Genomic DNA, 72,089 nt, shown 5'->3' with positions numbered 1-72,089 from the left:
TACAAGCAGTTGCTGAATGAATGCCGAAAATGTTCAGATATTTCTCAGGCCACAGACATTTCCTTCTGCCAGAATTCTGAACCACCAACTTTAGTGTATAGGCAAAACATGGCACCCCCTTATAATGCTCTCACAATGTTATGTGTGTTATCTGGCATGACAAATCCTAAGGAGAGTCATAGCGGGGTAAGCCATCTTGCTATGACATCCCTGTGTTTTTCTAATAGTTTGATACTTTTAGTGAATCTGGTGATACAGAGATTAGCCTGTCTGCATTGTGTGTTAGATTCTGATGCTGCTGCTGCCGAAAGAGATACACCCACCCAGCGGGCTGTCACAGTCATGTAATATTTAGTTTGGCCAGTACCACTTGTTAACATATCTGTTGTTAAGTGGATAGCGCGTAGATTGGCATTTTGTATGCCATTGCCAATAATTTTTTTTTGTTTTGACCTCCCAGTACAGGTGAGAAATCACTGTTCTGGTAAAATGGATTTGAGATAGAATTTGGTAGCGGGCACACAGGTCCTCAATTATCAATCTAAAACCAGATGCATTGATGGTCAGCTGGCCATACTATCCCCCTCCTAACTCATACATTTTCTTAGCCAAACAATGAAATTAAACTAATTAACTAATCAATCAATCAATCAATCAATCCTTTCTTTTAAACCATCTGAGGAGAGAAAATGCCATAAAAGTAGAAAATAATTTTTTGATCATAACAGTCCCCAATGCCCACATTTAGTAATTTTTTTGGACTCAAGCTATTTAATTAAATTAACTTATGAATCAGTCCTTCCTTCTTTCCGTTTCCTGCCTTCCACTCCATACATACTCTACCTCCCTTAGACCTTTGAGATAGTCCTTGATTAATGAAAACATTCTTGGTTACTTTCTATAGGCTGGTATAATTTATTAGACTGTCATCTGTTTCCAAGATGTGCCATATTTGAAGTTGAACAGCCACATGTTTGTGTAAACCACTGCTGTTGCTTAGCTTAGTCAGCTGGCTTAGTGCTTAGCTAGCTTGTTCTTTACTGGATGAAAACAATATTGTGAGCTGTTGGGTGGGCAAAATTGGCTGGAAATGACTGGTAATGAATGTTTTTGAGGTTAATAATACTCTAGGAACAAAAAAGGCCCAAAAGATGTGATTTTAGCTGTTTTTACAATATTTGGGGGGGAAATACAGATACGAAACTAAAACACATTAGAGCGGTTTTGACAAAAACAAAATCAAACCCCATTTACATATTAGAACACAGGGGTCGCTGCACGTCTCTAGCATATGTACACTTTTTGCCCATGCCAGATTTTGGTTCACTGTATGGGAGTAAATAATTCTTTTTATTGGACCTTGTTGATCATGGACAAGGATTAATGTTTATTATCTCTCAGCTAAATTTCATATTACAGTGCTATTGTATCACAATTCTTATCCTTCATCTGCATACTGTATAAACACTGGCATTTCAGCTTTAATGTCTGTAAAGGTGTAATAACATAAATATCTGTCTCAATTTGATGACAGGGATGATTAAGATTCAGAGGTCTCATTATCATCTGAACTCCTTAAGGGGGGTACTCACGGAGCAATATTCTAAGCAATCTGACTAGATTGCTTAGAATTTAAGCATTATCGCTCCGTGTGTACCCCCTACAGCGATAGTGATGTGTAGCCCCGCGCATCGCTATCGCTGGTGCTAGATTGGCCTGGGTGAAATGAGCGGCCCCCCGTCTCCCCCCGCACGCTCAGCACAGATCGCGCAGTGCTGAGCGGCGGGAGAGATGTGTGCTGAGCGGTTCGCTCAGCACACATCTCTCCCACATCAGCCCGTCTATATGGGCCTTTACATTGTATAGTCTTCCAGATTTTAATGTGATTTAAGTTTGTCTACAAAACCACTTCATTAGCTTAAGGGAAATTAGAGCACGCATTTTCACAGCTTTGAGCTGTGCATTGATCGCCCAATGAAATTATAACTACAGAACAGAATTGTGTTTTACAGCAGACAGTAAAAGTTTACACCAGTAAAAGTTCTACCAAATAAGATGGCAATATTTTGCCTTGGAGTTTGTACCAATACTACATAGCTAATGGTGTTATCAGCAAGTAAATGCGTTCTGTGCTTATGACAGTACTGAATAAAATATAGAGGCCCATTTATCATTGATTGCATAAACAAAGCAATCTGGGCGCGATATTAGTGCACAGGATCACATTGCAATATGTGATCATTTCGGCAGGATGTATTCTCCAGAAGCCGTAGGGACAGGCCGTCTGAAAGGAGCTCATCCCTGCAATGTGCTGTGAGGGTTGCTGGGGCTTCTGACCATTATTTAGTCTAAAGCTGGGTGCCCACTGGCAGATATATCTGCAGTTCAATCAATCTGCAGATATATCTGCTGGTGGTGGTTGTTCATACACACAGAAAGATGTGCCAATATATCTTAAAGATATATCTGCTGTTCAATCTAACAGCAGTTATTTATGCAGATGGGGGTTGGTCATACACACAGAAAGATGCACCAATATATCTGCTGATATATTGTCCATCTGCTGTGTTGTACAGCAGATGCATTATATCTGTGAAAGACGTCTTCCAGAGACGTATTGCTTGTACACACCTGCAGATCAGCAAAAGATTTATTGGCCAATCAATTGATTGGCCAATATATCTGCCAGTGTGTATCCAGCATTTGTTCTCATTCTGAAATATAAGGTGGGTACACACTGATAGATATATATGCAGAACAATTGATCTGCAGATATATCTATGGACGGATCGGGCAGTGTAATGTGCATACACACTGCCCGATCCGTCTTGGACTGAAGTCATGAACTGGGCGGGCATGTACACATGCCCACTCAGTTCAGCTGTCAATCACCGCAGGCTGCTGCTGCATGTGTACGGCGGTTGGCTGATCGCCCATACACACACAGCGATGCGCGATTGGTATATATATTGGCCATCGGCTGTGTTGCAGGGCAGATGCGATATGTCTGTGAACGACGGAGTTCACAGACATATCGCTCGTACACACTGGCTGACGGACCTGCGATATATCAGACATTCAATAGAATGGCCGATATATCGGCCAGTGTGTACAGGCCATTAGACGTTGATATTAACAGAAGAGGAGTATGCATAATATAACAAAGCACATTATATTCACATTGGGAAAAAATGTGTAGTACTCCAGGATTTACAGTAACTATGCAGTACAGTGCTGAATATCTGTAGATACTGTAGTTGGGACTAGAATACTGGCAGCTTTAAGAGCTCCTGATTCAGAGCTGCTTGTACGCAGACATTTAAATAGTTAAAGATAGCGAATATGAAGCCACGCATCTCTGAAATTTGTACTATTACCATTTCAAATTTCAGGGTCAAAACCACAGATATACAAAAGGAGAGTATCACTGCACTGGGCTTAAATATATCATACTGTATGAAAAATCAGATAGCATAACCCTTTTAAGTTCTACCTTAATGTATAAATCTATGATTGTGTTTATTGTTATAATCTCATATAAGGGATGCAGCCATGGAAATAAATACAAAGCACACAATCCAAAAGAAAGCTAATTTTAGAATAAAGAGGTCCATTATAATGTACTAAGATGGTATCTGATAGAGAGACTTAAAATATAACTTTTATTTATATTACTTAAAACTATACAGTATTATTAATTAAGATTTTCTATTATTGATTGGAACAATATATATGCTCAAAAGTGAATGAAAACAAAAATAAAGACGTGAAAAAGAAATAAAGAGGTGTTTAAAAACCATGAAGTTGTCCCCAGTTATTTGTCTGAAAATGTATTCTTAATTAATGTTCATTAATTTGTATTATTTAAGTATGTTTATTGAATGCTGATTGTCTATAACGGGTTCACTATGATCTGCCGGCGGTCGGGCTCCCGGCGACCAGCATACCGGCGCTGGGAGCCCGACCGCCGGCTTACCGACAGTGTGGCGAGCGCAAATGAGCCCCTTGCAGGCTCACTGCACTCGCCACGCTACGGGCACGCTATTTTATTCTCCCTCCAGGGGGGTCGTGGACCCCCATGAGGGAGAATAAGTGTCGGTATGCCGGCTGTCGGGATCCCGGCGCCGGTATACTGTGCGCCGGGATCCCAAGAGCCGGCATACTGAAGACCACCCGTCTATAACATATTGTCATTAGTCTCCCAAATATGCAGATATGAACTCAATGCACTTCTTAAGCGTTCCTTACTTGCTTATTGCAAATGTTATTTAAATGTTAATTCTCCACATAGGGGGTCATTCCGAGCTGTTCGCTCGCAAGCTGCTTTTAGCAGCTTTGCACACGCTAAGCTGCCGCCTACTGGGAGTGAATCTTAGCTTATCAAAATTGCGAACGAAAGATTAGCAGAATAATTGCGAATAGACACTTCTTAGCAGTTTCTGAGTAGCTCCAGACTTACTCGGCATCTGCGATCAGTTCAGTCAGTTTCGTTCCTGGTTTGATGTCACAAACACAACCAGCGTTCGCCCAGACACTCATCCGTTTCTCCAGCTACTCCCGCGTTTTTCCCAGAAACGGTAGCGTTTTTTCGCACACACCCATAAAACGGCCAGTTTCCGCCCAGAAACACCCACTTCCTGTCAATCACATTACGATCACCAGAACGAAAAAAAAACCTCGTAATGCCGTGAGTAAAATACCTAACTGCATAGCAAATTTACTTGGCGCAGTCGCACTGCGGACATTGCGCATGCGCATTAGCGACTAATCGCTCCGTTGCGAAAAAAAATAACGAGCGAACAACTCGGAATGACCCTGGTTTACTTTTCATCTGCTGTTCTCAATTAGAATAAGGGGGGTCATTCCGAGTTGATCACACGTAGCAACTTTTTGCTGCTCATGCGATCAACTAGACGCCGCCTCTGGGGGACTGTATTTTAGCATAGCAGGGCTGCGAACGCTTGTGCAGCACTGCTATGCTAAAAAAGTTTCACTCAAAACAAGACCAGCCCTGCAGCTACTTACCCAGTGCGACGGATCCAGCGATGAAGGTCCCGGTCCTGACAGCAGACATCTGCCCTCCGTTCGCCTGGACATCCCTGCGTTCTTCTTAACACTCCCCGAAAATGTCTGGAAATGGTGAGTATCCTCCCCGGGATGCCTCCCACCTGTCCGTCTTCTTGCGATCGCAGCTGCGATCACATTTGTCGCTGGCGGCATCATTGCCAGGCGATGATTATCGCCAGGCAATGACGCATGTGTGCAATGCGCTCCCCGCGCATGCGCATTTCCGACCCATTCGCACCGCAGCGAAGAACCGCTGTGTGCTAACGGATCGGAATGACCCCCAAAGACAGTTACTTATTGCAGCAGTTATCACTATGGGGGTCATTCCGAGTTGTTAGCTCGCAAGCTGCTTTTAGCAGCTTTGCACACGCTAAGCCGCCGCCTACTGGGAGTGAATCTTAGCTTATCAAAATTGCGAACGAAAGATTAGCAGAAATGCGAACAGACACTTCTTAGCAGTTTCTGAGTAGCTTCAAACTTACTCGGCATCTGCGATCAGTTCAGTGCTTGTCGTTCCTGGTTTGACGTCACAAACACACCCAGCGTTCGCCCAGACACTCCTTCGTTTCTCCAGCCACTCCCGCGTTTTTCCCAGAAACGGTAGCGTTTTTTCACACACTCTCATAAAACGGCCTGTTTCCGCCCAGAAACACCCACTTCCTGTCAATCACACTACGATCACCAGAACGAAGAAAAAACCTCGTAATGCCGTGAGTAAAATACCTAACTGCATAGTAAATTTACTTGGCGCAGTCGCAGTGCGAACATTGCGCATGCGCAGTTAGCGGAAAATCGCTGCGATTCGAAGAAAAATACCGAGCGAACAACTCGGAATGACCCCCAATGTTGCAAAATCTTTCACCACAAAGTTGTAGGAACTGATTTAGCTACAAACTACTGCAGTCAGTTAAATTATCTCTCTTTCTTCAATAAAATACATACAGTTGTAGTATACAGTATGAGACTATAATACTTATATAGAATCAGAATTAAGGTTTAACACCATCACCTCAAAGAATAATATTATGAGGCACAATGTGATCGCTTATAATTCTCAAATGCACATACACGTTTTACATATATTATGATAGAAGTTTAAGAGGGTAGTTGTAAATGCTATTTTACATCTGGTGTTGATCATGATAACAATGTTTCATACGTAAGTATCTGCTACGATATTTGTCTCAGGTGTACTGTTATTTCATTATAGGCATATAGGGTTGGCTTCTGTTGTGTGTCAGGATTCCGGCGCCAGTATCTTGGGGGTAATTCCAAGTTGATCGCAGCAGGATTTTTGATAGCAATTGGGCAAAACCATGTGCACTGCAGGGGAGGCAGATATTACATGTGCAGAAAGAGTTAGAGTTGTTTGGGTTATTTTATTTCTGTGCAGGGTAAATACTGGCTGCTTTATTTTTACACTGCAAATTAGATTGCAGATTGAACACACCCCGCCCAAATCTAACTCTCTCTGCACATGTTATATCTTCCTCCACTGCAATGCACATGGTTTTGCCCAATTGCTAACAAAAATCCTGCTGCGATCAACTTGGAATTACCCCCCTTGTGCGCAGGTATTCCGTCAGTGGTAGATTTCATACTAGGCACGTGAGGCACGTGCCATGGGGTAGCACTTGCTGGGGGGCGGCACATCAGGCTGACGAGGTCAGGTGATTTTTTTTATTTTTATGTCATTACAACTTATTTTTTTCAATATATTTTTTTGTAACTGCTCCAAATGGGACAATTGTGGTCCGGGACTGTTCTTGAAGCATCCGGTTTGGCCCCCAAATTGAGGGGGCAGTGGTGTTATTGGGGAGGCATCTGCCAATAATGTTCCTAGGGGCGGCCCAATCCCTATATCCGCCTCCGTATCCCATCGATCATGATATTAACCGTATCCCAATTTAAATCATAGTTTGGGATTTTATAAAAAAATATCTTCTACCAAAGCTCTCTTACTGTATTTAATTTGAAATACTTTTTTGTTTGCTATGACACTGCTAAACAAACAATCTATTGTTTTGTTTTGTTTTGTTTTGTAAGTATAAATGTGAGATTTTGGAAGACCTATGAAGATAGATATGCTGCAACTAATAAGTCTGCATCACTGGAACAAATTTATTCTCTCTGAACTGTCTATTAAAAACGTTTTAAAAATAACGTTTTAGAAAACAACCTTTCTAAATCTTACATTGTCAGACAGATACAAACCTGCAGCTCCATCTGGTGTTATTAAAAAGAATACATTTAGTTATAAGGTGTTTTTTTCTACTGAATGAGATTAAATTGTTTACGTGATTCCCATGGCTGTTGCCAGGGAGTAATATCTTATTAAAAATTATTTGAACTCTTTAGTGTAGACTGCGGTTGTAGTTTGGAGTTGAGCTGCAAATAAAATAAAAAAGGCAGACAGCAGCATGCCCACAGAACTAGCTACAGAAGCTCCGGACCTGAAGTCTGCAGTCCCTCTCTCTTAAGACAAACCGCACTTCCACAGTCTTATTCTTCCTTGAACCCTCAAAGTGGGCAGAAGCTAACCAGTCATATATAAAGGACATGTGTAATGTACTTATAAACGGGATGCAGTTAAAATGCCGGCTGTCTGGATACCGACGCCGAAATCCCGAAAGCCGACAATACCGACTGCCGGAATCCCTGCGCAAAAGGGTTATTCCCACTTGTGGGTGTCCACGACATCAATACAGTGGGAATAGATCCTGTGGTGAGTGCAGTGAGCCCGCAAGGGGACTTTTAGCGCTCACCCCACTGATTGCATTCTGACGGGTGGGATGCTGCTACCGGGATATTGACAGCCGGCATCCTGCCTGCCAGGATAATGCATGTAACCCTTATAGAATTAAAGGATGGTTAGCTGTGTCTAAAGATGCAGCTGCTGGGGGAACTGCATCTATCCCTGAATCAGACCCAAGTCATATGCATGACAAAACAACACCCAGGTGATCACAAAGGTAACCGCAACAAAAACTTGTAAATTCCAGTGAGGAACAACTGTAATAGAATGAGCGGCCATATTAATGAGCATAGAGATACGCAATCACCCAGTAACACACACACATCCATGCAGATGCAATGCCCAATAATACACATGAGTAGCAGGTGTGTCCATGTGCCATACAGGTCAGACGCTCACAAGGGGAGTGGATATGGGAGTTAGGGGGTGGGCAGGGGCGGATCCAGGAAAAAATGACAGGGGGGGCACCTTGTGCATGCCGAAGGCGTGCGGCCCCATGAAGGTGTGCGTGGCCTCACAAGAGCGCTCCTTCTTTTTTATTTGATTACAGAGTATCTATAGATAGATAGATAGATAGATAGATAGATAGATATATACACACACATATATATATATATACATATATATATATATATATGAACATATGACCAAGAATAAAATATATTAAAATATAAAAATTTAGCCAGCCTTACATTAGCTACAGCCTCCGGGGCTCCACGCATCTCTCCTCCTTCTTCAGTGCAGCCTGCGGCGCGCCAATGACTGAGCCGCAGGCTTGCTGAGCTGGACAGCAATTGGATAGCTGAGCCGCCGCTCAGCTGCCCTGACTACCGCTCTTAGAGCACTCTTAGTCAGGGCAGTTGAGCGACGGCTCAGCTGTCCAATTGCTGTCCGGCTCAGCAAGCCTGCGGCTCAGTCATTGGCGTGTCGCAGGCTGCACTGAAGAAGGAGGAGGACGTCAGGGACAGGGCAGCGGTGCTGGGGAGCCGGGACACGTAAGTGCAGCGCAGATCGGATTGAAGAGAGATCCGATCTGCAGCGGGGGGCCCTTTTAGATTGGGCGGCCCGGGGTACTTACCCAAAGGCCCCCCCCCCCTTTATCCGGCTCTGCTGCCGCCACTGCCAGACCCTTCATCACGGCGGGCGCCATCTGCGCCGCCGCTTCTTTTTAAAAGGGACTGCTCTGTTGTTGTTTTTTAAAGTGCCAGACATGACAGGGGGGGCTCGGGCCCGCGTGCCCCCCCCCCCCCCCCCCCTGGATCCGCCACTGGTGGTGGGGAACTCACTGACTCTAAATAGAGGCATCAAGGTTATATTTCAATCAAATTGGTATGAATGCAGCTCTTCGGTTATATGTAAAATACATACACAGCCAACATTTTATTAAAGGACGTTGTAATTAGAATAAGACCACTCATCACATTTAGTTTAAGAAGCAGCATTAATGCAAATTACTTCTTCAAAGCTACAGTGACTCAACATTTTCATACATGTGTACTCTGTACTGACATTTATTGAGAAATCTTTTTATACTGCACATGACTCCATACTGGCAGGGGCGCATGCCATGCTCCTGTGAGTGGGTACTTCTCATGTGCTAGATACACCCCAAAAGGGATGCTGTGGTCACACCCTCTCTGGGAGGGGGGGGGGGGGGGTGCGGGGCCCAGAAAGTTGTTGCACCGGGGCCCAGGATTTCTCTTGGCAGCCCTGTCTACAAAATAATAAAATGAAGAGAAACCAATTATTCATCTCTTTATTACATGATCCAGGTGGTTATCTCCTATGATATTTTACATTGCACTAAGAGAAATGCATCTGCGAGGTTTCTGTGTAGTGATCAGCTGCTTTCTGTCACTGTGCTCTAAAAGCACACCAGTACGTGGCTGAGTCTGAGACCTCCAGCTTGGTGATAGACACACGGCTGAGTTTCTTCTCCTTTTCTAATTGATATGAATATCTATCCTCTGTGATATTTTCATTTCCTAGCTGCATTCTTAATAGCACAAGACTCTCTCCAGGACTTTGCTTGTACCACTGCAGACTGTATAAGTTACTGTCAGTGTATTCACACTGCATAACAAGCCCATCTCCTTCTTCAGCATTGTGTGAGAGAGGGGACTGTTTTACGTCTTCTTTACATTCTCCATCTGTAAAGTAAAATAAACAGATCAGCCTTACCTAGTATTATGTCATAAAATAAATTAGACTCTCAGGATTTATTTACAAAATAGAGAAAAGCCCTATCTCCAGTGAAAGTGGGTGATTTACCTAGAGATGGGCTTCTTCCTATCCAACAAGCACATGGGAAATGGTACTAATAATGATTGTGCACAGCGGCAGTCCTAATATCTCTATTTCTATCTCCACAGCAGGAATTATGATCATTTTTTTTTTTTTTACTTTTACAAGTAGAATTGAGAGACAAAAGTCGGGTGTCCAGTTTCACACACATACACGGACCAGCAAGTGCAAATCCACCAAGGCTGGTGTCACTCAGCTGTTCTAGTGGGGTCTACTCTGATTGGCTGGTGGTCGGGATCCCAGCGCCCAGCATACCAGCGCTGGAACCCCGTACCGCTGGAATGCCGGCAGTGTTGCGAGTGCAAGAGAGACCTTTGCAGGCTCACTGCGCTCGCCTCGCTGCGGGCATGCTATTTATTCTCCCTCCAAGAGGGAGAATAGTTGTCGGTATTATGGTGGTCGGGTATATCGAGTGCCTCTCGTTCTGGTGATATGTCTAAACAAATCCTGGTGATCTCTCCCTGGAACTTCCCGGGAGTGTTTACAAGAGATTCCAAACTATTTTGTACAATTTGACTTTTTTGAGCATGCTATACATCGCATACGATATGTCAAGCACCTACATATCGCATGGGATGTATAGCATGCATTCACAGGTACCATTAGATACATCCTGAGAATGCCAGTCAAACTTCCTACTATAGATCGCATGCGATATATCGCGAGCACAAAAAACACACTTTTTTCCATTCGATTCCATACAATTCCATTTGATCACGACAAATAACGAGTGCAGCACCAACGACCTGGAGGAGTCGAACCGACGCTCACGGGGCCGCGCATCAGATCTGATTGGATTGGATACACAGCAAAAATGCACGATTTCCCCCTATATATCAGCCCGAATGACCAAAATGAAATGAAATTTAGCAAAATCGTTCTAGTGTATGGGGCCCTTTACTCATTGATAACCCAGTTACAGTGACTTATGCCCATGACCAAATAGTTTCATATTGTGCACTATACACTGACCATGCTTTATTAACAAAGTTCTTTCATGATCTTGTTAATATCCCAAACTCGTTTCTTGGTTATGTTTTCTTTCTCTTGATTTTGCTGTTTTTGTTTATGAGTATTATTATTATTGTTATTATTATTATTATTATTATTAGTAGTAGTAGTAGTATTTTTATTAATATTGGCCAAGTACATACAATTTTGAGAAGTTCATTTTATGTGAGGGCTTTGTCCAGGTTATTGTACAGGCCCCACTATTTCCTATCACATTGTGCCTCCACTGCACAGAGATACAGTGCAGTGTCAGTCATTCTCAGGTCCTTGAAATGTAGGGAGCTCTGGCTGTTTTTTGTCTGGAGCTCAGCTGTGAATCTTTCTCCAGCTTTAACTTCATCTTTGATTAAATTAATTAGCTCTACAGGCATCTCTCCTGGTTTCCATATGAACCATTTCAGGCTCCGAAAGGTTCCCACAGTATAGGCACAGGATAGAGTTACAGAATCACCTTCTAAGACAGTGACAGACTGATTCTGGTAATGTACAGAATCCTGGCAATCCACAACTATGGAAAAGAAAGTACAATGTATTACATAATCTTTGTGAGGACATTTACATAGACATAAACGTCTGGGGATGACTGAGATTCTCATCTATTACAGTATTTGTGCATTGTATCTGTAAATATAAAGCTGAATGTATAGCACTGTATATTATATAAATAATTGCTTCAGTAACTCTAGTTATACAGTAAAATATATTGCACTACCATATTTTTGTTATGGACTAATTACAGTATCAGAACAAGTCTGGAGAATAAATAAGTATTTACATACAGTAACTTACAGTGAAGATAAATAATGAAGATGAGTGTCAGCTGTCTTTGCATGGTTGTCCAGTCCATATACTGTAGCAGAGGCTGATGAGGTGCAGACAGAGTGCAGTCCTTGTTTCTGTATCTACATTATGAATAGAGCATAGAACACATTAAACTCCACCCACTATACCATTTCCATCATACGTAACATATCACACTTCCTGCAGTGCACACCTCATTATAAGTATTGGATTTACTTCTCACCTGCTGCTTACTAACACATACAGTATTACACTTACCAAATTCTGTAAGTAGAAACATACTGGTGAATGTGTGTTACAGTAAATACTATTGTTGCAGACATGTCATTTTTTTAATGAGTAAATCAGGTGAAGAACATGAATTTAACCCTATCCAAAATGATTTTAGTAAAAAAAAAAAAAATGTATTTTAAAAAAAAATCTTTCTCAAACATCAGAACATTGGTTGGGAAGATTGGTAGCATCGGAACATCGCGACCAGCGCAACTTTACTTTTTACACCCCAGACAGCTGCTACCGTGTTTCCCCGATAATAAGCCCTACCCCGAAAATAAGCCCTACCCCTGCTTTTGGAACCTGGTCCAAAATAAGCCCTACCCCGAAAATAAGCCCTATCAAAATTCCCGTTCCCTGAGTCCGTGCACTAAATTCAATGCCCCCCGCTCCACCCCCGCTAACCCCCTTCACCGCTGTCCTGCTTGATGGATGCTGTACAGTACGGTACTGTATCAGCCGTTGCAGACTCCAGCTCCCGGTCCCAGGGATGCATTGCGCCCTGCGCATGATGTCACCGCGCACATCACGCGGCTTCTGTACACGGCGGGAGCGGAGTAGCGGTGCTGGCGGAAAGAAGAAGCAAGAAGAAGAAACGAACTGGAAAGTGCTGTAGGTGAGGAGCAGGACTGGGGGCATGATGGGGATAAAAGCAGGAATGGGGGCATGATGGGGATAAAAGCAGGAATGGGGGAGCATACTGGTAACAGTCATCATTTTATTTACCATATTATTCTGTCTGTTTTGACCCCCAGACATGAGTGCAAAAAGGAATGAGCTATACAATCGGGTACAAGCTGTCAATGTTAATTAAAATAAGCCCTACCCCAAAAATAAGCCCTATGGTGTTTTTTGTCGGAAAAAAAATAATAAGACAGTGTCTTATTATCGGGGAAACACGGTAGGTACACAGGTGGAAGCTGGGTGTGGCTTGGGGGGGGGGGGGGGGGCGGAAGGGGGTTTACACTTTTCCAGTGCCTGCTATTGTCTGCTGGGTGGGGAATCCTGCCGTGCTGACCGATCAGCAGTGATCGTCAGCACGGCAACACTGAGGTAGGGTGCAGGGTCCCTCTGAAAGCAGCAGCAGAGGGAGGTGTGTGACCAGGTCCGAAAAATCAGTTGCTGGTATGGTCGTATCTGATGCGACCATGCCAGGCAAGTAGTTAAAGGAGGACTAATTGAAGAATATATTGAAATACCCAAAACTAGATTCTGGATTTAAATTTCACAGGTTAGAAGTAATGGGATAATGTAGTCTGCAATATTTAGTAACTAGATATCTTGAATTACAGGTCTCTGGTTTGCGGTAGCACATCAGTGGCAAACGCAGGATTTCTATAGGGGGGGTTTCAAAAGCAAACCACAATCTCCCACTCTGCAGAACATTGGAGCAAGTGCAGGAGTCTGGGAAACCTGTAGAAGAACCTAGTAATGACTTTGAACATTGGTCTTTTTATACACTGTATACTGTATGGAATACAGTATTAATATTTAATACAATAATATAAGTGGTCAGGAAAAGGTTAAACATACCATAATAAATAAATAAATACACAAACATAATAGAACCAGCATCTCCCTTCCCTGCTACTGCGCTGCAATACAGTGGCCAGCGGTAGTGGACATGTAAGAAACGTTATGGTAAGAGGCAATTGTATGGATCTCCCCCCCCGCTCATGGATCCATCCCTGCGTACGCGTGCAAGTGCCGACCTGTGCCGACCTTTGATTTGATGCTGTCTGCTGCAACTGTCATTGTTCATACTGCACTTGCACCAGCCCCATGCTAGGTGCAAGAACTTCATTGAAACCAGGCATCTCTCCCCCATATGCATGACTTAGAATCACACTGAGCCATTGATTCATGCCCACAACATTCCCATAACACTCCCCCAAGTCAGTGTGGTTCCATACAATTGCTCTGCAACTGTCCAGTTATGCCCTAAAATATCCTATTTTAAGTGAAGACAGATCTGACTAAGGATGTAATTCTGACCTGATCGCTGGGCTGCGTTTTCTCGCAGCCTGCGATCAGGTCTGACCTGCACATGCGTATGCACCGCAATGCGCAGGCGCGACAGACCGCAGCAACGGGGATCGGTGCATAGCGACGGGATGGTACGAAAAAAGCCATCGCAAGGTGACTGACAGGAAGAGGGCATTTGTGGGTGGCAACGGACCGTTTTCAAGGAGTGTCTGGAAAAATGCAGGCGTGTCTAAGCGTTTGCATGGCGGGTGTCTGATGTCAATTCCGGTCCCAGACAGGCTGAAGTGATCACAGCGGCTGAGTACGTCTTGGGTTACTCAGAGACTGCACAAAATCAGTACACATTCGTTCGCACACTTGCACAGCTAAAATACACTCCCCTGTAGGCGGCTACTACAGTATCTGATCGCAGCAGTGCAAAAATCGCTGCCCAGCGATCAGGTCTGAATTAGGCCCTAAGTTGCTTCTGTGTATGCAAAAACTCACAAAGTGCGTCCATGAAGAGAGAGCTGTGCGAAAGCCTCACAGTGTCCAATGCTCTCCTCCGCTCCTCTCACTGTATGCAGGGTAAGACATGTGCATTAAAAAGTGCATTTATGTGCGTTAGCTCATTGGGACACATCAGAGGATGCTTTCTGCTGTACAGTACATCACTACCATACAGTATGTGCATACACACACACGCACACACACACGCACACATATCCTAAAATATTTACAATTTAAAATACAGCATACTGTAAAGATGCTCCCAAAGTACATATGTGAGTCATCTTCATCACCGTGTATACTTACACCGACAGCTGTAATTAGAGACAGAATGGCTGATGCAGATTACAGAAAAATATACTTGTTTGCATATAAAAAATAAATAAACAAATAGATTATTAATAATAATAATAATAATAATAATAATAATCTGGTAGATATCACAAGTTATTACCTGTGTACCTACAGTATGTACTCCTTTATACATAGGGGTGTATTTAGAATGGAAGGATCCTGTGTTCAGTCTGTTTTTCCATTTATTCCTACTGTCTAATGGTGCCCACTCACGGTGCGATTCTCGCATGCTATTTGATGTTTTTAGTTCAAATAGCATCGCGTCCAGTTCAAATAGCACTGTGTGTAATGTCCCTTGCGATGAGATGTGTGCTCCCGCCTAGTCCATATCTCATGGCAAAATATTATGTGCAGGCAGCTATTTTTGTACTACAGCACACATAGGGGGTCATTCAGACCTGATCACACGCTAGGTTTTTTCGATGCACTGCGATCAGGTCAGAACTGGACATGTGTATGCACCACAATGCGCAGGCACGTTGCACAAGTACAAAGCGGATCATTGCTGTGCGATGGGTTTTACGAAGAATCCATTCGCACAGCCGATCGCAAGGAGATTGACAGGAAGAGGGCGTTTGTGGGTGGCAACTGACCATTTTCTGGGAGTGTTTGGTAAAATGCAGACATGTCCAAGCGTTTGCAGGGCGGGTGTCTGATGTTAATTCCGGCCCCAGAAAGGCTGAAGTGATCACAGCGGCTGAGTAAGTTCTGGGCAACACAGAGACTGTACAAAACTTTTTTGTACCGCTCAGCTACACATGCGATCACACATTTGCAAAGCAAAAATACACTCCTCTATGGGCGACGACTATCTGCTCGCAGATCAGTTCTGAATTAGGCCCATAGTACATTATAGTGTATTCAAAATCGGATGTAGTTCATATAGCATGTAGTTCAAATAGCATACCCCACTTAGAGCCTAATTCAGACCTGATCGCTCGCTAGCTATTTTTTACAGCGCTGCGATCAGATAGTCGCCACCTATAGGGGAGTGTATTCTTGCTTTGCAAATGTGTGATCGCATGTGCAGCCGAGCGGTACAAAAAAGTTTTGTGCAGTTTCTGAGTGGCCCAGAACGTACTCAGCTGCTGCGATCACTTCAGCCTGTCAGGTCCCGGAATTGACGTCAGACACCCGCCCTGCAAACGCTTGGACACACCTGCATTTTTCCAAACTCTCACAGAAAACGGTCAGTTGCCACCCACAAACGCCCTCTTCCTGTCCTTGCGATAGGCTGTGCAAATGGATTCTTCGTAAAACCCATTCAACAGCAATGATCCGCTTGGCACCCGTACAATGCGCCTGCACATTGCGGTGCATACGCATGCACAGTTCTGACCTGATCGCAGCACAGCAAAAAAATGTAGCATGCAATCAGGTCTGAATGACCCCCTTAGTCCAAATCGCATAGCACACATTGTATAGGCTCAAATCTCACCTAGCACACATAGCACCATGTATGGGCCCCATTAGATTTATTAGCTGATATTTATTAGTATGATATTTTAATTAAAAAAGTAATAATATTTATAATTCTTACCACGTTGAGAAAAACAATGACATTCTGCAGATTGTGGTGTTCCTTGAGCCACTGGGCTCATGCTCGGCACATAGTAAAATGAGCCTGGGTGCTGCTACTGTAACAGTTATTGTCAACAAATACAAACCTACAGCTCCATCTGGTGTTAACATACAGAATACATTTAGCTCAGTTAAACAAATGCATTATTGTAAATGAGCTGTGATTGTTTGAGACGTATGCCCGCAACTGTTGGCAGAAAATAATTTCTTAATAAACATTCTCACAAGAGGATGGTAGATGTACTTTGTCCCAGTGGCTGATACGGGATCCGGATTGAAAGTCGACAGTAACTAGGTCGACAATGTCTAGGTCGACCACTATTGGTCGACAGTAACTAGGTCGACAGGGTCAAAAGGTCGACAGGGTCAAAAGGTCGACATGTTCTAGGTCGACAGGTCAAAAGGTCGACATGAGTTTTTTAAAATTTTTTACTTTTTTTGAACCTTTTCATACTTAATGATCCACGTGGACTACGATTGGAACGGTAATCTGTGCCGAGCGAAGCGGTAGCGGAGCGAAGGCACCATGCCCGAAGCATGGCGAGCGAAGCGAGCCATGCGAGGGGACGCGGTGCACTAATTGGGGTTCCCGGTCACTCTACGAAGAAAATGACACCAAAATAACATGAAAAACTCATGTCGACCTTTTGACCTGTCGACCTAGAACATGTCGACCTTTTGACCCTGTCGACCTTTTGACCCTGTCGACCTAGTTACTGTCGACCAATAGTGGTCGACCTAGACATTGTCGACCTAGTTACTGTCGACTTTCAATACCACACCCGGCTGATACATGTATATAGTAAACATGTGTAGGAAGTGGCTTATATTGAACTCAAGATAACTGCAGTGGAGATAGCTTCCACTGCACCCACTTAGTGTGGACTCATCTTTCCTGATCCATATAGGGCCGGCAACAGAAATCTTTGGTCCCGGTACATTGATATCTCTGGGGCCCTTCACCTTCGACCCCTGCACCCACACATCCCTCCCCTGAGAGAAAGAGAGAAAGGGTGCCCGGGTGAGAGTGACAGAAGTGTGAGAGTGGGAGAGAGAGAGAGATGGGTGACTCGGAGAGATAAAGAGAAAGAGACAGTGTCAGAGAGAGGCTTTCATGGAATAAGAGGGGATAATAGAAAGAGAGAGGGGAGAGCAATATAAAGGGTGTCAGGGAGAGAGAGAGTGCCTGAGAGGGAGAGGAGCTAGAGAAAGAGGAGGGGAGCGAGTGGGAGTGAGAGATTGTAAGGGAGAAAGAGAATGAGGGGAGCAAGAGAGAGTGAGAAAGTGTCAGGGGAAGAAAGAAAGAGGGAGAGACAGGGGAGAGAGAAAGTATCAGGAAGAGAGACAGTTTCATGGAGAGAGAGAGAGATAGCGAGGGAGACAGTGTTACAGAAAGAGAGAGATTCAGTGAGAGACTGTCAGGGAGTGGGAGAGGAAAACAGTGTCAGTGAGAGGGAGGGAGAGAGAGACAGTCAACTGATTGGCCAATATATCTGCCAGTGTGTACCCAGCATTTGTTCTCATTCTGAAACTAATGGTGCCCATACACTTGTGCGATGCCCCGCGACATGACATCGCGGGGCATCACACCAGCAGTTCAGGTGCGATGAAATCGCACCTGAACTGCCAAAGTTATTACCATGCGATAAATCGCATGGTAATCACCGCCGAGTGGGAGCGGCCTCTGGCCTCTCCCGGCAGGTGCCCATCGCACATCACAGTGCAATATATAGCATGTGTTTTTAAAAACACATGCGATCGCACTGCGATTCGATAAATATTAAGTGCAGCATATCGCATCGAAAGGTACCTAAAATGTGCATACAATCCTTCGATTTCTCTCACAGATGCGGTCGAAATCGAAGGTTAGCACCAATTATCTCACAGGTGTATGGGCAGGGTGTAGTATGGCTGACCGGAGGTCAGGAGACCGCCGGTCAGCATACCGATGCCGGGATCCCAGCAGCATACCGACGCTGGAATCCCGGCTGGGGGGGGGGGGGGGGTGTGAGTGCAGCAAGCCCCTTGCGGGCTCGATGGCGACCTGCAGTTGCCATGGGTTCTATTCCCACTCTATGGGTGTCGTGGACACCCACAAGTGGAAATAGTCCCTGTTGGTCGGCATGCCGACCATCGGGATAGTGAGGGGTCGGGATGCTGGAGGAGGTCATGTGACTGTCGGTCTCCCGACCGCCGGTCACATGAATACAGTTAAGGTGGGTACACACTGATAGATATATCTGCAGAACAATTGTTCTGCAGATACATCTATCTATGGACGGATCGGGCAGTGTGCTGTGCATACTAACTGCCCAATCCGTCGTGGACTGACACCATGAACTGGGCGGGCGTGTAGACACGCCTGCCCAGTTCAGCTGTCAATCATCGCAGGCTGCTGCAGCTTGTGTACAGACGGTCGGCTGATCGCCCATACACACACACAGCGATGCGCCAATGTATCGGTAGATATATAGGCCATTGGCTGTGCTGCAGGGCAGACGCGATATGTCTGTGAACGTTGGAGTTCACAGACATATCGCCCGTACACACTGGCCGACGGACTCATGATATATCAGCCAGTGGCGGAACAAGCAAGCGGTGGGCCCAGGTGCGACAAAATGCTTTGGGCCCCCCCCCCCCCCATCCCATCCAAGTCCACCCCATGGGCAGTGCGCGCCGTAGGCGCGCGCAAAAATACATAGTGGCGTGGCTTCGTGGGGAAGGGGTGTGTCCACAAAATAATACCAATTCATAAAACGGTGCACAGTAGTCTCCATTCTTCAAATTACGCCGCACAGTAGCACCACTACACCAGGTAGAGACCCTTTTACACCTTACAGCGAACAGATTCCCCTTTTTACACATAACGGCAGACAGCGTGCACTTTTTACACATAGCGGCAGACAGCGTGCCCTCGTTACACATAGCGGCAGACAGCGTGCACTTTTTACACATTACGGCAGACAGCGTCCCCATTTTACACATTACGGCAGACAGCATACACTTTTTACACATAATGGCAGACAGCGTGCCCTCGTTACACATAGCGGCAGACAGCATCCCCTTTTTACACATTACGGCAGACAGCATACACTTTTTACACATAATGGCAGACAGCGTGCCCTCGTTACACATAGCGGCAGACAGCGTGCCCTCGTTACACATAGCGGCAGACAGCGTGCACTTTTTACACATTACGGCAGACAGCGTCCCCATTTTACACATTACGGCAGACAGCATACACTTTTTACACATAACTGCAGACAGCATCCCCATTTTACACATTACGGCAGACAGCATACACTTTTTACACATAACGGCAGACAGCGTGCCCTTTTTACACATTACGGCAGGCAGATTCTACCTTTTTACACATAGCGGCAGGCAGATTCCCCATTTTTATACATAGCGGCAGGCAGATTCCCCATTTTTACACATTGCGGCAGGCTGATTCCCCCTTTTTACACATTGCGGCAGGCAGATTCCCCATTTTTACATTGCGGCAGGCAGATTCCCCCTTTTTACACATTGCGGCAGGCAGATTCCCCATTTTTATACATAGCGGCAGGCAGATTCCCCATTTTTATACATAGCGGCAGGCAGTCCCCCCTTTTTACACATTGCGGCAGGCTGATTCCCCCTTTTTACACATTGCGGCAGGCAGTCCCAACAAATAAAAAAAGAAAGAGACGAAAGAAAGAAAGAAAGAAAGAAAGAAAGAAAGAAAGAAAGAAAGAAAGAAAGAAAGAAAGAAAGAAAGAAAGAAAGAAAGAAAGAAAGAAAAATTATACTTACCCTCTCTGTTGGCTCAGGCTCCTTGTGCAGCTTCCTGGGCAGTAGAGAAGAAGGAGGAGGGAGGTGGAGGAGGGAGCCGCAGCAGCGCTGTGTTATTGGTGGAGGCGCTGCTGCTGCTGCCCCTCTGCTTCACTATAGGCTGTTCTCAGAGACAGCCTATAGTGAAGCAGAGGAGCAGCAGCAGCAGCGCCTCCACCAGTAACAAAGCGCTGCTGCGGCTCCCTCCTTCACCTCCGTCCTCCACCTTACCCCGTACCGCTGCAGTGCGCGCCGCTCCTCTCCTCTCTCTCCGGGCGGCTGTGCGCTGCGGGCAGCGGTTGCCCGCAGCGCACAGCGGCATGTAATGAGTCAGTTTGACTCATTACATGCTTGGGTCCCTGAACAGAGGCGGGCCCCAATGCAACGCACTGCTTGCACTGTCGGTAGTTCCGCCTCTGATATCAGCCGTTCAATAGAATGGCCGATATATCGGCCAGTGTGTACGGGCCATTAGACATTGATATTAACAGAAGAGGAGAATGCATAATATAACAAAGCACATTATATTCACATTGGGAAAAAATGTGTAGTACTCCAAGATCTAACTATGCAGTACAGTGCTGAATATCTGTAGATTCTGTAGTTGGGGCTAGAATACTGGCAGCTTTTAGAGCTCCTGATTCAGAGCTGCTTGCACCCAGACATTTAAATAGTTAAAGATACCGAATATGAAGCCACGCATCTTTGAAGTTTATACTATTACCATTTCAAATTTCAGATATACAAAAGGAGAGTATCACTGCACTGTACTTAAATATATCATACTGTATGAAAAATCAGATAGCATAACCCTTTTAAATTCTACCTTAATGTATAAATCTATGATTGTGTTTATTGTTATAATCTCATATAAGGGGTGCAGCCACGGAAATAATTACAAGGCACACAATCCAAAAGAAAACTACTTTTAGAATAAAGAGGTCCATTATGATGCACTAAGATGGTATCTGATAGAGAGACTTAAAATATAACTTTTATTTATATTACTTAAAACTATACAGTATTATTAATTAAGATTTTCTATTATTGATTGGAACAAAATGGGTGAGATTCAAATGATATATCACGCCCAATTTTCTTTCTAAAATGGTCTACGCTATCGCGCATATTGCGCCTATAGTAATCAGGTTTAGCTGTGAAAAGGTTGGGTGCCTCGCTACTCCGGGGGTAGCGAGCTGAAATAATGATACAACATCCCTGAGGGCAGAAACAGAATGGGTGTGTAAAGGGGCGAAAAGAATTGAATTCCACCCTATATATGCTCAAAAGTGAATGAAAACAAAAATAAAGACGTGAAAAAGAAATAAAGAGGTGTTTAAAAACCATGAAGTTGTCCCCAGTTATTTGTCTGAAAATGTATTCTTAATTAATGTTAATTCATTTGTATTATTTAAGTATGTTTATTGAATGCTGATTGTCTATAACATATTGTCATTCGTCTCCCAAATATGCAGATATGAACTCACTGCACTTCTTAAGCGTTCCACTTGCTTGCTTATTGCAAATGTTACTTTTCATCTGCTGTTCTCAATTAGAATAAGAACAGTTACTTATTGCAGCAGTTATCACTATGTTGCAAAATCTTTCACCACAAAGTTGTAGGAACTGATTTAGCTACAAACTACTGCAGTCAGTTAAATTATCTCTCTGTCTTCAATAAAATACATACAGTTGTAGTATACAGTATGAGACCATAATACTTATATAGAATCAGAATTAAGGTTTAACACCATCACCTCAAAGAATAATATTATGAGGCACAATGTGATCGCTTATAATTCTCAAATGCACATACACATTTTACATATATTATGATAGAAGTTTAAGAGGGTAGTTGTAAATGCTTTTTTACATCTGGTGTTGATCAGGATAACAATGTTTCATACGTAAGTATCTGCTACGATATTTGTCTCAGGTGTACTGTTATTTCATTATAGGCATATAGGGTTGGCTTCTGTTGTGTGTCAGGATTTCGAAGCCAGTATCTTGTGCGCATTTATTCAGTCAGTGGTTGATTTCCTACTAGGCACGTGCCATGGGGTAGCACTTGCTGAGGGGTGGCACATCAGGCTGACAAGGCCAGGTGATTCTTTTTTTTTTTTTTTTTATGTCATTACGACTTATTTATTTTTATATTTTATTTTGTAACTGCTCCAAATGGGACAACTGTGGTCCGGGACTGTTCTTGAAGCATCCGGATTGGCCCCCAAAATGAGGGGGCAGTGATGTTATTGGGGGGCATCTGCCAATAACGTGCCTAGGGGCGGCCCAATCCCTATATCCTCCTCCGTATCCCATCCATCATGATATTAACCATATCCCAATTTAAATCATAGTTTGGTATTTTATAAAAAAAAATCTACTACCAAAGCTCTCTTCAGGGCCGAAACTAGGATTTTCATCACCCGGGGCAAGGCAGTAATTTGACATCCCCCACAAAAAAAAAAAAAAACACAAAACAAAAAACAAACAAACCCCATCAGACTAAAATAATCAGATTATCAAACATTTTGAAAAAAGGGGATACTACTGGATAATATTCCGCTATGTGCCTCAAATGTCCTATGCGTCACATGCACCTCCAGCGTGTTCAACTACATGCTCCTCTGTGTGTCCCCATACATTGCTCTATGGGGGTCATTCAGAGTTGATCGCTCGCTAGCTGTTTTTTGCAGTCCTGCGATCGCACAGTCGCCGCCCACCGGGGAGTGTATTTTAAATTTGCAAGCGTGCGATCGATGGGCAGCCGACCTGTACTAAAAAAAAGTTGACCAGTTTCTGAGTAGCCCAGGACTTATTCAGCCGCTGTGATCACTTCAGCCTGTCCAGGACTGGAATTGACGTCAGACACCCGCCCTGCAAACGCCTGGACATGCCTGCGTTTCTCCAAACACTCCCAGAAAACGTTCAGTTGCCACCCACAAATGCCATCTTCCTGTCAATCACCTTGTGATCGGCTGTGCAAATGGATTCTTTGCACAAACCCAACGCAGAGCAACAAACCGCTTTGTACCCCTGTGACACACCTGTACAGTGTGGTGCATACACATGTGCAGTTCTGACCTGATCGTAGCGCTGCAAAAAACGCTAGCGAGCAATCAGGTCTGAATGACCCCCTATATCATAACACTTTATCACTGCACTACATGCCCCTATCCACTGCACTACATCACTATACTACATCCCCTATATGCTGAACTACATCATTACACTACATGCCCCTATGTACTGCACTACATACCATATATTCTACAATACATCACTACACTACATCCCCTTATATGTTACACCCAGGGTCGGTTCTTGCCCTTTTGGCGTCCCGGGCGGGAAATAGGGGCATGGCTTCAAACAGGGGGCGTGGTCAGTTACGGCCCCTGTACAGTAGAGTAGCGCCACTGAAAAAGAAAAAAAATGTATACTTACTATCCCCGCTCCTGACTGCTGCAGACCTCCGCCTGCGCCACTCCTGTCCTTGGATCTGGCATAAACAGACACCAGAGGTCAATTATGACCCCTAGCGTCTGTCAGTCCCACAATGCTGTGCGGTGCACGATGACATCATCGCGCACTGCACAGCAAAGGTCCTCTCCACGAAGGGAAACTAGACGCGTAGCGCGGGACACAGCAGGCAGCGGGGGGCACAGCAGTAGCGGATCTTGCCATGGTGCGGCGCCCGTGGCAAGATCCGCTACTGGTAACACCACATTAATACACTACATGCCCCTATATACTGCAATACATTACTACACTACATACCCTATATGGTACACTATATCACTGCACTACACCCCCTTTTAAGCTACACCAAATCCCCCTATCTGGGAGGCAAAGCGGAGGTTGATACTGCGAACTGGGAGCACAGTGTGCTTCTATAGCTTGCATGGCGCACCGCACGCTAGTCGCAGCATTGCATGGCAAAGAAGACAATTTAAGACAGTAGCCGACATAGGAGAGATCCCAGGTACTGGATCTCACTCGCACAGCATCGGAGTCAGCTGCGGGCAGATAAGTGGGCCAGATACATTGCCCTTGGAGCTGTTTGCTGTCTTAATGTAGCAGCACAGAACTGATGGTCAAAAAAACTCAAACAAACCCTGCTCCTCTGTAACTCCTTGGCGCCTCCTCAAATCCTGCACCCGGGGCACATGCCCCCTTAGGACCCGCCCCCCTAGCTATGGCCCTGCTCTCTTACTGTATTTAATTTTAACTTTTTTGTTTGCTATGGCACTACTAAACAAACAATCTATTGTTTTGTTTTGTATGTATAATTGTGAGATTTTGGAAGACCTATGAAGATAGATATGCTGCAACTAATAAGTCTGCATTACAAGAACAATTTTATTCTCTCTGAATTGTCTATTAAAAACTTTAAAAAAATAACTTTTTAGAAAACAACCGTTCTAAATCTTACATTGTCAAACAGATACAAACCTGCAGCTCCATCTGGTGTTATTAAAAAGAATACATTTAGTTCTAAGGTGTTTTTTTTTTTGCTATTGAATGAGATAAAATTGTTTACGTGATTCCCATGGCTATTGCCAGAGAGTAATATCTTATTAAAAATTATTTGCAACTCTTAGTGTAAAATAGAAAGGAAAGACAGCAGCATGCCTCAGAAGCAGCTACAGAAGCTCCAGACCTCAAGTTTGCAGTCACTCTCAAGACAAACCGCTGTCCACAGTCTTATTCTTCCTTCAACCCTCAAAGTGGGCAGAAGCTAACCAGTCATATATAAAGGACATGTGTAATGTACTTATAAATGGGATGCAGTTAAAATGCCGGCTGTCTGGATACCGACACCGAAATCCCGAAATCTGACAATGCCGACAGCCGTAATCCCGGCGCAACAGGGCTATTCCCACTTGTGGGTGTCCACGACAACCAAAACGTGGGAATAGATCCTGTGGCAAGTGCAGCGAGCCTGCAAGGGGACTTTTAGCGCTCACCCCGCTGCCGGCATTCTAGTGGATGGGATGCTGCTACCGGGATATTGACAGCCGGCATCCTGCCTGCCAGGATAATGCATGTAACCCTTATAGAATTAAAGCATGGTTAAAGCATTCCTCCTGATGTGGTTTTATTTAATTATGAATGTTTACATGGTCACTGTCGACATAATATACCAAATCCCATTTTGCCCCAATAATAGTTTTTGTTGCTTGACATAACGTCAAACTACTCAGCCTGCTCGGTATCCTGTCTGTGAATGCTGATAACCATTTTTTATGTGCTCTTCACCTGCCACCGCCTATTTATCTCTTAGAGCAACAGTAGGTCTTATGCTTGTTAATAGGTTTAATGGTGTTTACCATTCAAGGTAAGAGGACTGACAGTTGTTCAAGCATGTGATCAGATGCTGCATCTTTGGACACAGCAGCAGATCACAGAAGATGGCAAGAGGCATCTGTTTACACAAGATAGAAACATAGAATTTGACGGCAGATAAGAACCACTTGGCCCATCTAGTCTGCCCCTTTTTTATTTTATCCTTTAGGCAATCTCAATCCTTTTTTAACCTTAATTCTTTGTCAGGATATTCATATGCCTGTCCCAAGCATGTTTAAATTGCCCTACAGTCTTAGCCTCTACCACCTCTGATGGGAGGCTATTCCACTTATCCACTACCCTTTTTGTGAAGTAATTTTTCTGTAAATTTCCCCTGAACCTCCCCCCCTCCAGTCTCAATGTATGCCCTCGAGTTCTAATACTTCTTTTCCTTTGAAGAATGTTTCCCTCCTGAACTTTGTTTAGACCCTTGATATATTTGAAAGTTTCTATCATGTCCCCCCTTTCCCTTCTCTCCTCCAAACTATACATGTTAAGATCTTTTAGCCTTTCCGGGTAAGTTTTGTGATGTAGGCCATGCACCATTTTAGTTGCCCTTCTTTGTACACTCTCTAATGTATTTATATCCTACTGGAGATAGGGTCTCCAGAACTGGACACAGTATTCCAGATGGGGCCGTACCAATGACCTATACAGTGGCATTATCACTTCTTTTTTCCTGCTACTGATTCCTCTCTCTATGCAACCAAGCATCTGACTTGCCTTTCTCATTGCTTTGTTGCATTGCTTTCCTGCCTTCAAGTCACTTGAAATAGTGACTCCTAAATCTCTTTCCTCCTCAGTAGTTTCCATTATAGTACCCTTGATACTATACTTAGCCTTTGGGTTTTTGAGACCCAAGTGCATGATTTTGCATTTTTTAGCATTAAACTGTAGTTGCCACGTTCTTGACCATTTCTCAAGCCTACCTAGGTCATTAATCATTTGTTTGACCCCTCCCGGTGTGTCTACCCTGTTGCATATCTTTGTATCATCTGCAAAAAGGCATATCTTCCCTTCAATACCATCTGCAATGTCACCAACAAAGATATTAAAGAGAACTGGACCAAGTACAGATCCCTGGGGTACTCCACTGGTAACATTTCCCTCCATAGATTGCACTCCATTAACTACGACTGTCTGTTTCCTATCCTGCAACCAGGTTCTTATCCATTTAACTGATTTATAATCCACCCCCAGGCTTTCAAGTTTATTTAGCAGTCTGCGATGTGGGACAGTGTCAAATGCCTTACTAAAGTCTAGATATGCTACATCTACAGCTCCCCCTTGATCTATTATTTTCATCACAGAGTCAAAAAAGTCAATAAGATTTGTTTGGCATGATCTCCCACCAGTAAATTCATGCTGTTTTAGATCCTGTAAGTTGTTTGATTTAAGATATTCCACTACTCTTTCTTTTAATAGTTTTTCCATTACTTTCCCTACTACTGATGTAAGGCTTACTGGTCTGTAGTTACTTGCTTCTTCCTTGCTTCCACTTTTGTGCAGTGGAACTACATTTGCTCTTTTCCAGTCCTCTGGAATAGCTCCTGTATTTAGTGACTGGTTAAATAATTCTGTTAAAGGTGTAACCAGCACAACTTTTAGCTCTTTGAGTATCCTTGGGTGTATCCCATCTGGTCCCATTGATTTATCCACTTTTAGTTTTGAAAGTTCTGTTAGGACCTTCTCCTCTGTAAATGTATTTTCATCTACCTTATTTTTATGAATGTCCTTGCAACTTAACTGTGGCCCCATCCCTTCTTCTGTAGTAAATACTGAGCAAAAATAATTATTTAGGTGATCTGCTATTGCCTTGTCTCCCTCCACCAAATGCCCACTCTCTGTCTTAAGTCTTATTATTCCTCCATTTGATTTTCTCCTTTCACTTATATACTTAAAAAAAGTTTTGCTCCCTTTATCTACTGACTGGGCCATTGTCTCCTCAGCTTCTGCCTTTGCACGTCTGATCACTTTCTTAGCATCCTTCCGTCTGTCCAGATACACCTCTTTGTCGTTATTATTTTGAGTCTGTTTGTATTTCCTAAAAGCCATCTTTTTTGCTTTCACACTAGTTGATACTTCTTTTGTGAACCACACTGGCTTCCTTTTCCTGGTGCTTTTCCTAACCATTTTGATACAAAGGTCTGTTGCACTTAGCATTGCACTTTTCAGTTTTTTCCACCTCTCCTGCACTCCTTCCAAGTTCCTCCAGTCTGCCAATGAATCACTTAAACATCTCCCCATTTTTGCAAAGTCAGCATTTCTAAAATCCAACACCTTTGTTTTTGTGTGACAGGAGTTGGATCCTGTCTTTATACTAAACCATACTGCTTGATGATCACTGGATCCCAGGTGCTCACCCACATATATATCAGATATCCTATCACCATTTGTAAGAATTAGATCTAATATTGAGTCTTTGTGAGTGAGCTCCCTCACCAATTGCTTGAGAGATGCTCCCTGTAAGGAATGTAGAAATTTGCCACTTGTAGCTGAACTTGCAAAAGACCCCTCCCAATTTACATCAGGTAAATTAAAGTCTCCCATGATTATGACTTCTCCCTTAAAAGCCATTTTAGAGATGTCCAACAATAGGTTCCTGTCCAAATCCTGTCCCTGGCCTGGTGGTCTATAGACCACCCTAATGCGAATAATGTCCTTCATCCCAGTTTCTATGGTGACCCAAAGGGCCTCAGTTTTGGCTTCAATATTTTGTATTAAAGTAGCATTTATGCTTTTTTTCACATACATTGCGACCCCTCCTCCTATTCTTCCTATTCTATCTTTCCTAAATAAATTGTATTCTAGTATAGCTAAGTCCCAGTCATGATTCTCATTGCACCAAGACTCTGTAATTGCCACAAAATCCAGGTTATCCCTTGTCATTATCGCAATTAGCTCTGGAATTTTGTCTCCTAAGCTCCTAGCATTTGCACACATAGCTTTAAGAATTTTGTCTGTGCATTTGTTATTAGTAGCCATGTCCAGAGCGTACAAAATAAATGACAAGTTTAAAGTTGAAATTACCTGTTTGGGGATGTTGCTCAGTATTTGTTTTCTTTTACTAATCGGTAATCATACTCTGTCCTTTACACCATGACTACACCTTTCCCTCTGCACCATTAGCATATTATCATACAGTAGCTGTGTCCAAAGATGCAGCTGCTGGGTGAACTGCATCTATCCCTGAATCAGACCCAAGTCATATGCGTGACAAAACAACACCCAGGTGATCACAAAGGTAACCGCAACAAAAACTTGTAAATTCCAGTGAGTAACAACTGTAATAGAATGAGCGGCCATATTAATGAGCATAGACATACGCAATCACCCAGTAACACACACACATCCATGCAGATGCAATGCCCAATAATACACATGAGTAGCAGGTGTGTCCATGTGCCCATACAGGTCAGACGCTCACAAGGGGAGTGGATATGGGAGTTAGGGGGTGGGGAACTCACTTACCCTATATAGAGGCATCAAGGTTATATTTCAATCAAATTTGGATGAATGCAGCTCTTCGGTTATATGTAAAATACATACACAGCCAACATTTTATTAAAGGACGTTGTAATTATATTAAGACCACTCATCACATTTAGTTTAAGAAGCAGCATTAACATTTTCATACATGTGTACTCTGTACTGACATTTATTGAGAAATCTTTTTACACTGCACATGACTCCATATCTCACCTACAGTAGAATGAGAAATATTACATTTTATTGTATTGGTATTTAGTATCTACAAAATTATAAAATGAATAGAAACCAATTCTTCTTCTCTTTATTACATGATCCAGGTGGTTATCTCCTACGATATTCTACATTCCCCTGATACAAATGCATCTGCGAGGTTTCTGTGTAGTGATCAGCTGCTTTCTGTCACTGTGCTCTAAAAGCACACCAGTACGTGGCTGAGTCTGAGATCTCCAGCTTGGTGATAGACACACGGCTGAGTTTCTTCTCCTTTTCTAATTGATATGAATATCTATCCTCTGTGATATTTTCATTTCCCAGCTGATTTCTTAATAGCATAAGACTCTCTCCAGGACTTTGCTTGTACCACTGCAGACTGTATAATGCACTGTCAGTGTATTCACACTGCATAACAAGCCCATCTCCTTCTTCAGCATTGTGTGAGAGAGGGGACTGCTTTACATCTTCTTTACATTCTCCATCTGTAGAGTAAAACAAACAGATCAGCCTTACCTAGTATTATGTCATAAAATAAATCAGACTCTTATGGCGGGATTAAATTCTTTTCACCCCTTTCCACACCCGTTCTGTTTCTGCCCTCGGGGGCATGGTATCATTATTTCAGCTTTCTACCCTTGGAGTAGCATGGCACCTGACCCTTTACACAGCTAAACCTGATTACTATGGGCACAATATGCACAATAACGGGGATCATTTTAGACAGGAGATTGGGCGTGATATATCATTTGAATTCCACCCTTATGATCTATTTACAAAATAGAGAAAAGCCCTATCTCCAGTGAAAGTTAGTGATTTACCTAGAGATGGGCTTCTTCCTATCCAACAAGCACATGGGAAATGGTACTAATAATGATTGTGTACTGCGGCAATCCTAATTTCTCTATTTCTATCTTGACAGGTGGAATCATCAGTATTATTATTTTTTACTTTTACAAGTAGAATTGAGAGCCAAACGTTGGGTGTCCAGTTTCACACACATACACGGACCAGCAAGTGCAAATCCACCAAGGCTGGTATCACTCAGCTGTTCTAGTGGGGTCTACTAGGACTGGCCGGTGGTCGGGATCCTGACGCCCAGCATATCAGCGCCGGGATGCCGACCGCTGGAATGCCGGCAGTGTTGGGGAGTGCAAGAGAGCCCCTTGCAGGCTCGCTGCGCTTGCCACGCTATGGGCACGCTATTTATTCTCCCTCCAGGGGTGTCGTGGACCAAGAGGGAGAATAGTTGTCGGTATCCCGGTGGTTGGGTATATCGAGTGCCTCCCGTTCTGGTGATATGTCTAAACAAATCCTATTGCTAGAACACCAGCCATATAACCACATCATAGTACATATTATGCTTGCTAAGATCAATTTTTTACTCATTGATAACCCAGTTATAGTGACTTATGCTTATGACCAATAGTTTCATATTGTGCACTATACACTAACCATGCTTTATTAACAAATTTCTCTACATGATCTTGTTAATATCCCAAACTCGTTTCTTGGTTATGTTTTCTTTCTCTTGATTTTGCTGTTTTTGTTTATGAGTACTATTATTATTATTATTATTATTATTATTGTTGTTATTATTATTATTATTATTATTAGTAGTAGTAGTAGTAGTAGTAGTAGTAGTGTTTTTATTAATATTGGCGAAGTACATACAATTTCGAGAAGTTAATTTTATGTGAGGGCTTTGCCCAGGTTATTGTACAGGCCCCACTATTTCCTATCACATTGTGCCTCCACTGCACAGAGATACAGTGCAGTGTCAGTCATTCTCAGGTCCTTGAAATGTAGGGAGCTCCTGCTGCTTTTTGTCTGGAGCTCAGCTGTGAATCTTTCTCCAGCTTTAACTTCATCTTTGATTAAATTAATTAGCTCTACAGGCATCTCTCCTGGTTTCTGTATGAACCATTTTAGGTTCCGAAAGACTCCCACAGTATAGGCACAGGATTGTGGGGCAGATTTATTAAGCTTGGTGAAGTGATAAAGTGGAAGGTGATAAAGGACCAGCCAATCAGATTTTAACTTCCATGTCACAGGCTGGGTTTGAAAAATGACAGTTAGGAGCTGACTGGTTGGTCCTTTATCACCTTCCAATTTATCACTTCACCAGGCTTAATAAATCTGCCCCAGAGTTACAGAATCACCTTCTGTGACAGTGATAGACTGATTCTGGTAATGCACAGAATCCTGGCAATCCACAACTATGGAAAAGAAAGTACAATGTATTGCATAATCTTTGTGAGGACATTTACGTAGATATAAACATCTGGGGATGACTGAGATTCTCATCTATTACAGTATTTGTGCATTGTATCTGTAAATATATAGCTGAATGTATAGCACTGTATATTATATAACTAATTGCTTCAGTAACTCTAGTTATACAGTAAAATATATTGCACTACCATATTTTTGTTATGGACTAATTACAGTACCAGAACAAGTCTGGAGTATAAATTAGTATTTACATACAGTAACTTACAGTGAAGATAAATAATGAAGATGAGTGTCAGCTGTCTTTGCATGGTTGTCCAGTCCATATACTGTAGCAGAGGCTGATGAGGTGCAGACAGAGTGCAGTCCTTGTTTCTGTATCTACATTATGAATAGAGCATAGAACACATTAAACTCCACCCACTATACCATTTCCATCCTACGTAACATATCACACTTCCTGCAGTGCACACCTCATTATAAGTATTGGATTTACTTCTCACCTGCTGCTTACTAACACATACAATATTACACTTACCAAACTCTGTATGTAGAAACATACTGGTGAATGTGTGTTACAGTAAATACTGTAGTTGCAGACATATTCTTAACCACTTACCTGATGATTTTGTTACCCAATAACAGCTCAGAAATTGTCATTTTTTTAATGAGTAAATCAGGTGAAGAACCTTATCCAAAATGATTTTAGTTAAAAAAATATATATTTTTTAAAATAATCTTTCTCAAACATCAGAACATTGGTTGGGAAGATTGGTAACATCGGAACATCGCGATCAGCACAACGTTACTTTTTACACCCCAGACAGCTGCCGGGTACACAGGTGGAGGGCTGGGGGTGGCTTGGGGGGGGGGGGGGGGGGTGGTTTACACTTTCCCAGCGGCTGCTATTGTCTGCAGCCACTGAGTGGGGGACCTGCAGTGATCGGCAGCAAGGCAACACTGAGGTAGGGTGCAGGGTCCCTCTGATAGCAGCAGTGGAGGGTAGTTTCTCTTCCCTACTGCTGCTAACACTGATTATCTGACTGGTCGCATCTGATGCGACCATGCCAGGCAAGTAGTTAAAGGAGGACTAATTGAAGAATAGATTAAAATACCCAAAAGTAGATTCTGGATTTAAATTTCACAGGTTAGAAGTAATAATGTGGTCTGAAATATTTAGTAGCTAGATAACTTGAAGTACAGGTCTCTGGTTTGCGGTAGCACACCAGTGGCAAACGCAGGATTTCTATAGGGGGGTTTCCAAATGCAAACCACAATCTCCCACTCTGTAGAACATTGGAGCAAGTGCAGGAGTCTGGGAAAACTGTAGAAGAACCTAGGAATGACTTTGAACATTGGTCTTTTTATACACTGTATACTGTATGGAATACAGTATTAATATTTAATACAATAATATACAGTAAGTGGTCAGGAAAAGGTTAAACGTACCATAATAAATAAATACAAAACATAATAGAACCAGCCGCTCTCTTCCCTGCTACTGCTGCAGCGCTGCAATACAGTGGCCAGCGGTAGTGGACATGTAAGAAACGTTATGGTAAGAGGCAATTGTATGGACCCCCCCCCCCCCCGCTCATGGATCCATCCCTGCGTGCGCGTGCAAGTGCCGACCTGTGCCGCCCTTTGATTTGATGCTGTCTGCAGCAACTGTCATTGTTCATACTGCACTTGCACCAGCCCCATGTTAGGTGCAAGAACTTCATTGACACCAGGCATCTCTCCCCCATATGCATGACTTAGAATCACACTGAGCCAGGGGCGGATCCAGGAAAAAATGACAGGGGAGGCACCTTGTGCATGCCGAAGGCGTGCGGTCCCATGAAGGTGCGTGCGGCCTCACAACAAGGGCATGACCTAGCAACAAGGGTCATAGCCTCAAAGGGAACATCGTATTCGTAAGACGGGAAGAGGGTGACACTTTGAAGACACAGCGGGTGACAGGAGAGAGAGGGTGATGGGTTTATAGTGACGAAGGGGAGAGGCAGTGGATGAAGGAAACATAGTGGGAGACGGAGAGGCAGTGGGTGACAGAGAGAGGGTGACAGTGAGAGGCAGAGTGGGTAACACCGGGGAAAGGGTGACGAGAAAAAGTGGGTGATGCCAGGGGGAGGTGGCAGTGGGTAACAAGGAGAGGGGGACAGGGAGAGGCAGTGGGTACCTAAGGTCTCTGTAGGAGTAGGAGGGAGTAGTGAGACATTTGTAGTGAGGTTTACAGAGGCATGAAGGGAAAGATTCACTGGGGAAATAAACATTATACACATGGTATGAGCCGAAATTCACATTATAGCACACAGTATGAGACAAAATTCACATTATAGCACACGGTATGAGCCGAAATTCACATTATACCATATGGTATGAGCCGAAATTCACATTATACCACACAGTATGAGCCTAAATTCACATTATACCACACGGTATGAGCTGAAATTCACATTATAGCACACAATATGAGCCAAGATTCACATTATACCACACGGTTTGAGCCGAAATTCACATTATAGCACACAGTATGAGACGAAGTTCACATTATAGCACACGGTATGAGCTGATATTCACATTATAGCACACGGTATGAGCCAAAATTCACATTATGCCGCAAGGTATGCATACACATATACTGTTTTTCCTTAATACAAACAGTATATGTTTCCAAGCAACATATACTGTTTATACCTAAAGATGAACTGACCTCCTCTGCGAGCTTCAGATGGCGGCAATGGGGAGGCAGGGAGCGGGCCACCCACTCAGATGGGTCTCCTCTGCTCTATGCTCCACGCGGTAGTGGCGACTGGCGAGCGTCCTGCCCCAGCAGGGCCGGATTAAGGTTTGAGGGGGCCCTTGGACAACAAACTTGTAGGGGTCCCTATTAACATAATTGTGTTACAAAAAAGTGTGTATATATATATATATATATATATATACACATACACACACACTGTGGAATCTACTGTATGTATACATTTATTTTCATAGAGAGAAGGGGGATCAGAGAGAAGGGGGTTTGGGGTAGGGATCACAGTAAAGGAGGTTTGGGACAGCAAAGAGAAGGGCGTTTGGGACAGCACAGAGAAGGGGAATTAGGGTAGGGATCACAGAGAAGGGCGTTTGGGACAGCACAGAGAAGGGGATTTAGGGTAGGGATCACAGAGAAGGGGTTTTGGGACAGCACAGAGAAGGGGATTTAGGACAGTACAGAAAAGGGGGTTTAGGGTAGGGATCACAGAGAAGGGGTTTTGGGACAGGGATCACAGAGAGCCTTACTCTAAAGGACACCCATCTTGTGGCCAACAGCTCAGATTTCCCACTCCAGCAGCCTGAGAGCGCCGGGAGGTGCGGTGTGCTGTGGACCAGTGTCCTCTGCATTCCTTGCCTTGATTGGCCACAGCTGCTGGGGAGGGGGCGGGGACTGTTGGGAGAACATTAACTGGAGGCTGGATCGCAGGCAGCAAAATGCTGTCCTACCCTCCATTAATATAGGATTTGTGGGGGCCCAGCACAGTTTGTACATATTGTAATGAACGGCATGATGCTCTGCCGCTCATTACATATGCACGAACACACAAGAACGAGCCGCGACGCGTACCGCTGCAGGCAGCAGCGATACAGCGACGCCGGCTCTATCGTGGCCAGAGCACCCTCTGCGACTCCGAGTGGAGGAGAGAAGGGGAAAGCCTCTCCTTGGAGTCTTCTGGTCTTTACTACAGCCAGCTGCAGCGCAATGTAATGAGTCAGTCTGACTCATTAGTGCTGCTGCCGCTGCCGCCGCTGCTACGAGACCCTTCATCGCGGCGGGCGCCGTCTGCGCCGCCGCTTCTTTTAAATGGGACTGCTGTGTTGTCGTTTGTTTAAAATGCCAGACATGACAGGGGGGGCACGGGCCCGCGTGCCCCCCCACTTTATCCGCCACTGCACTGAGCCATTGATTCATGCCCACAACATTCCCATAACACTCCCCCAAGTCAGTTTGGTTCCATACAATTGCTCTGCAACTGTCCAGTTATGCCCTAAAATATCCTATTTTAAGTGAAGACAGATCTGACTAAGGATGTAATTCAGACCTGATCGCTGGGCTGCGTTTTCTCACAGCCTGCAATCAGTTCTGAACTGCGCATGCATATGCACCGCAATGCGCAAGCGCGATGGACCGCAACAACGAGGATCAGTGCATAGCGACGGGATGGTGCGAAAAAAGCCATTGCAAGGTGACTGACAGGAAGAGGGCATTTGTGGGTGGCAACTGACTGTTTTCAAGGAGTGTCTGCAAAAATGCAGGCGAGTCCAAGCGTTTGCATGGCGGGTGTCTGACGTCAATTACGGTCGCAGACAAGCTGAAGTGATTGCAGCGGCTGAGTAAGTCTTGGGTTACTCAGAGACTGCACAAAATCAGTTTGGGCAGCTCTGCTACACATGCGATCGCACACTTGCAGAGCTAAAATACCCTCCCCCTGTAGGCGGCGACTATCTGATCGCAGCAGTGCAAAAATCGCTGGCCAGCGGTGAGGTCTGAATTAAGCCCTAAGTTGCTTCTGTGTATGCAAAAACTCACCAAGTGCATCCATGAAGAGAGAGCTGTGCGAAAGCCTCACAGTGTTCATGCCCTCCTCCGCTCCTCTCACTGTATGCAGGGTAAGACATGTGCATTAAAAAGTGCATTTATGTGCGTGTGCTCATTGGGACACATCAGAGGATGTTTTCTGCTGTACAGTACATCACTACCATACAGTATGTGCATACGCACACACGCACGCACGCACGCACGCACGCACGCACACACATATCCTAAAATATTTACAATTTAAAATACAGCATATTGTAAAGATGCTCCCAATAAATAAATAATAATAATAATAATAATAATAATAATAATAACAATAATAATAATGTGGTAGATATCACAAGGTATTACCTGTGTACCTACAGTATGTACTCCTTTATACATAGGGGTGTATTAAGAAAGGAGGGAACCTGTGTTCAGTCTATTTTTCCATTTATTCCTACTGTCTAATGGTGCCCACTCACGGTGCGATTCTCGCATGCTATTTGATATTTTCAGTTCACATAGCATCGCGTCCAGTTCAAATAGCACTGTGTGTAATGTCCCTTGCGATGCAATGTGCGCTCCCGTCTAGTCCATATCTCAAGGCAAAATATTATGTGCAGGCAGCTATTTTTGTACTACAGCACACATAGGGGGTCATTCAGACCTGATCGCACTCTAGATTTTTTCGATGCACTGCGATCAGGTCAGAACTGCGCATGCGTATGCACTGCAATGCGCAGGCACGTAGCACAGGTACAAAGCGGATCATTGCTGTGCAATGGGTTTTATGAACAATCCATTCGCACAGCCGATCGCAAGGAGATTGACAGGCGTTTGTGGGTGGCAACTGTCCGTTTTCAGGGAGTGTTTGGAAAAATGCAGGCGTGTCCAAGCGTTTGGAGGGCGGGTATCTGACGTCAATTCCGGGCCCAGAAAGGCTGAAGTGATCACAGCGGCTGAGTAAGTTCTGGGCAACTCAGAAACTGCACAAAACTTTTTTGTACCGCTCGGCTGCACATGCGATCACACATTTGCAAAGCAAAAATACACTCCCCTGTGGGCGGCGACTATCTACTCACAGATCAGTTCTGAATTAGGCCCATAGTACATTATAGTGTATTCAAAATCGGATGTAGTTCATATAGCATGTAGTTCAAATAGCATACCCCACTTAGGGCCTAATTCAGACTTGATCCCCCGCTAGCTATTTTTTGCAGCGCTGCGATCAAATAGTCGCCGCCTATAGGGGAGTGTGTTTTTTCTTTGCAAGTGTGCGATCGCATGTGCTGCCGAGCACTACAAAAAAGTTTTGTGCAGTTTCTGAGTTGTCCAAAATGTACTCAGCCGCAGCGATCACTTCAGCCTGTCAGGTCCCGGAATTGATGTCAGACACCCACCCTGCAAATGCCTGGACACACCTGCATTTTTCCAAACACTCCCAGAAAACGGTCAGTTGCCACCCACATAGGCCCTCTTCCTGTTCCTGCGATCGGCTGTGCGAATGGATTCTTACTAAACCCATCGCACAGCAATGATCCGCTTGGCACCTGTACGATGCGCCTGCACATTGCGGTGCATACGCATGCACAGTTCTGACCTGATCACAGCGCCGCGAAAAAATCTAGCGTGCGATCAGGTCTGAATGACCCCCTTAGTCCAAATCGCATAGCACACATTGTATAGGCTCAAATCTCACCTAGCACAAATAGCACAGTGTATGGGCCCCATTAGATTTATTAGCTGATATTTATTAGCATGATATTTTAAGTTAAAAAAATAATAATATTTATAATTCTTATCACGTTGAGAAAAACAATGACATTGTGCAGATTGTGGTGTTCCTTGAGCCACTGGGCTCATGCTCGGTAGATAGTAAAATGAGCCTGGGTGCTGCTACTGCAACAGTTATTGTCAACAAATACAGACCTACAGCTCCATCTAGTGTTAACATACAGAATACATTTAGCTCAGATAAACAAATGCATTATTGTAAATGAACTGTGATTGTTTGAGACGTATGCCCCCAACTGTTGGCAGAAAATAATTTCTTAATAAACATTCTCACAAGTTTTACTGAGGATGGTAGGTGTACTTTGTCCCAGTGGCTGATACATGTATATACATTAGTAAACATGTGTAGGAAGTGGCTTATATTGAACTCAAGATAACTGCAGTGGAGATAGCTTCCACTGCACCCACTTAGTGTGGACTCATCTTTCCTGACCCATATAGGGCCAGCAACAGAAATCTTGGGGCCCGGTACATTGATATCTGTCCCTCACCTTCAACCCGTGCACCACACATCCCTCCCCTGGGAGAAAGAGAGAAAGGGTGCCCGGGTGAGAGTGACAGAAGTGTGAGAGTGGGAGAGAGAGAGAGAGAGAGAGAGAGAGAGAGAGAGATGGGTGAGTCAGGGAGAGATAAAGAGTAAGAGAGGGAAAAATAGAAAGAGAGAGGGGAGAGCGATATAAAGGGTGTCAGGGAGAGAGAGAGTGCCAGAGAGGGAGAGGAGCAAGAGAGAGAGAGGAGGGGAGCGATTGAGAGTGAGAGAGTGTCAGGGAAAAAGAGAGAGAGGAGAGCAAGAGAGAGTGAGAAAGTGTCAGGGGAAGAAAGAAAGAGGGAGAGACGGGAGAGAGAAAGTATCAGGAAGAGAGACAGTTTCAGGGAGAGAGAGATAGTGGGGGAGACAGTATTACAGAAAGAGATAGATTCAGTGAAAGACTGTCAGGGAGAGGGAGAGGAAAACAGTGTCAGTGAGAGGGAGGGAGAGAGAGACAGTGGGTAATGATTCAGAGTTGGACGCAGAGTCCACATCCATCTGGTCAGCGCACGCATACACAACCCTTCACCTTGTGACCGCAAGGTGATTAACACTGGCGGCTGCTTGGTGGGCGGCATTTCGGTATTCTGAGGGGTGTGGTGGGAAAAACTGGCATGTTGAGAGTATTTTCAGGGCGGCTGCGTGATGTCATATGCAGCCGATCCTAGAAAAAAATGGGTCTGGACCGCATGCCAGCGCAGCCAGGCTGTGGTGACAGGGGTCAGGGGTCACCCTCTAATCGATACGCCCGCAATTAAATTGCGGATGCATCATGGGGTGGCACCACACACATGCTGGGCGGCCTTTCCATGTGCTGGGCAGCCCCCAGCATGTTAGTAGATGGACACAGATCTTGCTGCAGTGCAGGAAGCAAGATCTGTGTCCATCTCAGGCAGAAAGAGAGAGAAAGCAGTGTCAGGGAGAGAGAGGGGGAGAGAGAGAGAGGGGAGAAAGTGTTAAGGTGTGTACACACGGTAAGATATTTTCTTCCGATTCTGACTATATAGTCAGAATCGGAAGAAAATATAGTGCAGATCGCAAGGTGACAGTCACCTTGCGATCCCGATCCGATGCCGATGCGCGGCCCCGCGCGGTCGGCATCGGCAGAAAAAATAGGCTGTGCAGGCAAGTCAATCCTGACTATCTCTATAGAAGAGATAGTCAGGATTGAAATCGCACATAGCCAGCATCGCAAGCACAGTTATTATGTGCTTGCGATACTGGCTAAGTGCCGACCCGGCCCCCTGTCGCACGGTGAGAATCGGATAAGTCCGAATCTCACCGTGTGTATGCACCCTTAGGGAGAGAGAGGGATGGGGAGCAATTGGGAGAGACATTAGCTGACTGCACTGCAGCACTGAGCACATGACATGTCTCTCATGGGGGCACAGTTCTCTGCATTAGGCTCCGCCCACTGAACGCCCGCGAATCGCGTCACTGCTACTCAGCTCTGCTGCCGGGAGCCAGTCAGTCCTGATAATAGAGAAGGGGGAAGGGGGGTCAGGGGGCCCTGAAAATTAATTTGTTTTTATTTTGCCCATTTGTAGCTGGCATCGCGCCACTCCGTTTTGTACCTGTGAGCTGCGGGGCCCCTAAGGGCCTCGGGGCCCAGGATGGGGGAACCCTTTGTACCCCCCTGTCACCGGGCCTGACCCATATAGTGCCCTGAACATGACCAGCCACAAAAAAAATTGGACCTGGGTACCGAGTGAACATCTTCTATGAGATCTTCTCTTCTACACTTTGGGTCATGCAGTCCAGCAGTCCTTTCCTACTGCTGTAGAAGCTTCACATGGAGAACAAGACTTTTTTGATGTCTACTTCCTGCCTTGACTTATGTTAATGTGACAAAGAACATGAACATCCCTATTTTTCCTGTCCTGTCCTAGGTTTTGTTTCCACACTTTGTGGCTAGCTAATTTGAACTATGGGTGTCATTCTGACCCGTTTGCATGCAGCGGCTCTTCGCTGTGGTGCGAACGGGTCGGAACTGCGCATGTGTCGTTGTCCAGCGACAGCCGTCGAGTTGCTGGGCAACGACGAGCATGCGCCGCACAAGCGCAGTTCCGACCTGTTCGCACTGCAGCGAAGAACCGCTGCGTGCAAACTGGTCGGAATGACCCCCATAGTTCAAATTAGCTAGCCACAGGCAACGACAGGAAGAGAGAAGAAAGTGATCGCTAGCGCGATCGCAATAAGATTGACAGCAGGGAGGCGTTCCGGGGCTGATACTCACCGTTCTGCGGGCATGGAGATCTGAACGCAAGCGTGTCCAGGTGTTTGGAGGGCGGATGTCTGACATCAATCCTGGGACCTTCGTCGCTGGATCCGTCGCACTGGGTAAGTCATACCCCTTTTCCACTAACGAGCACGGGTCGCAGCCGGGAGCCTGACACGGGAGCTGCCCCCTGCTGCGACCCGTGCTCGGTCCCTTTCCCATTAGCAGTCACAACCCGGCAAATGCCGGGTTGGTGACGCTTCTAGTGACACGGCAGGGGCGGCGCAGGGAGATCACATGATCTCCCAGCGCCGCCTTCCCTATGCACTGTGAACGGGAGCCGTGTCACCTCGACACGGCTCCCGTTCACACTAGACAGCTAGCCGGGTTGAACACGTGTTCAACCCGGCTAGCTACCAGGGTAGGATTCCCGGATCACTTGATCCGGGTTTACCCTTTTCCACTTGCAAAAAACACGGGTAAATGCGCGCCCCCGTGCATTTACCCGTGTTTTTTGAGCTAGTGGAAAAGGGGTATAAGTCTGACCCTCGTCTTGTTTTACAGGAAACTTTTTTAGCATAGCAGGGCTGCACAAGCGATCGCAGCCATTCTATGCTAAAATACACTCCCCCATAGTCGAGCAGCTAAAAGTTGCTACGTGTGATCAACTCGGAATGAGGGCCTATGGTGGTCATTCCGAGTTGTTCGCTCTTTGCCGATTTTCGCTATGCTGCGATTTGCTGCTAAATGTGCATGCGCATGGTATGCAGCGCGCATGTGCTTAGTTATTTAACTAAAAACTTAGCAGTTGTGCTGTTGTTCATGCGGCGCTTTTCAGTCACACTACTGATCGGTGAGTGATTGACAGGAAAGGGGCGTTTCTGGGTGGTAGCTGAGCGTTTTCCGGGAGACGGGAGTGTGCTAAAAAACGCAGGCGTGTCAGGCAAAAACGCAGGAGTGTCTGGAGAAACGAGGGAGTGGCTGACCGAACGCAGGGCGTGTTTGTGACGTCAAACCAGGAACTAAATGGACTGAGATGATCGCAATCTAGGAGTAAGTCTGGAGCTACTCAGAAACTGCTTGCAAATTTTTAGTAGCAGTTCTGCTAATCTTTCATTCGCATTTCTGCTAAGCTAAGATACACTCCCAGAGGGGGCGGCCTAGCGTTTGCAATGCTGCTAAAAGCAGCTAGCGAGCGAACAACTCAGAATGACCACCAATATTCAGCTAAGTAGATTGCTATAAAGTGCAATTTGTTTATCACTTGGTTTCTATTCCCACAACGTTGCACTGTGTTATGATGATAATAATAATAATAATAATAATTATTATTATTATTATTATTATTAGCCTTTATTTATATGGCACCACAAGGATTCCGCAGTGCCTTAAAATAAAGTGCAGAAACAGAATTAACAGAACAAAAAAAAAGTGACTTACAGTGCAGAATATTGCAGGACAAAGACAATATTTATGGACATTGCTGCATCAGTGATGATAGTACTCAAATAAGCAGTTACAGTAGGGGCTATTGTAAACAGTAGAGAGTAGATAAAGGTATACTGTATGTAATGGAGTGAAAAACACATAAGAGAAGAGGGCCCTGCTCATGAGAGCTTACATTCTAAAGGGGAGAGGCAGACAGACAGGGGTGATACAAAATGGCATACAGGTAGATGGCGAGGAAAGAGCAGAGAGCAGTGGGTTAAGATAACAGCTAGAAGGCTTTTATAAAGAAGTGAGAGCCTGTTTGAAGTTTTGTAGAGTGGTGGGGAGTCTAATAGGGAAAGGGATAGAATTCCACTGGTAGGGAGCAATTTGGGCCAAATTTTGGAGGTGGAAGTAATAAGTTGGAAAGAGAGGCGGCATTCGTTTGTAGAGCACAGTAGGAGGGTGGGAGTGTGAAGTGAGAGATATAAATAGGAGAGGATTTGAGGGCATATTTATCATGAAAAAATTGTGTAATGAGAATTTTTAGTTTTCAATTCTCATTGAATTCTCTCACAATTTTTTCAGTATTCCTCATGCCCACATGAGAAAATTATCACTTCCAAAACACTGGGCTTTTTGAGAAGACAGTTTTCAGAAAGTGATAATTTTCCCCTCTTCAGCACACTTGTCTCCTCTGTTCTTCATGCTGTGCATGCGCTGCACCCAAACAAGGAGGTGAATAATTATATGTATGTATATACAAATATTAGAAATGAGCGGGTTTGGTTCCCTGGGAACCGAACCCCCCTAAACTTCATGCTTCAAATCCAGATCCGAGTCCGGCTCGGGACTTCCTGCCAGATTCGGAAACCAGAATGAGGCAAAATGTAATCATCCCGCTGTCAGATTCTTGCAGGATTTGAATCCCATATAAACAGCGGCGCTGTCACTGTATGCTGTCAAATATAGGGGTGCTGATGTCTTAATAACATTACACTGGCCCTGTCTGCTATATTAATTTGGGTGCAGTTCTTAAAATTTAAAAGCACCCTGCTCCTGTATGCTGTCATATATAGGGGTGCTGATGTCTTAATAACATTACACTGGCCCTGTCTGCTATAAAAATTCAGGGGTGCAGTTCTAACAAATTAAGAGCACACTACTCCTGTATGCTGTCAAATATAGGGGTGCTGATGTCTTCATAACATTACACTGGCCCTGTCTGCTCTATAAATTTGGGTGCAGTTCTTAAAAATGAAAAGCATACTGCTCCTGTATGCTGTCAAAATAGGGTGCTGATATCTTAATAACACTACACTGGCCGGGTCTGCCATAAAAATTCATGGGTGTAGTTCTTACAAATTAAAAGCAAACCGCTCCTGTATGCTGTCAAATATAGAGGTGCTGATGTCTTAATAACATTAAACTGGCCCTGTCTGCTATAAAAATTCAGGGGTGTAGTTGTTACAAATTAAAAGCACACCGCTCCTGTATTCTGTCAAATATAGAGGTGCTGATGTCTTAATAACATTACACTGGCCATGTCTGCTATAAAAATTCAGGCGTGCAGTTCTTACAAATTAAAACCACACTACTCCTGTATGCTGTCAAATATAGGGGTGCTGATGTCTTCATAACATTACACTGGCCCTGTCTGCTATAAAAATTTGGGTGCAGTTCTTAAAAATGAAAAGCATACTGCTCTGGTATGCTGTCAAATATAGGGGTGCTGATGTCTTAATAACATTACACTGGTCATGTCTGCTATAAAAATTCATGGGTGTAGTTTTTACAAATTAAAAGCAAACCTCTCCTTATGCTGTCAAATATAGAGGTGCTGATGTCTCAAAAACATTACACTGGCCCTGTCTGCTATAAAAATTCAGGGGTGCTGTTCTTACAAATTACAAGCACACTGCTGTATGCTGTCAAATATAGGGGTGCTGATGTCTTAATAACATTACACTGGCCCTGTCTGCTATAAAAATTCAGGATTGCAGTTCTTACAAATTAAAAGCACACGGCTCCTGTATGCTGTAAGAATACAGGGGTGCTGTGAAGATAAAGGGGCACTGTTCTGTGTGCTGTAATAATAAAAGGGTGCTGTTCTATGAAATAAAGAACAACAACTTGGAGGAAAAAATTGTGGAAGATCAGGAACCACTTCCAGTTCCTAGTATTAGTGCTGAAGCTGCTGTTGCCACCAGTCATGACATTGACAATGCAATTCCATCAACTTCATCTGCTAAGGCCAATGCCCAATGTCATAGAGGGCATGTAAAATCCAAGAAGCAAAAATTAATAATCGGGGGGAAAAAAGAAATTATCTGAGGAGAAACATAAAATTGTCAATTCACGAGTGGCAAGGAAAGGCTAAGGCCTTGGCCTATGTTCATGACTGGTGGCTCAGCTTCTCATGAGGATGGAAGCCCTCCTCTCTCTCGAAGAATTAAAAGAAATAAGCTTGTTAAAGCACAGGAAAATACAACTGTGCATTCAGAGATATCACAAATCCCCAAGGAGAGTCCACGTGTGTCCGCTGTTGCGATGTCTACGCCTGACCTTCCCAAGACTGTATGGAAAAAGGAGGATCCTACCACCATTTGCACGCCCCTTGCAAGTGCCAGGAAGAGCACCACCAGTCCAGTTGCTGATATTGAGATTGAGGATATCATTGTAGATGTACACCAGGATGAGGAGGATATAGATGCAGCTGGCACTGAGAAGGAAGTTGATGATGAGGATTCTGATGGTGATGTGGTTTGTTTGAATAAGGTACCAGTGGAGACAGTTTATGTCCGTGGGATGAGAAAGCCCATTGTCATGCCTGGGCAAAATACCAAAAAAAGCCACATCTTCAGTGAGGAATTATTTCTCTACAAATCCGGACAACAGGTGTCAAGCCATGTGTTGCCTTTGTCAATCCGTAATAAGTAGGGGTAAGGACATTAACTACCTAGGAACATCCTCCCTTACACGTCACCTGGAGCGCATTCATCAGAAGTCATTGTCTAGTTCAGAAACTTTGGGTAAGAGTGTAAGCAGTCCACTGACACCTAAATCCCTTTCTCCTCTTGTACCCAAGCTGCTGCAAACTACACCACCAACTCCCTCAATGTCAATTTCCTCCTCAGTCAGGAACGTTAGTAGTCCTGCAGGCTATTTCACTGGCATGACTGACGAGTCCTCTACTAACTGGGATTCCTCCGGAGGATCCTTGAGTGGTACGCCTGCTGATGCTGCTGCCGCTGCTGTTGTTGCTGCTGGGAGTCGATCGTCATCCCAGAGGGGAAGTTGGAAGACCACTTGTACTACTTCAACTAAGCAATTGACTGTCTTACAGTCCTTTGCGAGGAAGATGAAATATGACAGCAGTCACCCTGTTGCAAAGCGGATTACTGAGGCCATAACAACTATGCTGTTGTTAGACGTGCGTCCGGTATCCGCCATTAGTGCAGTGGGAATTAGACAGTTGATGGACGTACTGTGTCCCTGGTACCAAATCCCGTCTAGATTCCACTTCACTAGGAAAGCTATTCCCAGAATGTACAGGAACATTAAGAAAAGTGTCCTCAGTGTCCTGAAAAATGCGGTTGTACCCAGTGTCTACTTAACCACGGACATGTGGACAATTAGAGCAGGGCAAACTAAGGACTACATGACTGTGACAACCCACTGTGCAGCAACAACAGCAGCGGCACCAGTAGCAGCATCTTACAAACGCCAACTCGTTCCAAGGCAGGCTACGCTGTGTATCACCAGTTTTCGTAATAGGCACACCACTGACAACCTCTTATGGAAACTGAGGGACATCATTGCAAAATGGCTTACCCCACTTAGACTCTCCTGAGGATTTGTGATATCGGACAACGTCACCAATATTATGCGTGCATTACATCTGGTCAAATTCTAGCACATCCCATGTTTTGCACATACAATTAATTTGGTGGTGCAGAATTTCTTGAAAAATTATAGGGGCGTGCAGGAGATGCTGTCGGTGGCCCGAAAAATTGTCATTCAGCCACTGCCGAAGACTGGAGCGCCAGCAAACACTTCTGAACCTGCCCTGCCATCACCTGAAGCAAGAGGTGGTAACGAGTAGAGATGTGCGGTGGACACTTTTCGGGTTTTGTGTTTTGGTTTTGGATTTGGATCCCCACTCGTGTTTTGGATCGGGATTGGTTTTGCCAAAACCATCCTTTCGGGTTTTGGTTTTGGATCTGGATGATTTTTGAAAAAAACATAAAGACAGCTAAAATCACAGAATTTTGGGGTAATTTTGATCCTACGGTATTATTAACCTCAATAACATTCATTTCCACTCATTTCCAGTCTTTTCTGAACACCTCACACCTCACATTACTGCTTTTAGGCCAAAAGGTTGCACAGAGGTTGCTGGTTGACTAAGCTAAGCGACCCAAGTGGACGGCACAAACTCCTGGCCCATCTAGGAGTGGCACTGCAATGTTAGAATGGCAGTTTTAAATACTAGGCCCCAAAGAGCACATAATGCAAAGAAGAAAAAGAGGTGCAATGAGGTAGCTGGATGACTAAGCTAAGCGACACAAGTGGGCGGCACAAACACCTGACCCATCTAGGAGTGGCAGGGCAGTGGCAGACAGGATGGCAGTTTTAAAAACTAGGCCCCAAAGAGCACATAATGCAAAGAAAAAAAAAGGTGCAATGAGGTAACGTAGTAACGTAGTAACGTAGTTAATGATTTTGAAAAGAGGCAAAATGCCCATCGGGTTCAACCTGTATTCTGTATTAAGCTGTGTACATTATAATGTACCTGCTGAAGTAATGGTTTAGTACCAATTAACAACTATAATTCGTGTCCCTCCCAGATAATTAATGTCAGTTTATTAAATGCTATAGCCTTGGATACTATTTTCAGTTAGAAATTTGTCCAATACATTTTTAAATGCATTATCACCTTCTCAGGTAGGGCGTTTCAAATCTTTACTGCCCTTACTGTGAAGAACCCCTTCCTATGTTGTGTACGGAATTTCCTCTTCTTGTGCCTCAGTGAGTGCCCACGTGTCCTATACAGAGTTCTTTTAATAAACAAATCTCCTGCTAACGCCGATTAATGTCCCTTTACATATTTGAAGATATCAATAATGTCTCCTCTTAGACGCCTCTTTTCTAGTGTATACATATTTAACCTAGTAAGCCTTTCCTCGTACTCCAGTGCCTCTAACCCTTTAATCAATTTAGTAGCTCGCCTTTGAACTCTTTCGAGTTCCCCAATATCTTTTTTATAATGTGGTGCCCAAAATTGAACACAATATTCCAGGTGCTGACTTACCAATGATTTGTACAGCGGCAGGATCACATCCTTGTCCCTTGTCTCAATACTACATTTTATGCACGCTAGCACCTTACTTGCCTTCTTTGCTTCATTTTGACATTGTGTACTGTTATTAAGCCTATTATCAATGAGCACCCCAAACCCTTTTCCACTACTGTTATCCCTATATATTCCCCATTTAATGTGTAAGATGCAAGTTTATTTTTTATCCCAAAATGCATAACTTTGCATTTTTCTATATTGAACCTCATTCTCCATTTAGACACCCAGATTTAAAATTTAAATAAGTCATTCTGTAGAGACTCCACATTGATTTCGGAATTCATTACCTTACACAGTTTAGTATCATCTGTAAAGATTTACACTGTGCTTTCCAGGCCTATCCCTAGGTCATTAATAAATATATTGAACAGTAGCAGGCCGAGAACCGACCATTGTGGTATTCCGCTGACTACTGGTGCCCAGCTGGAGAACATCCCATTGAACACTACTCGTTGTACCCTGTTATCCAGCCAATTACTTATCCATGTACAAATAGTATTTCCTAGGCCAAGCTCCCTTAATTTGATAATCAGTCTCCTGTGAGGCACTGTATCTAAGGCTTTTGCAAAATCTAAATTAGTGATGAGCGGATTCGGTTCCTCGGAAACCGAACCCCCCGAACTTCACCCATTTTACAAGGGTCCGAGGCATACTCGGATTCTCCCGTATGGCTCGGTTAACCCGAGCGCGCCCGAACGTCATCATCCCGCTGTCGGGTTCTCGCGAGATTCGGATTCTATATAAGGAGCCGCGCGTCGCCGCCATTTTCACTCGTGCATTGGAAATGTTAGGGAGAGGACGTGGCTGGCGTCCTCTCCGTTTGTGCTTATTGCTTAATTGTGGGGACTGGGGAGCAGCTGTATTATATAGGAGGAGTACAGTGCAGAGTTTTGCTGACCAGTGACCACCAGTATACGTTGTCTGCCTGAAAAACGCTCCATATCTGTGCTCAGTGTGCTGCATATATCTGTGCTCACACTGCTTTATTGTGGGTACTGGGGACCACCAGTATATTATATAGGAGGAGTACAGTGCAGAGTTTTGCTGACCAGTGACCACCAGTATACGTTGTTTGCCTGGAAAACGCTCCATATCTGTGCTCAGTGTGCTGCATATATCTGTGCTCACACTGCTTTATTGTGGGTACTGGGGACCACCAGTATATTATATAGGAGGAGTACAGTGCAGAGTTTTGATGACCAGTGACCACCAGTATACGTTGTCTGCCTGAAAAACGCTCCATATCTGTGCTCAGTGTGCTGCATATATCTGTGCTCACACTGCTTTATTGTGGGTACTGGGGACCACCAGTATATTATATAGGAGGAGAACAGTGCAGAGTTTTGCTGACCAGTGACCACCAGTATATATAGCAGTACGGTACGGAAGGCCACTGCTCTACCTATCTCTGTGTCATCAAGTATACTATCCATCTAGATTCTATACCTGTGGTGCATTTTAGTTTTGCAGTTTGCTTACAGTGACCACCAGTATATATAGCAGTACGGTACGGAAGGCCACTGCTCTACCTACCTCTGTGTCGTCAAGTATACTATCCATCCAGATTCTATACCTGTGGTGCATTTTAGTTTTGCAGTTTGCTGACAGTGACCACCAGTATATATAGCAGTACGGTACGGAAGGCCACTGCTCTACCTACCTCTGTGTCGTCAAGTATTCTATCCATCTAGATTCTATACCTGTGGTGCATTTTAGTTTTGCAGTTTGCTGACAGTGACCACCAGTATATATAGCAGTACGGTATGGAAGGCCACTGCTCTACCTACCTCTGTGTCGTCAAGTATACTATCCATCTAGATTCTATACCTGTGGTGCATTTTAGTTTTGCAGTTTGCTGACAGTGACCACCAGTATATATAGCAGTACGGTACGGAAGGCCACTGCTCTACCTACCTCTGTGTCGTCAAGTATACTATCCATCTAGATTCTATACCAGTGGTGCATTTTAGTTTTGCAGTTTGCTGACAGTGACCACCAGTATATATAGCAGTACGGTACGGAAGGCCACTGCTCTACCTACCTCTGTGTCGACAAGTATACTATCCATCTAGATTCTATACCTGTGGTGCATTTTAGTTTTCCAGTTTGCTGACAATGGCCACCAGTATATATCAGTGGCGTGCGGTGGCGTCAGTGGCTGGAGAGGCACTGCAACCATAATGTCCACTGAGTCCTGCCGATGCCCGCTACCACCCTCAAGCCAATGCTCGCTACCGCCACTACCAATGGCTGCTGCCCCAGCCAATGGCCTTCAAAATTGCCACCATCAGCCCCCTGGCCCCCCTTGCCGCTAATTTGCATCTCAGGGTGATACCATGGAGAGGATGACAGGGAGAGGGTGACGCCATGGAGAGTGTGACAGCGGTGGGTGCTAGGAGAGGGTGATAGCAGTATGTGACGCCAGGGAGAGGATGACACCAGGGAGAAGGTAACAGCAGTGGATGACAGCAGTGACAAGGAGAAGGTGATGCCGGGGAGAGGGTTACCCCAGGGAGAGGGTGACAGCAGTATGTAACGCCAGGGAGAGGGTAACAGCAGTGGATGACAGGGAGAGAATGACACCAGGGAGATTGTGACAGCAGTGGGTGACAGGGAGAGGGTGACAGTGGTGGATGATGGAGAGAGTGACAGCACTGGGTGACGGAGTGACATCAGTGGGTGACGGAGAGATTGACAGCAGTGGGTGACAGGGAGAGGGTTACAGGAAGAGGGAGACACCAGGTAGAGGGTGACAGCAGTGGGTGACGCCAGGGAAAGAGTGACAGCAGTAGGTGACGCCAGGGAGTGGGTAACAGCAGTGGATGACAGGGAGAGGAAGACACCGGGAGAGGGTTACCCCAGGGAGAGGGTGACAGCAGTATGTGACACCAGGGAGAGGGTGACACCAGGGAGATGGTAACAGTAGTGGATGATAGGGAGAGGGTGACAGCAGTGACATAGAGAGGATGACGCCGTGGAGAGGTTTACCCCAGGGAGAGGGTGTCGCCAAGGAGAGGGTAACAGCAGCTGGTGACAGTGGAGGGTGACAGGGAGAGGGTGATACTAGGAGGAAGTTATTACTGTACCTATCTTCCACAAGTATAGCATGGGGGTCCCCGGGAAACATCACTGGTGACCTTATCTCATGTCAAACTGAAGTCCCCACCACTCTTCCCCGCCAATACCGGCCAACCCCCGCCTCCTACCGCAGTCAGTAACAAAGAAAGTAAACTAACCTGCTCCCTGTGATGTGGCTGCTCATCCTCTAGCACTCCTCCATTCCGCCTGTACAGGGCAGTGCTGGATGATGAGTGCACAGCAGTCTGGCGGGGTGCAGGCCGTGGCCCGCGGTGCACAGTTACTGCTGTGTTGCCTCGTGACAGGGCTCCAGGTAGGGCTGGTCAGCCGCTGGGAGCCAGTGGCAGAAGTGGGGCCGGAGAAATTGGGAGAGGAGAGGGGATCGCGTCCAGAGCTGGCAACAGAAATTTTGGGGCCCGGGACACACAAATTTTTTGGGCCCCCCATCCTGCTCATCTCTCCCCCACCACCACCCCCCATATCTCTCAGGCTCCCCCTCAGCCTGCCCATTCTCAGGTCTCTCAGCCTTCCGTGTTTCTCAGCTTCCCCATTCCCCTGTGCCTCCTCTTCCCCTTGCAGCTCAGCCTTCTCATGTCTTCAAGAATCCCCCTGTGTCTCCGCCACTAGACCCATGTCTCCTCAGCCAACACATACCTCATCTGCATTCACTGCTGAATCTGCTGTTCCATCTTCAGAGATGGCTTGGCTCATATGCTCACTGTCCAGCAGCATGGTGCCATGATGTCACACGTGCTGCGCCGCACTTGGCACAAAACAAATTTTATTGTGCCAGCTACTGGCAGCCGGCCAGATGAGCTCCCATTCCTAGCCAAGATTTTTGTTGGTGCCCCCTAGCTAATAATCCCACTACCTCCATTGCAGCGGGTCCGGGTGCAATGCACCTGCTGCACCACCGCTAGTTCGGCCTCTTATTGCCCCATATCCAACCTCTATCTCCATGTCATCTATACACACCCTACTCCCCCTGCCCCCCTACATACAACTCATATCCCTGCACAACCTACTTCCCATGTTTTACCACATACACTGCATACCCCTCTACCCCACAACATACCCTACTCCCCCTGTCCCCCCACATACAATAAATATTCCTCTGCTCCAATATACCCAGCAATCCATCCCCCCACATACACCTCATATCCCTCTACCACTTACACACCCTAATCCCTCTGTCTCCTCACATAAAACCCTAGTCTTCCCACATACAACCCTCTACCCCAATAAAATAGTCCCCCTGTTCCCTCACATGCACCGAATAATCCTCTACCCCCACCAGACACCCTACTCCCATTGTCCCCCCCACATGCACCCCCCCTTCCCTGTGCAGCCTGCACCTGGGTAGTGATCTCCTGTCGGCTGGAGCTCTAGCAGCAGCGCATGGCCCCTTCGATCCGTCAGTGTCTGCTAGAGTGTACAGTGTAGCGGCGGGACGAGTGCGGCGGGGGAGCTGAGATAGCCGCGAGCAGAGCAGTACCCAGCTGGAGGTACTGCTGCTGGCAGCGTCCGTGATCTTCCTTTTGAGGATGTACAGGTGCCGGTGGGCGGGTTTGTGAGCCGAGGGTGCCGCCGCCGCCGGAGTATACAGTGGAGGACTAGGTGAAGGGACAGGGGGGCAGGTGTGTACAGGTGCCGGGTGGAAGAGGGGGGGGGGCAGCTTTGGACGCTGCACAGCAACCAAAAGGAATCGCCTGGTGCTAGCCCCTACCCTGTATCCGTCGCTGCCCACTGCCCAATCACAGCTAACTGAGTGACAGGGGAGTGCTTTCAAATGGGATGAAAGTACGCCCCTGACAAAGAGGCACTTATACTAGTGCCGCTTCAGCTGCTTTTTTGAATGGGCTTTCGCTGGCCAATTCTTAGCCCCGCCCCCCGTTTCCGGCCATTTCACATGAATAGTGGGAGGCACCGAGAGTGGTGCCTCCAACACACTTTTAAAACAGTTTTTACAATGTAAAAATTATTAAAATAATACAAAGTCTAAAGCATATACTTCTTTGTATTATTTTAATCATTAGACAGGGGAGGCACTGCCTCCCCTGCCTCCCCTGACCGCACGTCCCTGGTATATATAGCAGTACGGTACGGAAGGCCACTGCTCTACCTACCTCTGTGTCGTCAAGTGTACTATCCATCTAGATTCTATACCTGTGGTGCATTTTAGTATTGCAGTTTGCTGACAGTGACCACCAGTATATATAGCAGTACGGTACGGAAGGCTCTACCTACCTATGTGTCGTCAAGTGTACTATCCATCTAGATTCTATACCTGTGGTGCATTTTAGTTTTGCAGTTTGCTGAGAGTGACCACCAGTATATATAGCAGTATAGTACGGAAGGCCACTGCTCTACCTACCTCTGTGTCGTCAAATCTACTATCCATCTAGATTCTATACCTGTGGTGCATTTTAGTTTTGCAGTTTGCTGACAGTGACCACCAGTATATATAGCAGTACGGTACGGAAGGCCACTGCTCTACCTACCTCTGTGTCGTCAAGTATACTATCCATCCATACCTGTGGTGCATTTCAGTTGTGCGCAGTATATATAGTAGTAGGCCATTGCTATTGATACTGGCATATAATTCCACACATTAAAAAATGGAGAACAAAAATGTGGAGGTTAAAATAGGGAAAGATCAAGATCCTCTTCCACCTCGTGCTGAAGCTGCTGCCACTAGTCATGCCCGAGACGATGAAATGCCATCAACGTCGTCTGCCAAGGCCGATGCCCAATGTCATAGTAGAGAGCATGTAAAATCCAAAAAACAAAAGTTCAGTAAAATGACCCAAAAATCAAAATTGAAAGCGTCTGATGAGAAGCGTAAACTTGCCAATATGCCATTTACGACACGGAGTGGCAAGGAACGGCTGAGGCCCTGGCCTATGTTCATGGCTAGTGGTTCAGCTTCACATGAGGATGGAAGCACTCATCCTCTCGCTAGAAAACTGCAGTGCCACTCCTAGATGGGCCAGGTGTTTGTGTCGGCCACTTGGGTCGCTTAGCTTAGTCACACAGCTACCTCATTGCGCCTCTTTTTTTCTTTGCATCATGTGCTGTTTGGGGACTATTTTTTTGAAGTGCCATCCTGTCTGACACTGCAGTGCCACTCCTAGATGGGCCAGGTGTTTGTGTCGGCCACTTGTGTCACTTAGCTTAGTCACACAGCGACCTTGGTGCGCCTCTTTTTTTCTTTGCATCATGTGCTGTTTGGGGACTATTTTTTTGACTAGCCATCCTGCCTGACACTGCAGTGCCACTCCTAGATGGGCCAGGTGTTTGTGTCGGCCACTTGTGTAGCTTAGCTTAGCCATCCAGCGACCTCGGTGCAAATTTTAGGACTAAAAATAATATTGTGAGGTGTGAGGTGTTCAGAATAGACTGAAAATGAGTGTAAATTATGGTTATTGAGGTTAATAATACTATGGGATCAAAATGACCCCCAAATTCTATGATTTAAGCTGTTTCTCTGACGTCCTAAGTGGATGCTGGGACTCTGTAAGGACCATGGGGAATAGCGGCTCTGCAGGAGACTGGGCACAACTAAAGAAAGCTTTAGGACTACCTGGTGTGCACTGGCTCCTCCCACTATGACCCTCCTCCAGACCTCAGTTAGAATCTTGTGCCCGGCTGAGCTGGATGCACACTAGGGGCTCTCCTGAGCTCCTAGAAAGAAAGTATATTTTAGTTTTTTTATTTTACAGTGAGATCTGCTGGCAACAGACTCACTGCAGCGAGGGACTAAGGGGAGAAGAAGCGAACCTACCTAACTGGTGGTAGCTTGGGCTTCTTAGGCTACTGGACACCATTAGCTCCAGAGGGATCGACCACAGGACCCGACCTCGATGTTCGGTCCCGGAGCCGCGCCGCCGGCCCCCTTACAGAGCCAGAAGCAAGAAGTGTTCCGGAAAATCGGCGGCAGAAGACTTCTGTCTTCAACAAGGTAGCGCACAGCACTGCAGCTGTGCGCCATTGCTCCTCATGCACACCTCACACTCCGGTCACTGATGGGTGCAGGGCGCTGGGGGGGGGGGGCGCCCTGAGGGCAATATAATACACCTTGGCTGGCAAATCATCACAATATATAGTCCCAGGGCTATATGTGTGATAAATTACCCCTGCCAGAATCCATGAAAAAAGCGGGAGAAAAGTCAGCCGAAAAAGTGGCGGGGCTATCTCCCTCAGCACACTGGCGCCATTTTTTCTTCACAGTGCAGCTGGAAGACAGCTCCCCAGGCTCTCCCCTGTAGTTTTCAGGCTCAAAGGGTTAAAAAGAGAGGGGGGGCACTACATTTAGGCGCAATATGTGTATACAAGCAGCTATTGGGGGAAAAATCACTCAGTTATAGTGTTAATCCCTGCATTATATAGCGCTCTGGTGTGTGCTGGCATACTCTCTCTCTGTCTCCCCAAAGGACTTTGTGGGGTCCTGTCCTCAGTCATAGCATTCCCTGTGTGTGTGCTGTGTGTCGGTACGGCTGTGTCGACATGTTGGATGAGGAAGGTTACGTGGAGGCGGAGCAGAGTCCGATAAATGGGATGTCGCCCCCTGTGGGGCCGACACCAGAGTGGATGGATAGGTGGAAGGTATTAACCGACAATGTCAACTCCTTACATAAAAGGCTGGATGACGTAACAGCTGTGGGACAGCCGGCTTCTCAGCCCGCGCCTGCCCAGGCGTCTCAAAGGCCATCAGGGGCTCAAAAAACGCCCATTACCTCAGATGGCAGACACAGATGTCGGCACGGAGTCTGACTCCAGTGTCGACGAGATTGAGACATATACACAATCCACTAGGAACATCCGTTGCATGATCTCGGCAATGAAAAATGTGTTACACATTTCTGACATGAACCCAAGTACCACATAAAAGGGGTTTTATGTTTGGGGAGAAAAAGCAGCCAGTGTTTTGTTCCCCCATCAGATGAGTGAATAAAGTGTGTGAAGAAGTGTGGGTTGCCCCGATAAGAAAATGGTAATTTCTAAAAAGTTACTGCTGGCGTACCCTTTCCCGCCAGAGGATAGGTCACGTTGGGAGATATCCCCTAGGGTGGATAAGGCGCTCACACGTTTGTCAAAAAAGGTGGCACTGCCGTCTTGGGATACGGCCACTTTGAAGGAACCTGCTGATAAAAAGCAGGAGACTATCCTGAAGTCTGTATATACACACTCAGGTACTATACTGAGACCTGCATTTGCCTCAGCATAAATAGTGCTGCTGCAGCGTGGTCTGATACCATGTCAGATAATATTAATACCCTAGACAGGGATAATATTTTGCTAACATAGAGCATATTAAAGACGTTGTCTTATATATGAAGGATGCACAGAGGGATATTTGCCGGCTGGCATCCAGAATTAATGCAATGTCCATTCTGCCAGGAGGGTATTAGAGACCCGGCAGTGGACAGGTGATGCTGCCTTTAAAAGGCACATGGAGATTCTGCCTTATAAGGGTGAGGAATTGTTTGGGGATGGTCTCTGGGACCTCGTATCCACAGCAACAGCTGGGAAGAAAAATTTTTACCTCAGGTTTCCTCACAGCCTAAGAAAGCACCGTATTTTCAGGTACAGTCCTTTCGGCTTCAGAAAAGCAAGCGGGTCAAAGGCGCTTCCTTTCTGCACAAAGACAAAGGAAGAAGGAAAAAGCTGCACCAGACAGCCAGTTCCCAGGATCAAAAATCTTCCCCCGCTTCCTCTGAGTCCACCACATGACGCTGGGGCTCCACAGGTGGAGACAGGTGGGGTGGGGGCACGTCTCGGGTACTTCAGGGACCAGTGGGCTTGCCCACAGGTGGATCCCTAGGTCCTGCAAGTAGTATCACAGGGATACAGGCTGGAGTTCGAGGCGACTCCCCCTCGCCGTTACCTCACATCAGCCTTGCCTGCTGCCCTCGGAGAAAGGGAGGTAGTACTGGCGGCAATTCACAAGCTGTACTTCCAGCAGGTGAAATCAAGGTACCCCTCCTTCAACAAGGCCGGGGTTACTATTCCAAAATGTTGTGGAACCGAAACCAGACGGTTCGGTGAGACCCATTCTAAAATTGAAATCCTTGAACACTTATAGACGAAGGTTCAAGTTCAAAATGGAATCGCTCAGGGCGATTATTGCAAGCCTTGAGAATTTCATGGTATCACTGGACATCAAGGATGCTTACCTGCATGTCGCTATTTACCCTCTTCACCAGGAGTACCTCAAAATTGTGGTACAGGATGGTCATTACCAATTCCAGACGTTGCCGTTGGTCTGTCCCCGGCACCGAGGGTATTTACCAAGGTAATGGCCGAAATAATTATCCCGTGCTTGGACGATCTCCTTATAAAGGCGAGGTCCAGGGAGCAGTTGTTCGTCGGAGTAGCACTATCTCAGGAAGTGCTACAACAGCACGGCTGGATTCTGAATATTCCAAAGTCGCAGCTGGTTCCTACGACGCGTCTACTGTTCCTGGGTATGGTTCTGGACACAGAACAGGATAAAAAGGGTTTCTCCCGGAGGAGAAGTCCTAGGAGTTGTCGTCCCTAGACAGAGACCTCCTAATACAAATACAGGTGTCGATGCATCAATGCACGCGAGCCCTGGGAAAGATGGTAGCTTCTTACGAAGAAATTCCATTCGCCAGGTCCCATGCAAGGATCTTCCAGTGGGATCTGTTGGACAAATGGTTCGGGTCGCATCTTCAGATGCATCGGTGGATAACCCTGTCTCCAAGGGCCAGGGTGTCGCTGTTGTGGTGGCTGCAGAGTGCTCATCTTCTAGGGGGCCGCAGATTCGGCATACAGGACTGGGTCCTGGTGACCACGGATGCCAGCCTTCGAGGCTGGGGGGCAGTCACACAGGGAAGAAACTTCCAAGGACTATGGAAAAGTCAGGAGACTTCCCTACACATAAATATTCTGGAACTAAGGGCCATTTACAAGTCAGGCTAGACCCCTGCTTCAACACCGGCCGGTGCTGATCTAGTCAGACAACATCACGGCGGTTGCTCATGTAAACCGACAGGGCGGCACAAGAAGCAGGATGGCAATGGCAGAAGCCACAAGGATTCTCAGATGGGCGGAAAATCATGTGTTAGCACTGTCAGCAGTGTTCATTCCCGGAGTGGACAACTGGGAAGCAGACTTTCTCAGCAGACACGACCTCCACCCGGGAGAGTGGGGACTTCATCCAGAAGTCTTCCAAATGATTGTACACCATTGGGAAAGGCCACAGGTGGACATGATGGCGTCCCGCCTCAACAAAAAGCTACAAAGATATTGCGCCAGGTCAAGGGACCCTCAGGCGATAGCTGTGGACGCTCTGGTAACACCGTGGGTGTAACAGTCGGTGTATGTGTTCCCTTCTCTGCCTCTCTTACCCAGGGTAATGAGAATAATAAGAAGGAGAGGAGTAAGAACTATACTCATTGTTCCGGATTGGCCAAGAAGAGCTTGGTACCCAGAACTCCAAGAAATGATCTCAGAGGACCCATGGCCTCTGCCGCTCAGACAGGACCTGCTGCAGCAGGGGGCCTGTCTGTTCCAAGACCGCGGCTGCGTTTGATGGCATGGCGTTTGAACGCCGGATCCTGAAGGAAAAGGGCATTCCGGAGGAAGTTATCCCTACGCTAATTAAAGCTAGGAAAGAAGTGAATGCAAACCATTATTTCCGTAGTGTCTTTACCATGAAACAAAACCTCCCAGTCAATGTCATTTAGTGCCTGTCTCAGCATATTGAATTTAGCTTTTCCAAAGTTTAATGTTTTGGTTGATCCTTTGTAGCTATGTTTCTTGAAACTAATGTCGAATGTGATCATATAGTGATCACTGTTACCCAAGGTCCCCCCAACTTTAGTGTTTGATATAATGTCCACATTATTGGTAATAACTAGGTCCAGAATAGTTTTACCTCTAGTTGGGTCCGTGACTAATTGAGACAAGTAATGATGCTTTAACGTATTTAAGAACCTGTTGTCCCTAGCTTTTACACATGAATCATTACTCCAATTTATATCAGGATAGTTAAAATCTACCCTATCACTAGGATGTCCCCAATCCTGCTACTTTTTCAATTTGCTGCAAGAGTTGTTCCTCCTCATTATTGCTAATATCCGGCTGTTTGTAGCATGTGCCTATGACTAGTTTTTTTTTTGCTTCAATGCCCCTACTTGTGATCTCAACGCATAGTGACTCCACGTTATCTCCAGTCCCCTCATAAATAACCTCCTTTAAGTATGGTTTTAGAGATGGTTTCACATAGAGACATACCCCTCCTCCCTTTTGGTAGTCCTATCCCTCCTGAAAAGAGAATATCCCTCCAAATTTGCAATCCAGTCATGAGAGTCATCCCGCCATGTTTCCGTAATACCTATAATATCATACTGAGTCCTTGATGCAAGCCATTACAATTCCCCCATTTTACCTGATAGGCTTCATGCGTTCGCAAGCATACATTTTAGTTTAGTATTTCCCTTGCCCGTTTGTGTTAACCCTGCTGTACTGTTCGGGTCTATTTGACCCAAAATGAAATTTGTTTCGGTGTCAGTTTGTTATTTATGTAATTATGATTTCCATATTTTATGACTTTAATTTTTTTGGCAAATAGTTGTTATAATAAAAATATATATATTTGTATTATTTTTTGCAAGTTATGAGTAGTTAGTACTAAAGTACTGTTCGGGTTAATATGACCCGTTGAGAATATTATACTATTGAGTGACCGTAATTGTTTAGAAACACATTACTTCAACAATAAAAATTATGAATACAGTGTCAGTTCATTGGTTTACATTTGGATTATGTAATCTTTCACATTTTCACGCACAATGGGGATGACATTGTAAATGAAACCATCGCTACAACTCAATATGTTTTTTCAAAAAAATGAACAGATAAAATGGGAACTTGATCCTCCTTGACATCCTGCTTGATATCCTATGTTTGAATCTTCAAAATCCTCGATATCCCTTGTTTGAATAATAATGAAAAGCATTTTATGATAAGGGTCATATTGACCCAAATAATACATGAGTATAGAAGATCTGAGCAGTCCAGCAGGGTTATTGGTAGCCTATCATTATTTACAAGTGCCTTTCTAGAATTACTCTTACTGACTGTTATTTTCCTCCCTCCCTTTCCACCTCCATCAAACTTAATACAGACCTCCTTACTATTATCTCTGTTTGGCCTATTAAGTCTTTCTAAACCTTCCACCCCGATGTACGTATTTTCCCTTGTGCTAAAGACAGCATTTTCTATATGCCGTACTGATGAAACATAATAGTTATTAGTTAATATTTTGGCAATACCTTGGGTAATACCTGTGTCAGTAATTCCTGTGTCAGTACCCATGTAAATACCCTTGTCCTTGCCGGCTGATCTTTCCCTCCCCCTTCTCTACCCCATTTTGTTCACTTCCTCCATCCTTACTGTTATCACTGTTGGACCCGTAGTTTCTAACTAAAGCCTCCCCCCAGGCTCCTAGTTTAAAAGCTCCTCCAACCTTCCAACCATCCTGCCCCCCAGCACCATGGCCCCCTACTCATTCAGGTGCAATCCATCACAATAAAAAAGATGGCGCCTGACTGAGAAGTCTGCCCAGTGCTCCAGGAACACAAACCACTCCTTACTACACCAGTCTCTAAGCCACACATTTACCTTCCTAATCTACCTCTGCCTCCCTGAGCTAGCGTGTTTTGGAGAATATTACCTTAGATGTCCTTGCCTTAAGTTTCTGGCCTAATTAGCTGTAGTCTTTCTTAAGGACATCCCACTTACCACTAACTTTGTCGTTGGTGCCAATGTGCACCAAGACCACCGGGTCATTTCCAGCCCCTCCCAACAATCTATCTACCCAGTCCGCAATGTGCCATACCCGAGCACCCAGGAGACAACAGACTGAACGGCGATCACGGTCATGGTAGCAGATTGCCCTATCTGTCTTCCTGATGATAGAATCCCCTACCACCACAATCTGACTAGGTACCTTGCTCCTTTTATCCCATCTGTGCCAGAGGGAATGCTCCTCTGGTTACTATAGGTAACAGTCTCCTCCAGCTCCATCATTTCCTCACTATCATCAAGCAAATTTTCATCCATTCGGGCAAATTTGTTTGGGTTTGGTAGTTTAGAGATGTCATGTCTCCCCCTCTTTTTCTTCCTTCTAACTGTGACAGAGGTACCAGAACGACTAAGCTAAGCAACACAAGTGTGCGGCAAAAACACCTGGCCCATCTAGGAGTGGCATTGCAGAGTCATACAGGATGGATGGCACTTTTAAAAACTAGGCCCCAAAGAGCACTTAATGCAAAGAAGAAAAAGAGGTGCAATGAGGTAGCTGAATGACTACGCTACGCAACCCAAGTGGGCGGCACAAACACCTGGCCCATCTAAGAGTGGCACTGCAGTGGCAGACAGGATGGCAGTTTTAAAAACTAGGCCCCAAAGAGCACATAATGCAAAGTTGTATAAACAGGACATGCACACTTTAACAAACCAATTAATTCAGCGACAGGGTCTTCCACACAACTGTGGCTGAAGTGATTGGTTTGTTTGGGCCCCCACCATAAAATAAGCAATTAATCTCTCCTTCCACAAACTGGCTCTACAGTGGCAAGATGGCATCCTCATTCTCAGATTCTCCCCCTTCAATGTTTACATCCTCATCCTCACAGAGAGCTAATATTCAAACAAACAAAACCACCTTATTTAGGTGTCAGTGGACTGCTTACGCTATTACCCAAAGTTTCTGAACATGACAATGACTTATGATGAATGTGCTGCAGGTGACATATAAGGGAGGATGTTCCAAGGTGGTTAACGTCCTTACCCCTACTTATTATGGATTGACAAAGGCAACAGATGGCTTGAAACCTGTTGTCCGGATCTGTGGAGAAAGAGATTGATTTTTGGTATTTTGCCCAGTCATGGCAATGGGCTTTTTCATCCCATGGCCAACAACTGTCTCCACTGGTGCCTTATTCAAACAAACCACATCACCATCAGAATCCTCATCGACAACTTCCTCTGCAGCGCCAGCTACACCAATATCCTTCTCATCCTGTTGTACTTCTACAGTGACATCCTCAATCTCAATATCAGTAACTGGACTGGCGGTGCTCCTCCCAGCATGTGCTAATGGTGGTAGGAGCCTCCTCTTCCCATACAGTATTGTGAAGGTCAGGCCTAGACATCGCAACCACAGATAGTGCCAGCACCCCTGTATTTTCACAACACCCCTGTAATTTTACAGTATTCAAGACAGGGCCAGTGTACATTGATTTTCACTGCACCATAGAATTATTACAGCAAACAAGACAGGGCCAGTGTACATTGATTTTCACTGCACCCTAGAAAAATTACAGCGTACAAAACAGGGCCAGTGTATATTGATTTTCACTGCACCCTAGAATAATTACAGTATACAAGACAGAGCCAGAGTACATTGATTTTCACTGCACCCTAGAATAATTACAGCATACAAGACAGGACCAGTGTACATTGATTTTCACTGCACCTTAAAAGTATTAGAGCATACAAGACAGGGCCAGTGTACATTGATTTTCACTGCACCATAGAATTGTTACAGCATACAAGACAGGGCCAGTGTACATTGATTTTCACTGCACCCCTGAAGTTTTACAACATACAGGGCCAGTGTAATGTTATTTGAACAGCAACACCCCTATATTTTACAGCATACAGCAGTGTGCTTTTAATTTTTAACAATTGCACCCCTGAATTTTTATAGCATACAGGGTCAATGTAATGTCATTTGAATAGCAACACCCCTATATTTTACAGCAAATAGCAGTGTGCTTTTAATTTTTCACAACTGCACCTCTGATTTTTACAACATACAAAGCCAGCAGCACCCCTATATTTTACAGCATACAGCAGTGTGCTTTTAAATTTTAACCGTACCCCTGAATTTTTACAACATACAGGGCCAGCAACAACCATATGTATAGTTGCAGTACATGAAACACCAGTGACAGCCAGTGACAGCCAGGACAGCACCCCTGCAGAGCACACACTAACCCCACCCAACACCACCACCCACAGAGAGAGACAGAGGTCTGTCTGCCTCACTCTCCATGTCACAGCTGTTTATATGGAATCTAAAATTTGTGAGAATCCGACAGCGGGATGATAACATTTTGCCTCGTTCTGGTTTCCAAGTCTGACGGGAAGTCCTGAGCCGGACTCCGTTCCAGACTTGGGACATGATGTTCAGGGGGATTCGGTTCTCAGGGAACCGAAAATGCTCATCTCTAGTAACGAGGTGGAATTCAACACTCTATATGCTTCAGAGGATGGAGGAGCAGCAAAAGGCCATTCTAGCCTATACATCCACCTATGATATAGGCAAAGGAGGGGGAATGCACCTGACGCAAGTGCAGTGAAGAATGCTTTCTGTCTTGTGCAAGGTTCTCCAATACTTCGAACTTGCCACACGTGAAGTCAGTTCAGATACTGCCAGCTTGAGACAGGTTATCACCCTCATCAGGCTTTTGCAGAAGCAGCTGGAGAAATTGAAGGAGGAGCTAAGATGTATGTGGGACTTGTGGATGGAACCCTACATTCTCTTTGCCAGGATTCAAGGGTGGTCAATATGTTGAAACCAGATCACTACATTTTGGCCACCATGCTCGATCCTAGGTTTAAAGCCTACGTTGTATCTCTCTTTTCCGGCAGACACAAGTCTGCAGAGGTGCAAAGACCTGCTGGTGAAAAAATTGTCAACTCAAGCGGAACGTGACCCGTCAACAGCTCCGCCTTCATTTTCTCCCACAACTGGGGATAAAAGGAAAAGGATAAAATTTCCTAGCCCACCCACTGGCAGTGATGCAGGGCAGTCAGGAGCAAGTGTTGACATCTGGTCCAGACTGAAGGACCTGCCAACGATTACTGACATGTCTACTGGTGACAGCATCCAAGTAGGCATGTCAGACAGTCCGTATGTATACTGGCAGGAAAAAGAGGCAATTTGGAGAACCTTGCACAAACTGGCTTTATTTTACCTAAGTTGCGTTCCCTCCAGTGTGTACTCCGAAAGAGTGTTTAGTGCAGCCGGTAACATTGTCAGCGATCGGCGTAGGAGGTTACTTGATGTTCATCAAAATAAATTATAATTCCTCCGGGAAGACCCTTACCAGCAATTGCCTCCAGAAAGTACACAGGGACCTGTGATGGTGGATTCCAGTGGGGATGATTTAATACTCTGTGAAGAGGAGGATGTAAACACTGAAAGAGGTGAGAAATCGGAGGATGAGGATGAGGACGACATCTTGCCTCTGTAGAGCCAGTTTGTGCAAGGAGAGATGAATTGCTTTTTTTTGGTGGTTGGATTAATTACTTCTTTTTTGTGGGTGCCCAAACCAAGCAGTAATTTAAGCCACAGTCGTGTGGCAGACTCTGTCACTGAAATGATTGGTTTGTTAAAGTGTGCATGTCCTGTTTATACAACATAAGGGTGGGTGGGAGGGCCCAAGGACAATTCCATCTTACACCTCTTTCATTTTCTTTGCATTATGTGCTCTTTGGGGCCTAGTTTTTAAAACTGCCATCCTGTCTGCCACTGCAGTGCCGCTCCTAGATGGGTTAGGTGTATGTGCCGCCCACTTTTGTCGCTTAGCTTAGTCATCCAGCGACCTCGGTGCAACCTTTTGGCCTAATGAGTGGACATTAATGTTATTGAGGTTAATACTGTAATACTGTAGTATCAAAATCACCCCCAAATTCTGTGATTGTAGCTGTTTTTGTGTTTTAAAAAAAAATCCAGATCCATAACCAAAACCCGAAAGGGTGGTTTTAGCAAAACCAATCCAGATCCAAAACACGAGCGGGGATCCGGATCCAAAACCAAGACACAAAACACAAAAAGTGCCCGCCACACATCTCTAATAAATTTATGTATAGGCTCTGTGTAAGGGCTTGTATTTTTTAAGTGCTGCTTGGATTTGTAAGTGTGAGTTGTAAACAGCAAAAAGGAGCTGGAAGCCGAGTGAAAAGGAGGTGCAGTGAGCTGGAACAACTGCAACTGCTAAGTGGAGTATAGGTGCCACAGGAGAGAGTACTACGGCTGCATAAAAGTGAAGGACCAAGAACCGCACAAAGATAGATAAGTATAAGCCATCTTAATTATTGTATAAGTGAGATTGCTTGTCTTCTACTTTTTATTTTTGCTGCTTTTTCTTTGAGAGTAACAGGGAGTTAGACCTTACAAACAATATGGGAGGGGCTGTGATTGGGGACCTCACTCAGTGCATGTCGTGCAAGATGCATGCACACCTGGAGCTACCGGCCCAGTGTGATTACATCTGCACGAGGTGTGTGCGAACGGTTGCCCTGGAAGCCCAGGTAACTGAGCTAGAGCAAACCGTTACGCGACTGAGGGAGATTCACAATCTCGAGCGTAGTTTAGACAGAACAGTGGAGGAGTTGCGGGAGGGGTCACTGGTAGAAGAGGATGATGATCAGGTAGCCAGTTGGGTCACAGTTAGAAGGAAGAAAAAGAGGGGGAGGCTCGACATCTCCGAACTATCAAACCCGAACAAATTTGCCCGATTGGACGAGGAATCGGAGGATGATAGTGAAGAAATGACGGTGCCGGAGGAGACTGCTCCCTCTAGCATCCAGAGGAGCTGTCCCTCTGGCGCGGTTGGGATAAAAGATAGTGAGGTACCTAGTCAGATGGTGGTGGTAGGGGATTCTATCATCAGGAAGGCAGATAGGGCAATCTGCTACCGGGACCGTGATCGCCGTACAGTCTGTTGTCTCCCGGGTGCTCAGGTATGGCACATCGCGGACCGGGTAGATAGATTGTTGGGAGGGGCTGGGAAAGACCCGGCGGTCATGGTGCACGTTGGCACCAATGACAAAGTTAGCGGAAGGTGGGATGTCCTTAAGAAAGACTATAGGGACTTAGGAAGAAACTGAAGGCAAGGACATCTAAGGTAATATTCTCAGAATTATTACCCGTGCCACGCGCTAGTCCAGGGAGGCAGAGGGAGATTAGGGAGGTAAATGTGTGGCTTAGGGATTGGTGCAGGAAAGAGGGGTTTGTGTTCCTGGAACACTGGGCGGACTTCTCAGTCAGGCGCCATCTCTTTTGTCGTGACGGATTGTACCTGACTTAGGAGGGGGAAGCGGTGCTGGGGGGAAGGATGGTTAGAAGGTTGGAGGAGATTTTAAACTAGGAGCCTGGGGGGAGGGTTTAGATAGAAACTACGGGTCATGCAGTGAGAATAGTGGGGATGGCGGTAGTAAACGAAATGGGGGAGAAGTTGGGGGGAGGGTAAGAGCAGGCGGTAAGGTTACTAACATGGGTACTAAAAGAGATTTTACCAAAGCACTAACCAATGACGATTACAGGTCATCATTGCTGCATAAGGTGAAAGATGTCCCTAACGCAAGGGAAAATACTTATCTTAGTTGTATGTATGTAAACGCCAGAAGCATTACTGGTAAAAAGGGTGAACTAGAAATACTTGCAGCAAGCAAACAGTATGATATTATAGGCATTACTGAAACTTGGTGGGATGAATCTCATGATTGGACAGTCAATCTAGAGGGCTATACACTGTTTAGGAGAGTCAGACTAAATAAAAAGGGTGGAGGGGTGTGTCTTTACGTAAAGCCGTTTTTAAAACCTGATATACGGGAAGATATTCAGGAGGGGACTGTAGACACTGTCGAGACATTATGGGTAGAAATTGCATGCGGGGAAAAAGGAATAAAAAAGTTAGTATTGGGTGTATGCTATAGGCCGCCAGGAATCAACGCATCTGATGAGGAATTGTTACTAAAGCAAATTGAAAGAGCAGCAGGAGTAGGAGACATAGTAGTGATGGGAGATTTTAACTATCCAGAGATAAACTGGAAAAACGATTCATGTGATACTGCTAGGGGCAATATGTTTTTAAACACACTTAATGATAACTACTTAGTCCAACTAATTGAGGAACTAACTAGGTACAATGCAATCTTAGACCTGGTATTAACAAACAATGGGGATTTGGTATCAGGTATTATAGTAGGGGAACCCATAGGAAACAGTGACCACAATATGGTCACATTCAATATCAGTTTCCATAAACAGCCCTATACTAGCTCAACTAGGACTCTAAACTTTAGCAAAGCAAACTTTGAAAAGATGAGGGTATTTTTCAGGGATATTGAATGGGAAGGTTTGTTTTTAGGAAAAAATACTACGGAGAAATGGGAGGTACTAAAATTACTGCTAGCTAAAAATACACTCAAATTTATTCCTATGAGCAGCAAAAAAAGGAATAAAGGGGGTCATTCCGAGTTGTTTGCTCGGTAAAAATCTTCGCATCACAGCGATTTTCCGCTTAATGCGCATGCGCAATGTCCGCACTGCGACTGCGCCAAGTAAATTTGCTATGCAGTTAGGATTTTTACACACGGCTTTTTCTTCGTTCTGGCGATCGCAATGTGATTGACAGGAAATTGGTGTTACTGGGCGGAAACAGGCCGTTTTATGGGCGTGTGGGAAAAAACGCTACCGTTTCCGGGAAAAACGCAGGAGTGGCCGGAGAAACGGGGGAGCGTCTGGGCGAACGCTGGGTGTGTTTGTGATGTCAAACCAGGAACGACAAGCACTGAAATGATCGCAGATGCCGAGTAAGTCTGGAGCTACTCAGAAACTGCTACGAGGTGTGTAATCGCAATATTGCGAATACATCGTTCGCAATTTTAAGATGCTAAGATTCACTCCCAGTAGGCGGCGGCTTAGCATGAGCAAATCTGCTAAAATCCGCTTGCGAGCGAACAACTCGGAATGACCCCCATAAATCATAAACCGATGTGGCTTAACAAAAAGATTAAGGAACTTATGGGTAAGAAAAGGCGAGCATTTAAAAAATACAAATCTGATGGGGAAGCAGAGTCATTTCAGCACTATAAGGAATGTAACAAAATTTGCAAAAAGGATATAAGAGCTGCTAAAGTAGAAACTGAAAAACTAGTAGCAAAGGAAAGCAAAGCGAATCCCAAAAAATTATTTAAATACATTAATAGTAAGAGATTAAAGAAGGAGAGTATAGGCCCTTTAAAAGACAAGTTGGGAGTCTTAAGCAAAAATGATAATACCATAACGGACACACTAAATGAGTTTTTTTCAACAGTATTCACTAGAGAGGACCCAATTCAGGGACTGACACACAATCTCAATAATGAGAATATCCCACTGATAGGTACTTATTTAAGCGAGGAAGTAGTCTGTGACCGATTAAAACATTTACAGATTAATAAATCACCAGGGCCCGATGGTATTCACCCAAGGGTTCTAATGGAGCTTCACTCTGAACTGGCAAAACCGCTATCTTTGATCTTTAAGGATTCAGTTATATCAGGTATGGTTCCCAAATACTGGCGTATAGTGGAAGTAGTGCCTATATTCAAAAAGGGAAGTAAAGCTGAACCAGGTAATTATAGACCAGTTAGTCTTACATCTATAGTGGGGAAAGTATTGGAAGGTATTCTAAGAGATAGTATTCAGAAGTTCCTTGAAGTCAATAAGGTCATTAAAAGGAATCAACATGGGTTTATGAAGGACAGATCCTGTCAAACCAACTTACTTGGCTTTTATGAAACAGTAAGCGCAAACCTAGATCAGGGTAAAGACGTGGATGTAATCTTTTTAGACTTTGCCAAAGCATTCGATACTGTACCACACATGAGACTTATCTACAAGCTACAAGAATCAGGGCTAGGAAGCACAATATGCACTTGGGTCAAAAACTGGTTAGATAATAGGGAGCAGCGCGTTGTGGTTAATGGATCTTTTTCAACTTGGACTGAAGTGCTAAGTGGTGTGCCGCAAGGCTCAGTATTAGGACCGCTATTGTTAAATATTTTCATTAACGACCTAACAGAAGGTTTAGAGAGCATGGTGTCAATTTTTGTAGATGATACCAAATTGTGTAAGGCTATAAATACAGAGGAGGATGCCGAGTCTCTTCAGAACGACTTAGTTAAATTAGAAGCATGGGCAGCCAAATGGAGAATGCGCTTCAACACAGACAAGTGTAAGGTAATGCACTGTGGTAACAAGAACAAAAATTACACCTACCTACTAAATGGGGTAAAATTAGGGGATTCTGTACTGGAAAAGGACTTAGGTGTCCTCATAGATAGCAATCTAGCAGTAGTACCCAAAGTAGGACTGCAGCAAAGAAGGCTAATAAGATATTAGCATGCATAAAACGGGGTATTGATGCTAGGGACGAGAGTATTATACTCCCGTTATATAAATCACTAGTGAGGCCACACCTTGAATACTGTGCACAATTCTGGGCACCGTACTACAAAAAGGATATCCTGGAGCTAGAAAAGGTTCAGAGGAGGGCGACCAAACTAATTAAGGGCATGGAGACGATGGAATACAAGGAAAGGCTTGAAAGACTAGGCATGTTTACATTGGAAAAGCGGAGACTAAGAGGGGATATGATCAACATCTACAAATATATAAGGGGACAATACACAGAGCTTGCGCAGGACCTGTTTTTGGTTAGATCAACACAGAGGACTCGTGGACACTCGCTCAGGTTAGAGGAGAGGAGATTCCGCACAATACGGCGTAAAGGCTTTTTCACGGTAAGGACAATACGTGTTTGGATTTCCCTGCCTGAGGGAGTTGTAATGGCGGAATCTGTCAACACCTTTAAGTATGGGTTAGATAAATTCCTAATGGATAAGGATATCCAGGGGTATGGTGCATTGTCATGCATTATAGTTACTATAAATAGGGAAAAAATGCAACGGCTGACAGCAGCATCAGTCAGAAATTTTAGTCAAATCATCATGCATAGGAGACCACAAATAGGTTGAACTCGATGGACAATTGTGTTTTTTCAACCTCAGATACTATGTTACTAATATATATAATATTCATCTGATTGCCTCCAGGGTCTGGCCGCTGCTGCATACTACATATCGCAGTGCCCTGCTGCCAACCTATAATCAGGGACGGTGCTAGGGTGTTCGGCGCCCCCCTACAAACTATAAGTTTGCGCCCTGTAATACTTTACAAAGGGACAGTGCACACCTGCATCGCATGTCAAAAAAGGGGTGTGGTCTCACAAGGAAATGGCATGGGCGACAAAGGAAGTGGGTGACGGAGAGGCAGAGAGTGACAGCGAGAAAATGGGTTACTGGGGAGGCAGTTGGTAATGTGTAGTCAGTGCGTGAGAGAGGCAGTGGTAACATGGAGAGGCAGAAGGTGACATGGAAAGGCAGTTGGTGAGATGGAAGCAGTGGGTGACGTGGTCTTTTTATATTCCTCCCTGCTGTGTCCTCTCTGCCTGCGGCTCCCAGCAAAACCCAAGATCCCCCCCCCCACATCGTCAGCAGCACCCACAACCAGCAACACTGGCCCCCCCACTCACAGCACACTAAACTTGCTGCCCTGCTACCCCCACCAGAATCACATGAAAAACCTTCCCACTAATTACCAGTGGTGCAAGTAGAAAAAATTTATTAGTGATACCGCGACAAAAAATGTGTGTGGCCACATGCCACACAGGGCATAGCCAATGAAAATGGGGGTGTGATACACATATGGGGGGCCAGGTACACATATGATCCCAGTAGTGCCAGATACACATATGCCCCCAAAGTGCCAGATACACATATGCAACCACAATGCCAGATACACATATGCCCCCACAGTGCCAGTATGACTGGACTTATACAGCAGTATCACTGGATTGGATTTATACAACAGTGCCACTGGGTTTATATGGCAGTACCAGTGGACATATTTGGCAATATCATGAAATTTAGTAAGAAATGTTAAATTAAGTAATAAAGTAAATTGTGTTTATATGCATCTTTGGGTTCATGTGTGGTGAGGGATAGGAAATGCTTCAGTTTGTACACACTTTTTTATGATTGACAGCCACCAGTACTGGTTTTGCCTATTAAAATGACGATAAATAATTTGACTTGGTACTGGACCACCAATCCAAGGCACCACTCCAAGGTACTGCAGCAAGGGCCGGCAACAAAAATCTTGGGGCCCGGTACACTGATATCTCTCCAGTCCTGATCCAGTCCTGACCTTTACCACTTGTGTTCTGCTCCTGTATGATATCAACCACTTAACTGACAATTTATTTCCCCAAAAACCGCTCCAAAATTGTCATTTTTTTAATGAGTGAATTAGGTGAAGAACATGAATTTAACCCTATCCAAAATGATTTTAGTTAAAAAAAAGAAAAAATATATATTTTTATTTATTTATTTTTGTAAATATTTTTTCTCCAAACATTGAATCATCGATTTAGAACATCGTGACCTTCGGAACATCGGGACCATCGCGACCATCGCAACTTTAGTTTTTAGGTCCCGGAGAGCTGCCAGGTACACAACCGTCTGGGGGGTTGTTTTACCCTTACCAGCGGCTGCTATTGTCTGCAGCTGCTGGAGGGGGGTCCTGCTGTGCTGACCAATCAGCAATGATTGGCAGCATGGAAGAAGCAGGGGGAGGGTGCGGGGAGGCAGAGGGACCTTCCGGTCCCTCTGCCAGCAGCAGCGGAGGGAAGTTTCTCTTCCCTGCCGCTGCTAACACAGTTTATCTGACTGGTCGCACCCTGTCCGACCTGGTCAGATAAAGCACTTGTAGGCATGGTCGCATCTGATGCGACCATGCCTACAAGTGGTTAATTATGTGTATTTTACTCAAGCCTCCTATTCTGTGGTCTCCACCCAATTGTGTAAGCCTCCACTACTGGAGGTATAAGACCAGACAGCATCCTAAGTACCGGTGTGTTTATTGTACACTAAGGGAACAAAAGCGGCTGTTATAGGTAGAAGTAGCTAGGGCTCTAGAGGACTTACGCAATTGTGCTGGAGTTCCATAACATTATAACCGACAAAAAAATACTAATTAGTGCTGAGAGTAATTTTTGGAAAAGATCCAACTCTGCTAATTCCTGCTCAAGTCCTGTCCAACAGATCCAGAATCTTGATCAGCAATTACAGGATCTATCTCCTCTCAAGAAGAAAGTAGGTGGTCAGTTGCTTCATTCCAGTCAGCAGCTATGGAACCCAAGGTCAATCTTCCAGACCGCCAGATCTCTGGAGAACAGAAGAAGTTTTTCAATTTTTGAGAGAGCTGCAAGTTATATGTCAAGCTCAGCTCTCAGTCACCTGGATCCAAGAACCAGCTCATGGGGATTATCTGACTCCTGATAGGAGACCCACAGACTTTTTGGCTTAAAGCGGGATCATCCATCTCCATGGTCCATTGATATCTTTTTTTGCATGGTGTTTTATATGACTACCCTGATAAGGCAGGCTCGGCAGAAGCTCATTTGCGCTCATTAAAGCAGTGACGGAACTCAACCAAAGTGTCCTGTACAGAATTCCATAGTTGGGCCAATGACA

The 72,089-nt window shown here is 45.1% G+C and overlaps 1 long non-coding RNA gene across 1 annotated transcript; it reads right to left on the bottom strand.

Moving 5' to 3' along the window:
* Positions 1–29,420: 29,420 nt before the first annotated feature.
* LOC134898328 (uncharacterized) lies at positions 29,421–32,071 on the bottom strand. Its single transcript, XR_010172208.1, has 2 exons — positions 31,983–32,071; positions 29,421–29,967 (listed from the first exon to the last, which is right to left on the bottom strand). It is a non-coding gene; the product is annotated as an uncharacterized LOC134898328 (long non-coding RNA).
* Between the last annotated feature and the right edge of the window lie 40,018 nt (positions 32,072–72,089).

This window comes from Pseudophryne corroboree, chromosome 1, assembly GCF_028390025.1.
Source record: "Pseudophryne corroboree isolate aPseCor3 chromosome 1, aPseCor3.hap2, whole genome shotgun sequence".
Classification (NCBI taxonomy): Eukaryota; Metazoa; Chordata; class Amphibia; order Anura; family Myobatrachidae; genus Pseudophryne; species Pseudophryne corroboree.
The sequence above is the reverse complement of the archived record's forward strand: the minus strand, read 5'-3'. Positions and strand labels throughout refer to the sequence as shown.